Source organism: Populus trichocarpa, chromosome 6, assembly GCF_000002775.5.
Source record: "Populus trichocarpa isolate Nisqually-1 chromosome 6, P.trichocarpa_v4.1, whole genome shotgun sequence".
In the NCBI taxonomy this organism is placed as follows: domain Eukaryota; kingdom Viridiplantae; phylum Streptophyta; class Magnoliopsida; order Malpighiales; family Salicaceae; genus Populus; species Populus trichocarpa.
Genome location: NC_037290.2, coordinates 4,056,875 through 4,126,187, shown reverse-complemented (window position 1 = coordinate 4,126,187; position 69,313 = coordinate 4,056,875). Strand labels below are relative to the sequence as shown.

The 69,313-nt window shown below is 33.5% G+C and overlaps 11 protein-coding genes and 1 pseudogene across 15 annotated transcripts; 2 read left to right on the top strand and 10 right to left on the bottom strand.

The window, feature by feature from the left end:
• The first annotated feature begins 2,846 nt into the window (after window positions 1-2,846).
• LOC18099869 (polygalacturonase inhibitor) lies at window positions 2,847-4,085 on the top strand. Its single transcript, XM_006380989.3, has one exon. The coding sequence runs from the start codon at window positions 2,907-2,909 to the stop codon at window positions 3,891-3,893; it is 987 nt and encodes a 328-aa protein (XP_006381051.2). The 5' UTR covers window positions 2,847-2,906; the 3' UTR covers window positions 3,894-4,085.
• A 999-nt stretch (window positions 4,086-5,084) lies between these two features.
• Window positions 5,085-6,941, top strand: LOC18099868 (polygalacturonase inhibitor-like; annotated as a pseudogene).
• A 398-nt stretch (window positions 6,942-7,339) lies between these two features.
• Window positions 7,340-10,343, bottom strand: LOC18099867 (uncharacterized). The gene is made up of 5 exons (XM_006380987.3): window positions 9,350-10,343; window positions 8,915-8,999; window positions 8,640-8,809; window positions 8,181-8,455; window positions 7,340-7,760 (listed from the first exon to the last, which is right to left on the bottom strand). The coding sequence occupies exons 1-5, from the start codon at window positions 9,723-9,725 to the stop codon at window positions 7,584-7,586; spliced, it is 1,083 nt and encodes a 360-aa protein (XP_006381049.3). The 5' UTR covers window positions 9,726-10,343; the 3' UTR covers window positions 7,340-7,583.
• Window positions 10,344-12,102: 1,759 nt separating this feature from the next.
• LOC18099866 (3,9-dihydroxypterocarpan 6A-monooxygenase-like) lies at window positions 12,103-13,232 on the bottom strand. The gene has a single exon (XM_052453904.1). It carries the CDS (start codon window positions 13,193-13,195, stop codon window positions 12,197-12,199), a length of 999 nt encoding a protein of 332 aa, XP_052309864.1. The 5' UTR covers window positions 13,196-13,232; the 3' UTR covers window positions 12,103-12,196.
• Window positions 13,233-15,498: 2,266 nt separating this feature from the next.
• LOC18099865 (3,9-dihydroxypterocarpan 6A-monooxygenase) lies at window positions 15,499-17,530 on the bottom strand. The gene is made up of 2 exons (XM_006380985.3): window positions 16,528-17,530; window positions 15,499-16,301 (listed from the first exon to the last, which is right to left on the bottom strand). Exons 1-2 carry the CDS (start codon window positions 17,437-17,439, stop codon window positions 15,669-15,671), a joined length of 1,545 nt encoding a protein of 514 aa, XP_006381047.1. The 5' UTR covers window positions 17,440-17,530; the 3' UTR covers window positions 15,499-15,668.
• Window positions 17,531-22,908: 5,378 nt separating this feature from the next.
• Window positions 22,909-24,934, bottom strand: LOC18099864 (3,9-dihydroxypterocarpan 6A-monooxygenase). The gene is made up of 2 exons (XM_006380984.3): window positions 23,888-24,934; window positions 22,909-23,716 (listed from the first exon to the last, which is right to left on the bottom strand). Exons 1-2 carry the CDS (start codon window positions 24,818-24,820, stop codon window positions 23,063-23,065), a joined length of 1,587 nt encoding a protein of 528 aa, XP_006381046.3. The 5' UTR covers window positions 24,821-24,934; the 3' UTR covers window positions 22,909-23,062.
• A 1,346-nt stretch (window positions 24,935-26,280) lies between these two features.
• Window positions 26,281-28,216, bottom strand: LOC18099863 (3,9-dihydroxypterocarpan 6A-monooxygenase). The gene is made up of 2 exons (XM_024602910.2): window positions 27,218-28,216; window positions 26,281-27,114 (listed from the first exon to the last, which is right to left on the bottom strand). Exons 1-2 carry the CDS (start codon window positions 28,127-28,129, stop codon window positions 26,485-26,487), a joined length of 1,542 nt encoding a protein of 513 aa, XP_024458678.2. The 5' UTR covers window positions 28,130-28,216; the 3' UTR covers window positions 26,281-26,484.
• Window positions 28,217-29,930: 1,714 nt separating this feature from the next.
• LOC18099861 (protein POLYCHOME) lies at window positions 29,931-32,870 on the bottom strand. The gene is made up of 3 exons (XM_006380981.3): window positions 32,728-32,870; window positions 31,589-31,954; window positions 29,931-30,848 (listed from the first exon to the last, which is right to left on the bottom strand). The coding sequence occupies exons 2-3, from the start codon at window positions 31,946-31,948 to the stop codon at window positions 30,462-30,464; spliced, it is 747 nt and encodes a 248-aa protein (XP_006381043.1). The 5' UTR covers window positions 31,949-31,954; window positions 32,728-32,870; the 3' UTR covers window positions 29,931-30,461.
• A 3,187-nt stretch (window positions 32,871-36,057) lies between these two features.
• LOC18099860 (ras-related protein RABA4d) lies at window positions 36,058-38,747 on the bottom strand. The gene is made up of 2 exons (XM_006380980.3): window positions 38,184-38,747; window positions 36,058-36,692 (listed from the first exon to the last, which is right to left on the bottom strand). The coding sequence occupies exons 1-2, from the start codon at window positions 38,405-38,407 to the stop codon at window positions 36,260-36,262; spliced, it is 657 nt and encodes a 218-aa protein (XP_006381042.1). The 5' UTR covers window positions 38,408-38,747; the 3' UTR covers window positions 36,058-36,259.
• A 7,166-nt stretch (window positions 38,748-45,913) lies between these two features.
• Window positions 45,914-48,837, bottom strand: LOC18099859 (transcription factor bHLH130). Of its 2 annotated transcripts, none has more exons than XM_006380979.3 (6): window positions 47,883-48,837; window positions 46,930-47,237; window positions 46,680-46,850; window positions 46,455-46,520; window positions 46,311-46,379; window positions 45,914-46,229 (listed from the first exon to the last, which is right to left on the bottom strand). In XM_006380979.3, exons 1-6 carry the CDS (start codon window positions 48,262-48,264, stop codon window positions 46,158-46,160), a joined length of 1,068 nt encoding a protein of 355 aa, XP_006381041.1. In that variant the 5' UTR covers window positions 48,265-48,837; the 3' UTR covers window positions 45,914-46,157. The 2 variants fall into 2 exon arrangements, with proteins under 2 accessions (XP_006381041.1, XP_024458879.1); XM_024603111.2 differs by having other exon boundaries at window positions 46,930-47,138; window positions 47,883-48,835.
• Window positions 48,838-54,954: 6,117 nt separating this feature from the next.
• LOC18099858 (receptor protein kinase-like protein ZAR1) lies at window positions 54,955-59,311 on the bottom strand. The gene is made up of 2 exons (XM_006380978.3): window positions 57,792-59,311; window positions 54,955-55,821 (listed from the first exon to the last, which is right to left on the bottom strand). The coding sequence occupies exons 1-2, from the start codon at window positions 59,116-59,118 to the stop codon at window positions 55,184-55,186; spliced, it is 1,965 nt and encodes a 654-aa protein (XP_006381040.2). The 5' UTR covers window positions 59,119-59,311; the 3' UTR covers window positions 54,955-55,183.
• Window positions 59,312-63,817: 4,506 nt separating this feature from the next.
• Window positions 63,818-67,458, bottom strand: LOC18099857 (OVARIAN TUMOR DOMAIN-containing deubiquitinating enzyme 4). Of its 4 annotated transcripts, none has more exons than XM_024604155.2 (7): window positions 67,125-67,452; window positions 65,643-65,756; window positions 65,445-65,537; window positions 65,178-65,299; window positions 64,803-64,843; window positions 64,299-64,397; window positions 63,818-64,058 (listed from the first exon to the last, which is right to left on the bottom strand). In XM_024604155.2, the coding sequence occupies exons 2-7, from the start codon at window positions 65,692-65,694 to the stop codon at window positions 63,899-63,901; spliced, it is 567 nt and encodes a 188-aa protein (XP_024459923.2). In that variant the 5' UTR covers window positions 65,695-65,756; window positions 67,125-67,452; the 3' UTR covers window positions 63,818-63,898. The 4 variants fall into 4 exon arrangements, 3 of the variants coding, with proteins under 3 accessions (XP_024459923.2, XP_024459922.2, XP_006381039.3); XM_024604154.2 differs by having other exon boundaries at window positions 65,643-66,050; window positions 67,125-67,451; XR_008059485.1 differs by having other exon boundaries at window positions 64,230-64,397; window positions 65,445-66,050; window positions 67,125-67,458.
• Between the last annotated feature and the right edge of the window lie 1,855 nt (window positions 67,459-69,313).

The window sequence follows — 69,313 nt, the reverse complement described above, 5'->3', positions numbered from 1 at the left end:
AATAATATAAAAATTAAAAAATATTAGTTTTAAATACTTTTTAAAAATTTTTTAGTTGTAACCACGTTTCCAAGAGTAAATTGCCTAAATGTGGGAAAACGATAAAAGACATTCAAGTCAAACAATAACTGAATTTAACGTATTTGACTGGAAGCTGGAAGCTGGAAACATGGGGCCAGGCGGCTAAAAAAAAAAACTAGATGACAAGCGCTAATCGTGGTGGTCTCAAGAGGAGAAATCAATGAAGAGACTCGAAAAAACTGAAGTGTTAAATTAACACAAGAAATGATGAATTTAAAGAAAATTGGGTGGCAACATTATTCATGCAAGCAAGATCTAGCTATCCATCCTATATATATATATATATATATATATATAACCTTTACACTTTTTATTCACAATTACTCCATATATATATACACGGTTTCATTTTTTAAATACATTGTAGGGTCTTGTCAATGTGGACTCTTTCAAATATTCTTTTTCTAATACATGTATCCAAACAATATTATGCATGTAAGAATCGTAATGTCCACGTAATACAAAAATATCTTCCTCTTGAGATTAGGGTTAATTAAGTGCGTAAACTCACCAGAAATCAAATAATATGAAAATAAAAAAAATAAAAAAACAAATAAGATCTAAGTTGTTTAATTGTAATGGAGGTGTGTTCAAGTGTAGTTCTATACTATATCTTCTTTTTGAGATTTCAACCCCTAAACTATTCTTTTACACCATCTAGAAATTAACATCTTGATTATTGAAGAGTCATGTTTAATAATGCGGTTCATTTTTTTAATTTTAAATGCTTCGTAAGATTTTTTTTTGTTTAAAGAAGCATTAAAATTAATGTGTTTTAAAGTGTTTTTTGATAATTGTAATTTATTGATATTAAAAATAAAAAAAATATTATTTTAATACATATTCAATTAAAAAATTATTTTTAAAAATCCAAACACACACTAAAGAACAAATATGCCCTTCATAAGAATCATAATGTCCACATAATACAAAAATATCAATGCTCGAATCCCTCTAGTATTTAAAACAATGCTAGAATTCATGCATTAAATTAAAATTAAAATAATTAAACACATCATTACCTTTTTCTTAGCTATATCCGTCAAATCGAGGAAGCGATGAAAAAGAACATCACAACCCAATTTCAATTTCGAGTCTTTAATAAACAAAAAAAGAAGAAGAAGATAAATAGATAGAAAATTAAGAGAGGGAGAGAAGAAGAAAACGGCACGTACTTCAACTATTTTAACTAATCACCTACCTGGGTACTGTAATTAGGTGTTCGAGGGAAATTAAGAGAGATATATGAAGAGTTAAAGGATTTCTTTCTACTAAACTTAACAATAAAGGAGTCTTTAATTACAACCTTTGAAGCAAGACAAGTTAACTTGGACTTCATCTTAAGTGAATATTACGTGGGTCAAACAAAATCTGTGGCCTAACAAACTCTGATGATCATATGTTTAAGAGAAAAGTCAAACCCGTGGCACTGTGTTTTGTTTTTTTAGATTGGACCAAAAAAATAAAAATAAAAACTCTACCTCAATTTTTTTATAAGGTCGAGATGAGATTTTTAAGAATGAAGGGCTACCCATTTAACCTTAATTTCACTTAAGAAAAAAAAAAGATATGATAATAATATCTTAACATTGTGATTATGGACCGTATTCTCATCCAACTATGCTCTATAAAATCTTATTTATAATGTGAAGAGAAAAGAGCAGGTGGTTTCGAAGGTGGAAAGCAAATTAATCCCTACCAAACTTCAAAATGAGATCTATACATAAAGTAAAATTCGCATAAAACTATTATTAAAAAATCATATAAACAATAATAAATGATATTTTTGTAGATTCCATCAAGAAAGTTTATTATATTTTAGTTGCTATATATCCCCTTTCTCAATCTTTTCTTAGTGGACACTTATTGTAGTCCAAACCAATCAAATCACTAAGGCAATTGCAACCTTATCACATTTTGATTCCATATAGGACCTTACGTCTATAACCCCATGAGAGATCAATCGGTGAAGTTGTTGTTGGTGGAGGTGTATTCAAGTGTCGGTATATATTATATATATTTTCTCTCCGAACTTTTCTTCCGCACCATCTAGAAATTGAGATCCGGGTTGGTTATTTCAGAATAACGAGGTGTATTTAGGAATGCGGTTCGATTGGTTTTTTCAAATTATTTTCATTAAAAAAATATCAAATTAATATATTTTAAGGTGTTTTTAATGTAATAATATTAAAAATTAAAAATATGTTCAATTAAAAAACATTGTTTTAAGAATCCAAACACACACCCAAACGAAATCGAAGCAACGAACATGACCCTCGTCATTGACTGGTGCAAACTAGTTTGGTTTCGTGTAGCCGTGTAAAGTTGATTATGAGGAAGCCTTTGTTCCGTGTAAAGTGTTTTATGGATGAAATTATATTGTATTTTGTTTATTTGTTAGAGAGTTTTATGGACTGAATTTTCCAGCCCTCGAGTAGATAACAAGGCAGGACAAGAAGGAAGAATATGTGATGGGATCCATAATAAATATATAATACAACGCCAGTAAGGATTATGAACACTTGGCCACCAATTAAAGACAGGTAGAATTTAATAGAAGTAGTCAAGAGGATGAACACAAACTACTCACGTGAGCAGAAACGAATTGAAATCTGACACATTTATGGCATAGTTTAGTCAAATATTTTGGCCAAGATTTTCTTGGACTTTCCCTCGATAAATCCAGCTTTGAGGTGCCTATAGTCTTTCGTCATACCATACGAACATATCGATGCCAGAACCCTTTAAATAGAGCGTTTGCACTCCATATCTCAAAGAACAAAGTGAAAAAAAGGAAGAAGAGATCTACCAGAGCAGAAGCAAACATGAATACCCTTTTCCTTTCCCTACTCATTTCCAGTACCCTTCTTTCACTCTCCCTCTCAAAAGAACTTTGCAATCCCCAAGATAAACAGGTTCTCCTCCAAATCAAAAAAGATTTTGGCGATCCTTACCTCTTAGCCTCATGGAAGTCAGATACTGATTGCTGCACAGACTGGTACCAGGTTGAGTGTGACTCCACAACCAACCGCATCATTTCTCTCACCGTTTTTGCTGGCAACCTTTCTGGCCAAATCCCCGCTGCAGTTGGGGACTTGCCCTATCTCCAGAACCTTGTGTTTCGCAAGCTGACTGATATTACAGGCCCCGTACAGCCCGCCATTGCCAAGCTCGTACACCTAACGTTTCTCAGACTTGACAGGCTAAATCTCACAGGGACAGTACCTGACTTTCTCAGCCAGCTCAAGAATCTCACATACTTGGACCTCTCTTTTAACGGCTTCTCTGGATCAATACCAAGCTCACTAGCTTTGCTGCCAAATCTTGGTGCTCTTCACTTGGACAGGAACAAGCTTACGGGCTCGATCCCAGAATCATTTGGTACCTTTAAAGGCAGCGTACCGGATCTTTACTTGTCTCACAACCAACTTACTGGAGAAATCCCTGCATCATTAGGGAACATGGACTTCAGCGTCATTGATTTATCTCGCAACAAACTTGTTGGTGATGCTTCCATGTTATTTGGGCTAAACAAAACTACTAATAATGTGTATCTCTCCAGGAATCTATTCGAATTCAATTTGTCAAATGTGGTATTTCCAAGTACCATGGAAAATCTGGACATTAATCACAACAAGATTTTCGGTAGCATTCCTCCACAAATGACTCAGCTACCTTTGCAGTCCCTGAACGTGAGTTACAACAGGCTGTGTGGCCAGATTCCGGTAGGTGGTAAGTTGCAGAGCTTTGATTACTCCAGTTATTTCCATAACAGGTGCTTGTGCGGAGCTCCACTTGGAAACTGCAAATAGTTCAGCGGGTAAAGAAGTATTTCCAGTGTAATAAGGATTTGCAATATTTCTGAAAGCAACATGTATTGAGAAAATAAGATTAGTCAAAGATAAGAAATATCTATTATTATCTTTGTTTTCAATTATTCCTCCTTGTACTTATTCAAGTCCATTGAATTCACAGAAATTCGAGAGTATTTGAATCTTGCATAAGGCTATCTTACTTACAAATTACTACATTTGACAACACTAACAAAACTGTCCCGAGGCTTAGAGCCATAGACTAGTTTTTAGCAGTTCTCCACTTGGACCTGCTGCAAAGAGCAGTAGGACAGACACTAAAGTGCCTCTCATAGAAGAAAACAAATCTTGATTTATAATGTTTGTATTAGTAAGTTATATTTGTGTTATTAACTGAGAAAAAAGACAACAGTATCACTTGTCCCATAAGAATTGTCACAACACCAAGATTTTGCCCATTTTAGTCTTTATCACATCTTGATAAATGTCGTTTTCATTGACAATATACCTGCTAGGGATCACTTAGTGGTGAAGTTGTTTTTGGTGGTGGTATCAAAAGATTTCCTGAAGTGAAGGTTTATATTCTCTTTCGAAGACACAGAAATTTAGATCCATCTCATATCAGATTAAGAAAGGCGTCATTATTGACTCGTCAAACGATCTGTTTTTACAATAGCCATGTAAATACAGCTAAGGAGCCTCTATGGTGAATTTAGACGTCAAAAAACCCAAAGTCGGCCATGCAAATTTTAAGGCTATCAAGCTTTGAAGAGGATATCAAACTTGCAGAACTTTGATTACTCCACATATTTCGATAATATGTGCCTGTATGGCACTCAACTACAAAACTGGACAGAGGCTAACATAAGTGTCAAAGCCAAGTTATGGATTTCACTAAGAAACCATGCATGATTCTACAAGCTCTTAGCTTCTGTAACAGCTCACGGGAGTCTCTCATTTGCAACTTAATAGTCTCCCAGTGTAAGCTATATATAAAAACCTACATCATAGTTTAAGTGGAGTTGCAAACCTGTATAATCACCCACAGCTGGAACGTTCTTTGAGATCATCAACTTCAAAATCTTCTCATAGTGTCTGGAATCTACAGCCAAAATGGCAAACTAATGAAGTACCGGAACTCGTATCGACAACTGGTTGCATGGCATTCGGCAACAACTGTGTCTCCTCAACATCCTTATTGGAGCAGGGCAGTTTTGGTCTGTTCAACTCTTCCATTTAACAAATATCTAGAATTTGAGATCCAGCTCATATGAGATTAAAAAAAAAAAACCGAGGCCATCATAATTGACCAGTTGACCATTCCAAGTCTGCTGAATATAGCCATGCATGTAAAGTGGCAAACCGACACAGCAATATCCATTCATATCTGTTAAAAAAAATAAAATTCCCACTCCATCACCATAGCACTTTTCTATAGCTTTATTATTCTGTCTAAAAGTTTCCTCACTTTCGAAACATTAACGAGGGAAGTCAGATACCAAAATACCTTTTCAGTGTCTTCAATCCCTAGTCCATCCATGGACAGATAGGTAAAATCCAAGCAAAAATGATTCCTTTGGCTGCTTGATGGCTGCTGCACTCTTTATTTCTGAACACCCAAGTCAAAAGATGACATCAAGTTGAGCTCTGAATAATGGCTCACATGGCACCTCTATCCCTATAAATAGAAACGCTAGCATATCATATGTCACAATCCCAAACATGAAAACCCTCTTCAATCTTCTTTCGCTCTCCCTTTCAGAAGAACTTTGCAATTCCCGTGATCAAAAAGTTCTCCTCCAAATTAAAAAACATTTTGGTGATCCTTACCACCTAGCCTCATGGCTGCCAGGCACTGACTGCTGCACAGCTTGGAACCAGGTGGAGTGTGACCCCACCACCAACCGCGTAGTTTCCCTAAGAATTTTTTCTGGCAACCTTTCTGGTGAAATCCCTGCTGAAGTCGGGGACATGCCCTATCTCAAAACCCTTGAGTTCCACAAGTTGACAAATATTACCGGCCCCATACCAACCTCCATTTCCAAGCTCATACACCTCATTTCACTCACACTTAGCCGGCTCAACCTCACTGGCCCAGTACCTGACTCTCTTAGCAACCTCAAGAATCTGAGAGTATTGGACCTGTCTTTCAACAGCCTTTCAGGATCAATACCAAGCTCACTCGCTTTACTGCCAGAAATTGATATTCTTGGCTTGGACAGGAACAAGCTTACTGGTCCAATCCCAGAATCATTTGGCAACTTTGTAGGCAGAGTACCGGGTATTTCCCTGTCTCATAACCAACTTTCTGGTAAAATCCCCGCTTCACTAGACAACAGAAACTTTCGTTTGGTTGATTTCTCGCGCAACAAACTTGAAGGTGATGCTTCCATGTTTTTTGGTCCAAACAAACTACTCAAAGTGTGGATCTCTCAGGGAATTTGCTGGAGTTTAATTTTTCAAAGGTGGTGTTTCCAACCACCTTGACATATTTGGATATTAACCACAACAAGATTTTCGGAAGCATTCCTACTCAGATGACTGAGTTAAGTTTCCTGTCCTTGAACGTGAGTTACAACAGGCTTTGCGGTCTGATACCCCAAGGTGGTAAGTTGCCGAGGTTAGATTACACCGCATATTTCCATAACAGGTGCTTGTGCGGCACTCCACTGGAAAGCTGCAAGTAGGCGTTGGCTGGAAAAGCAATTCCCGTGAGCATGGATTTGCAACTTAAATGTACCTTGAAGTGGTATGAGAGGAAAATATGTATCTTTTTCTTTCGTTTCTCCAATTTACAATTATCCACTCAATAAACCAATACAGGACTAGGAGACATGGGGCAAGCCAGTGTTTGTAAACTGACATTTCCTTTTTATGATTCTGTTGGGATAGGGGAGATTGCCAAACATTCTAACTGCTCCTTTCCTAATTCTTCCCCAATTCTTCAACAACCAAAGCTTCAAAATGCCAATGTTTTCCGTTGAAACTACCATGTAATATTGATAATATCAGACGAACTTCTCATAGCTAGGGATTTCCCGCTTCCCCACTTCTTTCTACCATGAGTCTCTCAACTTCAAAAATGCCGATGATTGCGAGTTCTTATTTCCCACCATCTTTAGACAACCTTGTTTAGTCAGTGCATTTGAGTTCATGACACGATGCCTGATTTATAAGAGCAGGTTCTACGTGAAATACTCCAGGTAGGATTAGTTCTTTCTGATTTCAGCCTGCAGAGCAAGCTCCAGATAAACTAAACAAAATCCTGGAACCTGGAGTATATAGACTCAAAAACTGCGTGTCCATATTGATGCCATGTTTTTTTCATGACGTGTATTTAACGCTTTCCTAAACATGCAAGCGCTGGGATTGAAAATGCAATAGCAGTTGCAATAATTTTGTAGCTGAACATAATCAGAACTCCACAACCAAAAAAAAGAAAGACCTTTCATGATTATTTCAGAATTTTTATTGTTAATTCTAATTAAGTCAAATACATTATACCCTCAATCAGTGTTGTTCCTTTACAGTAAAGAGAACAAATAATTCAAAAAACACCCCATTTTCCCTTCTATCTGAAGGGAGCTCCTAAAAATCAGATGTAAAACATTGTACAAGTTTAGCAAGAATTACTGGGTGAAGAATATAACCAAAGAGAACAATTGCTGCCTTCTTCATATGTGATCCAATTCACAAAGGAGGCTCCTTCCACTCTAATCTGTTAAGCCCATCAACAATCGCTCTTCGAAATTCATCATTGTGTAGAAGGAAGGACGAGACATGTCCTCCAGTAACCCATCTCACCTCTGAACCTGGCCAAGCCTTTTGAAGCTCTAAAACAGAATGTTTTGGTATGTAACCATCATCCTAAAAACACAATTACAGTTGATTAAGATATGAACTAATATTAGAATTAGCAGGAAGGAATTTGAAAACTGTAAACAGTAGAAGCAGCCTAAAATGAAATGGCATAATGCATGTATATCCACGTAACAATAATTCCTAGAGCCCATGGGGACTAATTTGCTAAATAGTCTAAGTGCTTATCAGTAGGTTCAATGTTCGCATTACCTGTTTGGCTGTCCAAACTAGCATTTATTGGCATGGTAACTTGCAGTTTTAATGGAAAAAACACAGACTTGATAAACATGTTGATGCTAAGTGGAGTAAATAATCACCAACCCATCTAGAAATATAGTAATGGTTGACTGAAGGAGTAAATAATCACAAATTCCTCACATTTTCTTAAAATAGCATCATCTGGTGATACAGATATATGATACTTACAGTGGCAGCGACAAATATTACAGCATTGGGATTTTTGGGAATTGGAAAGCGCGTGACATCCGTGAGAGACAGCACATTTCGCATCCGTTGTCTCGCCTCCTCAAGAGTCATCACAGTCTTTTGCACCGCAAGATCCTCTCTCAGTGCCTCCCAGGCAGTGCCATACCTTAGTATCCCATCACAGAATGCCACAACAGCAGAGTGTGGGGAGAGAAAAGGAAGGGTTGCAACAGGTGTGGGATGCAGTGATCCAACCATTGCAGCATGTACTCCTCCTAAATTCAATAAGAGCATCAAGATTTTTAAGAGGAAAATGGACCAAAATCTTGGACATTGTTTGATGTTCTTCAGAACTCTGAACTAGCATGTTGATTTTAAGAAACTCAATCAGTCTACTTTTGAATGGTCACCAGGAAAGGTAAGTGCAACCTAGAATTTTAAAACCAAAAGTGTTCTTACCCATGCTAAGTCCACAAACACCCATCTTTCCAAACCCTCCCTCAGAGTCTAACCAATGTAAGAGACTGCGTGTCTCTTCAATGGTTGCTCTACCTAATAAAAGCAAGTCACTAACACACAATAGCTTTGCACCGCATTGCAGCATGGGTCGTCTCCGTCCATAGAAAGGGCTGCAATTTGTATTTTCAAATCAAATCCAGCACTTGTAGTATACGCGATACAATCAAAGAGATTTCACCTACTAGATTGACTAATAAGTCAAGATTAACTCTAACCTCTCTAGCACCATGGTAGCAATATTTTGCTTCAATAATGGTCCACCAAGACGCAATCTACGATCAAATGTATGGTCCCCAGTGCCTGCAAAATGAAGGTTTAGAATCTAGTCCATAGTAACCATCAAATTAAGGCGGAAAAGAGGTTGCACCCATTCATCACACTGCCAACAGAGGCAACCCCATACTCACTTTGCAATCACCCTAACATTTCGACAAGTATTAAACTGGATTGAAAACTATCAAACAAGCATTTAACCAACTTCTACGACAAGCCGTGAACCAAATAAAAACATTTCATTCACAATTTCTCCAATCAACATAAAATTTCATCTAAACTTCTGTACAAACACTCACAAATTATAATTAAAAAAATTAATCTAAACCTATAGCTACTATTCAAATTCAAGCAGAGCTAAAGATATACCGTGTTACCTGCAAGATGAACCACACAGGCCGTCTTCTGTGGCGGGACACATTTGGGTGCAAGAAAAGCAACCCTTGCAGTGTGACTCTCAGGAGGCAACGCACTAATCAATTGCTCATCACAAGTAGTCCTAAAAACCCCTTCTCTTAAACAAGCAGTTCTGGTTTCCCAAACTGTTCTCCAAATAGGTTGTATCAAAGTTGGAGGCCAATTTTGGCCTTCAACTTCAGGGAATAAGTCCTTAATCATTCTCTCTAAAAGCTCAAGCTTTGAACCACCCCATCCTCTAGAAAAGAATGGTGGGCTTATTTTGGTTCTGTGCATAAATGCTCCATAAATATGATCTATCACATAATGAAGCATTCCTATATTGACTGTTACCATTTTTTGAGAGAAACCCAGAATTGCAATCACTGAAAAGGAATGAACTTTATGAGAAATTGAATTAATTTAAAAGAAACCCAGAAAATATTTTTCACAGTAAATGATAATTTTGAAGAGAAATATTGAGATTTCAATGTAATTAGAGCTGGATTGATTAAAAACAATCCCACGAGTTATTACGCACAACAATCTCTCAAGTATTGGTTAATTTGGTATGTAAAGCTGGAAAAAAAACACTCAATGAACAAACATTAAAAATATTAGATTTTTATAAAAAAAACATCATAAAAATTAAAAAATGTGTAACAAAATTTAGATCTGGTAAAACGAATTAAAATGGGAAAGAATAAAGAAAGAAAACATAATCAGATCCAACAAATCAGAAAGACAATGTAAGTGATGTTAATACAAGAAAAGATAGACATAAGACAGCCTGTACTATGAATGACTCGACTGTCATTGAGAAGGAGAGGCTAGAAAGAGGGAAGGCAGGAGAGAATAAAAAGATAAAATGTGACCAAGCCCAGATGGACAGACTGATTGCCTAATTGAGACTATTGTTAGATAATCAAATCGAGGGACGAAAAAACACGGGGAGAGGGGGAGGGGGAGAGAGGACAAACCACGGGCCGAGAGAGATATAAAGATGGCCAATGACATGGTGGGGGATGTGGCTATATGGGTCCCACGTAGTAGACGTTCCATCGAATTTATTTTGTGTTTTTTTATTTTTATTCTATTTTTTAGACTAAATGATCAATTTATTCTTATATTTTTATATTTTTTATAATATTTATTTTTTTGATATGTCTTTTTATTAAGTTTTTTTTATTCAAATTAAAAATATATATATTTTAATTTAAAAATACCCTTAAGCTCGACAAGAATATAATTTTGATTTTTTAAAAATAACAAAATCTTTATTTTATAAAATTTTGATGGTATAGTGATTTTGAAACTTTTAATTTTCTTAAAGTATTTTGAGAGATTTAATTTTTTATATTATATTCTTAATATAATTTTAAAATTAAAATTAAAAATATAATTTTATCAATTTGGATGGAAAACTTAGTAAAATAATATATAGAATAATTAAATACTATATAAAAATATAATAAAAAATAAAAACATGTAAGTGTTTTGGATAGAGTTATTATTTCGAGATAAAATAGGCAAGAAAATTATAGGGATAAAAATTTATTTGATAAAAAATAAAGATATAAAAAAATATATCCTTTAGACAATTTCGCAATGGATTTCAAAAATTTCAAAACAGAAAGTATGTATTACTAAAAAATTTATTATTTTTTATTTCTAAAATATTATGATAAAAAAATTAATTCTAAATTTACTAACTAAGATATATAAATATAAAAATAATTATTATCATAATTTTAAAACTTAACTTGAAGTTCAACTTAGGATAAGGATCGAGTCATAGATCTAGAGGGTTAACATCAAATTTGTTTTGATAAAATGATCAAAACAACATTGTTTTGACTATTGTTTTTTTTTTTTAAAAAAAAGTCAATTGGTCTTTCACTTGGGTTTAATCGGGTTTTAATGTAAATTAATGTAAGAAAAAATAATTAGTAATTATTTTTTTAATTTTTAAGTTAGACAATAATATATATTAAAAATAAAATAAATTTTTTTTATATTTTTTTATATTTTGTCCATCATTAATCAAATATGATACATAAATGATAATTTTATCTTTTATGCCACTATCCAACATAATTTTATTTGTATTTCATGTTTTATCGTATCTCTTTTATTATTATTATTATCTCTGTTTTGATAATAATTAAACGTAGCCTTAAAAAAAAATTTAATTATACGAATAGAAATTTAAACTATTTATTTATTTTTGTTTGTTTATAATTTTTAAGGTTGGTAAAGACACGAGAGGATAAGGTTCGAACTTAAAATAGATTATTTGTAAAACAATCTAGCTTTACTTATGGGACCATTACAGTTGGACATGAACAGGATACCTATCTCGACACGCTGGACAAACGTGGATTTTATTAGGAGGAGGAGGAGGAGGAGAGCTAGTTTTGATTAATTGAAAATCTCGAATTCGCTTGGCTATTTTTTTGTCCTGTTACGATCATATTTTTTTGTCCAAATTCATCATTTTTTTTGTCCAAACACTAGCAATTCATCATATTTTTTTGTCCAAATTTTGATTTCGTTTGGCTATCCCATGACCGTCATCACAAGAGAAGAGAGAATTCGCTTTCATACATCTGATTATTGGTAGCAACAAGGCTAGAAGAAATCGGACACGAGTAATTTTGTAAATCTCCTTTGAAGCCATGTTTTATCCTGTTACGATCACTCAGAATGATGAAAATGGATTGAGTCTTGCCACTGGGACACAAATTAATGGATGAGCCTTGGAAGTGTTATACCAGGTCCCTCTTCCATGTCTATGATACCATGAACTTTCCAATCAAAACACTGAATTAAAGCAGCGAGGCTTGTTTGAACCAATTAACTAGGGACTTGTATTGAATCATAAAAGTTTTGTGTCTGATAGACTTTACCAGGATGAATGCCTTGATTCTTCTCTGGTCAGTTGAGCTATCATCTTCTGATATATCAAGCAAAATATCAAGTAAATCCTTCCCTGAATCTCCTTCATCAGTTTCTTTCTTTATCTTCCTCACCTCTTCATGCTCCTTTATGATCCTTTCCATCATTGGATCGAACTTTTCGTGGACTTCCTTCAGCCTTTTTCCAAATCCCTGCAGATCCAAGTTCTTGCAAAACCAAATAAAATCTGATAAATTGAACTTTCCTGTAAGCTCAGCTACATCGTGCACCAACTTCCTAACCTCGTCAGCTTCATCATCATTATCTGAACACCTTTGGTTCATTGTCATTCTCGATATAACATTATCAGTTAGCCTCTTAAGTTGACTTCCAACATTAATTGACTCTCTTGCATTTGCTTTCTTTAGCAAGAACTGTAAAAACTGCCCGATCTCTTCATGCCTAGCTGGAAGCAGCTGGTCTAACATTCGACCTCCAAGAAGTTCAGTCATACAAATTTTCTTCACGAACTTCCAATAAGGTCCGTAAGGGGCAAATGAGAAATCAGTTGATCCATATGTTAGGAAATCAACAGCAGCTGACTTAGGACGATCGCAGAGAGAAGTTTCGTGAGTTTTGAGGAACTCTTTCGCAGTTTCAGGTGTAGAGGCAACAGCACAAGGGACAGAACCAAGGAATATATGAATCAACGGTCCACAGCGGGTTGAGAGCTTGTGAAGAGCTTGGTGAGGTATTGGGGCAAGGAGATGGAGGTGTCCAATGATTGGTAAGGCAAATGGGCTCGGTGGAAGACGAGGTTTGGTTCGTTTTTTATCGAGTATTGCTCTGACCAAAATGGTGGAGACTAGCCATATCAGGAAAAATATGATATAGCCTTGGAAACCAGCCATGATCGAAACCTTGGACATTATTTGAGATTAACAAGTTTTCAGAGACTTATTTATAAGGGAGACATTGTCTTTTCTTCTTCTTCTTCTTTTTTTCTGTTTTTTGAACTAGAAACTTCACTTGGTTCCAGGAGGAGGGAGGGAGATGGGGACTTCGAAGATGGCACAGCATAAAAATCATCATAGAGAAAACCAGATTCGTTTTTTAGAATTAACACAATCATAAACACAAATAAGGCCACAATTAATGCTACTTTAGAAAAAGCTCATCGATTTTCTTAATTATCAAAAGTTTTATTCCGAAAGAGTAAAGCCTTTGACTGAGCAACTTTTTTCATATTTTTCCCCTGCCACCCAGTAATGAGACAGGCACACAGCAAAGATGAGCCCCAAGATTGAAAGAACGTCTACAAGCATTCTATAATTGTATGATAACAACTACATAATATTTTAATTTCATTGTTTTTCCAACTTGTTTGTATACTGATGTTTATGGGTTTATTTCAGTTGTTCAATTCTTAGATGATCATTCAAAGTTTTGGACAGTGGCATTTGATCTTTCCTGCAAGCAGTTGGCCAGGTCAAAACTGAACATCAACCAAACATATATGTTCAAGTATGAACCAAACCCAGATTTTCATTGCAGGCCAAGCTCAATAAATTTGAAAGTGAACATCAACCAAGCCTTGCATCACCATCTTGAGCGTGAAGTATTAGAAAGGGAAATCCAACGACTTTTAGTTAATTTTTCTATTTATTATCTTTCTGTTTTTTATAGAAACATAATGTTAATATTACATACAAATTTTTATTTCTTGGAATCCATGATTGATACGATTTTTATTTTCGTTAGATCAGGTTCTTCTCCTTCTCGACTAATGTTAAAATTGTCATAATTCGTGACTCTGGTTGCTCTTCCTCCTGTACCTGAACTGTCTCTGGGCTTCTTTACTCCTCACATTTTATATATGATAGTTTAGAAGAGAAAAATTGCAATTACAATGTGATTGGAATTGGATTGGTTTTTAAATAATCCCACAAGTTATTATTCCCAACACTCTCTCTCAAGTATTGGTCAAATTTATTTGTAAAGCCGAAGAAAAATTCAATGAACAAACATAAAAAAAGGTTAGATTTTTATCAAAATCATATCATAAAAAATAAGATTTTTTTAAATATAACGTATTAAAATATGGGAAAGATAAAGAAAACATAATCAGGTCCAATAATAGAGCGGAGAAAAAAATTTGGAAGGAGAACATGAGAAGAAAAAATGGGGTCAGGCCCAAATGGACAGACTGATTGCCTTATTAAGGCTTTGTTTCTGATCTGAGAATTGAAGCCAGCCTTTGATATGGTGGTGGATATGGGTCCATCGCGTTAGACGGACAATATCATTACCACAAAATATAAATTTCAACGTGGCACTTATATGGTTTATCGTGAATTGTTATAATAAAATTATTATTTTATTTTTAGATAAAAAAATAAAAGCTAGGAGTAAGTTAGTCTTTTTCAATAATTTATTGATCATTAAAAATTATTCGAGAGAGTATTAATATTTTTTTGTTTTTTTACATAGTAAAAAATATATTTACTCTCAAGATCAATAAAATCTAAAAATATTGACCAATGATTATTAGGTCTATTTAAATACTTTAAAAAAGTATAATTACTTATTTATTTCTAGGGTCAAAAATTTTAAAGTTGTTGACGTAGGGTTTTTATGGTTTTTTTGCTTCTTAAAATATATTGAAAACATGATTTTACTCTTAGAAAGGACAAAAAGCAATGCATGTATCTAGGAGTATTTTTATCCTTTCACATAGTTTTTTTTTTTTTTTTTTTGTAATTTCTAGACTCATGAAGAATATTTTGGCATTTTTAAATTAGAAAAATAAATTTTTTATTTAAAAAAATTATTGACACATGCTCTTTATATACCAATGTATGGATGATATCTGTATCTTTTAAGCAGCACGCACAATATTATCTAGTAGCCAAACCTATCATGTCATCGTGTGTTTGGAAAATCATATTGTTTAGGGAAAAAATTCAGTAAAGTATATGTTGTTTCGTCAAAGTTAAAAAAGATATTTTACAACTTAACATAATTTTTAAGCTAGTGATGATAATTGATAAAAGGGTGGTTTGACAATTAAAGGGCCATTTTTTCTTATAATTAAGTTACAAGCTTCAGTCAATTTTTGTTACTATTTTAAATTCATTATCATGAATCATGATCAATCAGGCGGGTGAGAATCTTTAGTCGATTATTAAATGTTAATTGTCTGTCTGCCACTTGGAACTTCAACAGGAATCAATTACGAAAAACAATTAGATTCATATTTATGTAATTGCAAAAGGGGTGGAATAATACCAGAAGAACACTTACATTCATGCATGAACACAACCAACCATGCCATCACCAGGGGCAGCATTTTACATCACATGAAACAAGATCATAGCTGTCTGAAAATCTACAATCAGATTGCTAAAATGGACAGGGCCTGGAGACTGGAATGCAAACCAGGGAATGAGCCCTAGGAAGGGTTAGCCCAGGTCCCTCGTCCATGTCAACAGTACCATTCTCTCCATCACCAACCTTCCACTCAAAGCACTGGATCAAAGCAGCAAGAGTTGTTGGAACAAACTGCAGTGCAAATGAAGCTCCAGGGCAGCTTCTTCTTCCAGACCCAAATGGCAATAGATGAAAATGTTGCCCTCTCACATCCATCATGTTACTGTTTGCACTCCACTCTTCACTGGTAAATCTCTCTGGCCTAAATTCAAGTGGATTTTCCCAGTGATTTGGATCCCTCCCAAGTGACCAGATATTAACAAACAGTCTGGTCTTTGCTGGAATTCTGTAGCCAGCAATGGTGCAGTCTTCTAATGATTCTCTGACTATTAATGGGCCAGTAGGGTGGAGCCTTAGTGTTTCTTTTACGATAGCCTGGAGGTATGGAAGGTTTGCTATGTCTGATTCCTGTACTAGCCTGCTCCTTCCCACAACAGAGTCAATTTCTTGTCTAACTTTCTCCATCATAATCGGGTGGTTAATGAGCTCTGCTAGTCCCCATTCTACTGTAATGGAAGATGTGTCTGTCCCAGCACCAAATATGTTCTGAACAATGCATTAACTTACATTTCAATTTCTAGCTAGTTCACACAATTCACTAGTATGTTTTTTGTTAATAGTCGAAATTCACTAGTATGTTAATTGCAGCTCAAACCTTTTTGTCGGTCATAAACAAATTCTACTCACACTTTGAACTCTGCTCATTTATGATCCTGTAAATTAAGGTGATTCAGTTGTGTGTGCAGATGTTTGCATAAATTAGGCTTCTTACCATGATGAAGGCCTTAATGTTCTCTCTGGTTAATCTCTTCTCTGCGTTCTCATCTTCATATATGTCAAGTAAAATATCAAGCAAATCCTTCACTGTATCATCTTCATCACCTGTCTCTTTCTTTCTTTTCCTTGCATCTTCATGCTCCTTCATGATCCTCTCCATCATGGCATCATACCGGTCCCGAGCATCCTTAAGCCTTTTATCAAATCCCTGCAAATCGAAGTTCTTGCAGAACCAAATTGAATCTGAAAGATTAAACTTGGCACCTAGAGTATTTAACTCTTTCACCAACTCTCTTACATCATCAGCTTCATTTTCAGTATCAGAACACCTTGTTCGTAGTAACATTCTTGATATGATGTTATTTGTCAATCTCATCAACTCTCCCCCAACATCAACAGCTTCTTTAGCCTCAGCTCTCTTTAACACTAACTTCAAGAACCGTTCTCTCTCTTCGCATCTAATCGGAAGGAACTGGGTTAATGTTCTACTCCCTAGAATTTCAGTCATGCAAAGTTTCTTCATGAACTTCCAATGAGGTCCATAATATATGGTAGCAAAATCAGCTGAGCCATATGTAAGGTAATCAAGGTTGGCTACTTTAGGACGGTTCAAGAAATTAGCTTCATTGATTTTGAGGATTTCTTTTGCAACCTCTGGGGTAGAAGCAAGAAGACAAGGTTTTGAGCCAATGAAGAAGTAAACCAAAGGTCCATAGCGGGCTGATAGCTTGTGGAAGGCTTGGTGAGGGATACGACTAAGGAGGTGCATATGTCCAATGATTGGCAGGGCTCTGGGGCTTGGAGGGAGGCCAGCGTTGCGACGGATCTTGGCCAGGATGATTTGCACCAGCAGGATGGAAGCTAGGAAGATAAGGAATGGTATTGCATAGTCTTGAATATCAGCCATGGATGATCAATGTGGGATTAAGTGATAATGGACTTGTGTAATTAAGGTGGAGATTAAAGAGAGGTGCCTGTTAGTGACAATTTAGTACCGCTTAAAGTGATGTAATATTGGCTAGTACAAGAAGACGGTTTTGCTTATGCTTGATTGATAATGCTGCTCAACCAATTCATATTAAATTATTAATACAAGTCTAAGCGACAACTATGAAAATGGCCAAAAATAAAATATTATCAGCATTATTGTCACACCAAGTCTTTGCACTATTCCCTCGATTAGTAGGTAACTAGCTGTGGACCTAGCTACCCTACGCTGCAGACTTTATTTTTTTATATATAAATATAAAATGACGTTAGATACCACGAATGTGTTTTAAAAAAGATTGAAAAATCTACAATTCGAGGCTCATTTGTGTAAAATAAAATGGTTTTCTTTTAATTAGATGATAAAATATAATAATAATAAATGAATTAAATTTAAAAAATGATATAACCTAGAAAAAAAATATTTTTTTAAAAAAAAAAACGTAACTCAATTATCTTCTTATTAAATATAAAATGATGAAATTAAGTTAAAAAGAATCTAAATAAATTAGTCTGAGTTAGCATGAAAAACATGTGACTCTAATAATTAGAGCCGAGTCAACTCGAGTTTTCCCACCAAACCTGTGGTTTAGGTTATGTGATAATGTTAACCTGAAAAAAAAAGAAAACGACAAAAATCACAAAACTCATTTTCTAAAAAATAATGTTAACATGTGTTAACTTTTCAAACCCGTAATCAGGATCATTAAACCAAAAGCATCTTATCTGAAAAAATCATGAAACTCAATCCCTAGTCAAACAAATGTTGAAGAATAAAATTAAAAAAATAATTTCAATTATATAAAATGATTCAAAACAAAAAAAAAATAGCAATTAAAAAAATGAGGATCAAACTTGAATTACAAAATAAATTTTATCTTTAATTGAAGGGTGAAATTGAAAAGAAAAATCAATTTCACAAAAGAAAAAAAACAATCAAAAGAATAAGGATCAAAATTGAAATAAAAAATAAAAATAAAGAAAAATGAATTCAACAAAAGACCCAAAAAAATAATCAAAAGATTAAGGACCAAATTGAAAAAATAAAATATGACAAATTGGGATTGGAGAATGAAATTGAAAATAAATAAAAATTATATAAAGGAGTCAGGAACAAAAAGTAAAAACCAAAACAATAAAGAATGAAATTGAAATGATAACAACAAAGAAGGTCAGACTGTAATTTTCAAGCTAGGACAGAGAAAAAAAAAAGTCTACGGACAACAAACAAGAATATCATTGCCAACACTTGTTCCACCACTAAAAAGAAAACGCAATGACACTTTCAATAACATAATAAAAAAATATATATATATTTTTTTTTTGTTATATAGAGAGACACTATATACACCGCTCAGATGACATCGCTCAGAGGACATGGACAATTTCCACATGCAAGAGAGTGCATTACATGCACTTTTACCTTTTATATATATATTTGATTGAGTATCAAATTTCCTCTTAGCTAAGCACGTAATAAAGAAAAAATTATTGTGAGAAGATGAAAAGGCACTTTGACATTAATTTTAAATTCTTTGATTGTGAGAACATTTTTGTTGTTTCACTATATATATATAGCTACAAGTTTTATATTCCACGTGTTGTCACATTCAGCCTTCTAAAATCTATTTTGATATTTTAATTAATTACAAAAATTTAAAGCGTTCAAAACTAAAATCAATCAATGTTAGCTGTGGAATTTTTTTCGAGTCATTTTGGTATTTTTCAGTGTTTATTTTATGTTTGAGTTTAAATAAACTATATGGATATGCTTGATCGTTAAAAAAACATGCAATTAACTTTTTTTCTTACATGTCACTACAAAACGAACACGCGTCAGTTGATACCACTGTTATTAAACCCGGCCTAGCCCGGCGGGTCGACCCGGGACCCGGTCGACCCGGTGGCTAGACCGGTCCGGGTTTAATAAAAGACCGGCTGTGGCAACAGCCCGAGCGAACCCAGACGAGACCTGGTTTTTTTTTTCAAATGTAGAATTTGAAACCCATTAGTATATATACTCTATGTTTCCAAGAAAAAAATCATGTTTTTTCAATGTGGGATAAAAAACCTTTTGGTTTAAATACTTCAACTTAAAAAATAACATAGTATCTTTTCAATGTGGGATTTGAAGCCCTTTCATATATATACTCTATGTTCCCATGAAAAAAACCATGTTTTTTAAATGTGGGATTTGAAACTCATTAGTATATATACTCTATGTTTCCAAGAAAAAAAACCATGTTTTTTAAATGTGGGATTTGAAACCCTTTCATATATATACTCTATGTTCCTTTAAAAAAAGTTATGTTTTTTCAATGTGGGATTTGAAACCCATTAGTATATATACTCTATGTTTCCAAGGAAAAAGTTATGTTTTTTCAATGTGGGATAAAAAACTTTTTTAGTTTAAATACTTTAACTTAAAAGCTTAACATAATATCTTTTTAATGTGGGATAAAAAACTTTTTAAAATATTCTTTTAAACTTCATAATATGTATAATCTATATTTACATGGATTTTTTCATATGAAATATTAAAACTTTAATTTTTTTTTTAATTTTTTCGGGTTAATCCGGGTTGACTCGAGTTAACCCAGGTTGACCCATGAAACCCGGGACCTGGCCCCTTGGCCGGGTCAACCCCCGAGCCGGGTTTAATAACTATGGTTGATACCGATCACATTAGCATTTAACAGTCTCAGGTAATGGAATACACTTAAATATAAGAAAAAATAATAATCAAAGATTAATAACTCAAATGTATATATAAAAAAAGGAGATGAGATGTATTATCAACAGGTTATTTGTCGGAATCCATCAATAATATTTACTGACTAATATACTAATAGAAATTGATCATCATATATTTTTATCATTAATAATAATATTTTGTAAAACTAATTATTGGTAATTAAATTAATAATAAAATTATTGAAATTACCGATGTAATTTTAGCTAACGACATGATTTCATCCGATATGTTTTTTTATATATATAGATAAATAAATTTTTATCAATGGAATATTTCATCGGTATAATTAATTTTTTTATTTTTCTGTGGTGTTGGAACAAAAATCCAAAAAATGGCATATTTGGCTATAGCGATCTTGGGATCCCGTTAGCTGTAAAACTTACTTACGTGCTTCATTTCATTCTCTCTAAATCAGTCGATTTGGATGGCCAAAATAACAAAGTTCATTTGCAGTGGTCCTTAATCCTAATTGCTGTGGTCCAATTAAGGAATTAATTATTTCCATTTAATTATATGATGAGATGAGAGCTATATATATATATATATATATATATATATATATATATATATATATATATCATGTATTAACCTAATATTTCTGGGTTGGTACGTGATGCTAGCTAGACAAAAATTCATATGTAGTGCCCTTAATATATTGATGTGGTCCTTGGAAATTAATATTGTAAATTAATATTGTTTAATGTATACAAGGAGAGCTATCATGCATAGCCCTAATGATTCCGCCTTTTGTTTTACTCACTAGCTTAATATGATTCAAAATACTACGTCCAAAACTAGCGAATCATTTTTGTGTTGTCACGAAAATATAAGTGGTTTGAAGTCCATTTATACATCACATCCCCAACTTCTTCTTCTTTTTTTATTGAAGTTTTACTTCGAATGGTTAAAAATAGAATCCTCCTCTTCATCTCAAATTTATGCCTATACCTATACGACGACGATGATGAAAAAATGTTTTCTTTTCTACGTTTTTGAATTGTATATGGTTAAATATCTATATTTATCTTTTATATTGTTATATTTATCTCAACTTATATCAATTTTATATTATTATATTTATCTTTTTAATTAAATATATTTTTATCATTGTAAGTTATTTAAATTTGGATACATAATCGAGCACAATCATATTTAAAAATATTTCTCCACGTATCCCCATTATTTTTACTTTTATGCATAGTTTTGAAACTCGACCCAGCTCAGTCTGGCGGGTTGACTCGGGACCCGGCCGATCCGTGGCTGAAACCGGGGTGAGGTTGAAGAAAAAATAGAGGAAGAAAAACCCGGTGTGACTCGGTTGACCCGGTCAAAAACTTGATTGCAACTCGTTGATTTTTATTTTTTTTTTACTAAAATGATATCGTTTTAATTTAAAAAAAAAATTATACCCAGGCCTTGGTTCCAACCGGTATGAAAACTAATCTTTTACGTAATCAATACCTTGATGAAATTGGGATCCTATTTTTCATTATTACTCACCAAAATATTAATTTATTCTTCCCACGACGTGGCACAGGAATCATGGTGTGACCAGATACATCAACCAGGATTGCTGTGATAACGCATAGTAAAGTTTTGGTCTGCACGTCCATCTCATCGAAATGTGATCTTCAGCATAAACAATTCCAAAATTAGGTTAAGATTAGAATTATACAATTAAGCTATGACAATTTGCTGATAGCATCTTAGGTTTTAAATGGTAATTGCTAAATTAACTTCATTTCATTTTCTCTTAATCAGATGATTTGGATGGCTGATATTTAGTGAAATATTTCGTTGTGGTCCATGGAAATGTAAATGCATGACTGAGAGCGACATACATATCTAATTAACATAATTATTTTTATTATTAGTTTAATTATAATCATTTAAGGGTTTGAACTTTGAATGTTAGGGACAACAGCAAGAAAATAATTTCTTGTATGGGTAAAATCAAACAAGCTGCGTGAAAAATGAAGGAAAAGATCCCCCAAAATCGATAAGTCCCTTGAAAAGATTTGGTCAACCTCAACCCTACATTTGCATAATTTAGTAAATTCAATCCTATTTAACAAAATTGCATTATACTATAAAATGAGTATTGGTTAGATTTTTTTAAAATGTTTAATTAAGAAATAAAAGACTTGAGTTTTCGAAAAAATGAAAATGTAAAAAATAATATATATATTTGAAAATTAAAATTCTAAGATATAGGCAAAATTCTGAAAATACATATTTACTAAAAGTTCTAATTAAGAAATAAATTATTATAGTTTTAAAGTTCACAATGTTTAAGAATCTTTTATTTCTTAATTTCTTTATAAAAAGATTAAAAACATTTTATTTTTGAAACACTTTCTAAAATTTTAATTGTTGATAAAATTCGAAATATCTTTATATGTTAGTATTTAAAAAAACTAATTTTTACGTTTTATTAAATTTAAAAAGAAAACCAATAACAGAGCTTCTTTGAAAATTTTATTTTTTTATAATATTTATTTATTCATAAAATATTTCCCAGATTTTCTTATGAAAAAATATTTTTTTTTATTTATTAAACATTTCCAAAAAATTTAATTGATAGTCATCTTACCTAATAAGTTTAATATTATTGGATAAATCTTGCAAACATAATATAGAAGTTGACAAAAAATTTATTCCTTTCTTACAGAGATTTATATATTTGCCAAATCGACAGAAACACAAGGGCTAGTTTGAAGGGTGTTTCCAAAACTCAATCGAACGTGTGAAAAACGAACACACGCCGACGAGGCTTCAATACATGGCATTAAGCCTTAGTGGGATCAAAGCGTGTTGTGGGGTAGCAAGCAAGAGGCAATGCCCTTGATCCTGAATATCCTGTCATTTTGGTATCAATTTTGTCAGCATCTTTCAATTCCCAGTCGAAGCACTGCACTAGCATTCCTATCGTTGAGAGAGTGACAACCAACCCATGAGAGGCACCAACGCATGCTCTCCTTCCACTCCCAAATGGAAGGTAATGAAAATCTTGATCACCCTTGAAGTCCAATGTTGGATGCTGATCAATATTATTACCACCGTCGGTCGATTTGGCCGATAAGAATCTCTCCGGCATGAACTCATCTGGCTTGTCCCACGTATTTGAGTCACGCATTATGGCATACGCATTGATGAGGATTCTACTACCAGCTTTAATGCCATAACCATTGATCTTAGTATCTACGTTGCATTGCCTTGCCCGCAACGTTCCTATAGGACTTAACCTTAGGGTTTCCTTCACAACTGCTTGTAAGAAAGGAAGATTTGGGACGTCTGATTCCTTGACTAGCCTGTTATCAGACCCTACATTCAAGTGAATTTCCTCCCTGAGCTTCGTAAATACAGTGGGGTTCTGTATTAACTCTGTAATGGCAGATTGCATAGCTGTTGCAATAGTTTCCACGCCCGCAAAAAACATTTCCTGTACAAAGAAAATAATTCATAGGTAGAGTTAATACGTTTAAATTACTATACAAGTGAACTTCATTAGTACTCGCGTGATTGGTTGTTTATTTCTTATTTTAGACTTTCTGACTATTACTTAATAACAAAACTCTGCACTCAGCGAAACCATTAAGATTAAAGAACTCACCAGGAAGAATTTTTTTATGTGCCTCCTTGTTAACTTCAATTCAGAATTTGTGTCTTTATACGTCTCCATTAAAATGTCCATCACGTCTTTCTCCCCTTCGTCACCACCGTTGATCAACTCAACCTTTTCTTCATATTTCTTCATCAGCTGCTCCATTAGCCGGTCATACTTCCAAGTCGCTGAAACGAGCCTTTTCCCTTTTCCTAAAAAGTCAAATCTGCTTAAAGGACCAAAAACTCCATTGAAACTAAACTTTGCTGCATTTTTCATTATATCCCCTACCACCTCCCTTATGTCTATAGGTAAATTAGGGTTTTCCATGCATCTCTTGCCAATTGCCATTCTACAAATTATATTACTCGAGAAGACTGAAAGCTCCTCGCCTAAATCACATGGCTTCCCCTCTCTTGACCTTTCCACCAGTGATTTTAGAAGCTTCAACGTCTCTTGCTCTCGGATATGGATGAATCGATCCAGTTGCGTGCCAGCGAATAGTTTGGTCATGCATAGCTTCTTCATGAACCGCCAATATGTGCCATACTCGGCATTGAAAAAAGTATATCCATCATAAATGTCAAATCTTGAGAGGCCAAAAGCGAGTGTATACTTAGAGGCAAAATCAACATCATGGATTTTCAGTATCTCCTTGGCTGTTTTGGCATCGGACACAACAAAAATAGGTGTTGATCCAAAACGTATTAGCATGAGGGGGCCATATTGGCTAGCAAGTGTTTTGAGGGAGCTTGGTAGCCTTGAGCTTAAAAGGTGAAGATGGCCAATGATGGGTAGGGCTGGAGGGCTTGGTGGGTGGCGAGTCTTGGTGCAAAAGCTGGTGCATGTTTTGATGAAGAGTTGCACCACAAGGATAATGGCGATCCAACTGCTGCCAAGGTAGCAATAATATGCAAAACCATGATCAATATCAGTGGCCATGAGCAGCAAGTTTTATAACATTTACACAAATGGAAGAGGTTTTTATTGTGATTTTCAATCTAGTGCTTAAGATTGTACATATACAATTGCTTGCATGAATTCTTTCGTCTACAAACCCCCAATTCAAACCATTGAACTTTTACTATTTATAATATTGATAAACTTACATGATTATATTAATTAGTACTAATTACTTGCAAGTGCAGCACATGCTCACATGCATTAACGCACTTCAAGAAGCAAACACTTACAACTATATATTTGCCAATATCATTACATTTTGTTTTCCCGGTAGATTGCCCATCATTTACTTTACATGCAATCGAGCTTTGATCAACCAAATATAAAGTGTTTCTAGCTAGCATATATATCTGATAGATCAATGCCCTTGTATAAAGCAATGTGATAATAGTTTGATGCATTTTCATTATTTCATGTTGATCATCAAGATCCCCCCATGATTACATTAGAAATTTAAATTTAGGTATTTAAGAGTATAATAGCGGTTGTTTTTTCAAGTATTTTTTGTTCGGAAATACATCAAAATAATTTTTTTTTTGTTCTAAAAAAATATTTTTGATATCAGTACATCAAAACGATCTGAAAACACTAAATAAAATTAATTTGAAATAAAAATAATAATAAACTTTTAAAAAATATATTTTTAAAATGTAAAAATAAACAAGATATAAACATATCTTAAAAAACTCAAAAATCCACGTGTTATGTCCCTCATCGTCATCGAGATTCGAATAGGCGTTGACTAGCTAGCTACAAGCTAGGCTTGTAGCTAGCTTTGACTTTACATCAACGCCATTGACTCGCAGTGTTTGATGCCCTGTAGCTAGGCCTTATGGATTTGCTTGACCCTTACTTTGCCAAAGCCATATAGCATGGGTTGATAATTAAACTGCTGATAAAGTACCAATAATTTTGCTTGCAAAAAGGAGTTCTTAATACAATATTTTTAACAATGAGATCAGGTCAACGTAATTCAGAAATTTAAATTATCAATTATGCTGTCTTAGTATATATAATATTTTTTTTTCTTGCTTTCTCTCTCCTGTAAATTTTTAAAAAATCCTTTCAATTTAGTTTTTCTTCAAATTCAGTTCCTTTTTATTACTATTTATTTTATTTAAAATAATTCATAAAATTGAGTTATTTTTCCTCATTATGTTTCCGAATTTGTTGAAAAAAAATACTTTGCAGTAATTATATATTGATTTGGAATTCTACCAAGCATTATGGATATAAACATGAGAAACAAGAAAGAAAAACAGGAGAGAATAAAAATAAAAAAATTTAATATGTGAAAATATTAATTTTATCATTTTCTGTGGAATTATATATAATTATTTTTCTTATATCTATCTCAATCTAATTGATTAAGTATTGGTAGTTAGAGTTTCAATATCATTAAATTTTACAACAACAAAGATATAAGACAAATTAAGGTGTGCACAAGGTAAAATACACATACATTAATTTATTTCAATTTATATTTCAAATCATAACTTTGTCCCAGGTACTGATAGAGGGAAGTACGTACTTGCATGTTCCTAAAACAACCAAACCTAAGGACTTTCAAAGTACATATATAGGCACACCTTACTAAACAAAGAAGTAAATGATCGATCGATGAGAGTTCCATGGTGGCTCTCCTAATATGCGTTCATGTGCTTAATAGGGTAGCACACGAGTGGATGAGCCATTTCTGCTGCAAAGCCAGGTCCTAAGGTTAAATCCACCTCCTTCCCATCCTTGATTTTCCAATCAAAGCACTGAACCAAGGCCCCTACTGCAGCATGCATGATCATCATAGCAAGGGATGCACCAGGGCATCCTCTTCTTCCACTCCCAAATGGAAGGAACCGGAAATTTTGACCCTTGAATTCCATCTGATGCTCGCCAATTTTCTCCTCGGAGCTCTCCAAAAACCTTTCAGGCATGAATTCGTCGGGATTAGCCCATGATTCCGGGTCCCTCATGACTGCATAGACATTGACAAGAACTCTTGTCTTGGCCTTAACGACAGAGCCGTTGACCTTGCAATCTTCAGCGCATTCTCTGATGATTAAAGGTGCTGAAGGGTGAAGTCTTAGTGTTTCTCTCATGACTGCTTTAAGGTAAGGGAGGTTTGGGACATCTGATTCCTTAACAAGTCTATTAGGCCCAACAACTGTGTTGATCTCATCTCTAAGCCTCTTGAATGCCTTGGGATTGTTGATGAGCTCTCCCATGGCCCATTGCATGGCTGTTGCTGATGTGTCTGTCCCGGCAAAGAATAAGTCCTAATTAAACACATATTATAGATGTTAGCGATGCCAATAATTGAAGAAATATGCAAGAGATCCACATGTATTAATTTGTAGAAGGTAAAGAGAAGGAACTTACAAGCAAAAAGGACTTGATGTCATTTTTAGATAATTTAATTTCAGCAGTTGGATCATTATATATCTCCAACAATATGTCCATCAAATCCTTCCTCTCCCCTTCCTTGAAACCTTTATCTGCCTTCTCTTCATGCTCCTTGAATATCCTCTCCACTAACCTATCATAGGCTTGTAGTGCACCAACTAGCTTTTTCCCATTCCCAGAGAAGTCAAAAATCTTGAAAGGACCCAAAATATCCCCTAAACTTAACTTCCCTGCAAGCTGTAAACATGTCTTAACCAACCGCTCAATCTTATCAGCATCATTATTACTGCCTGAGCATCGAGTGCTCATTGTCATCCGACAAATAGTATTGTTTGTCAAGGCTGTAAACTCACCACTCAAATCACACAATTTCCCTTCCCTAGCACACCCCATCACCGATTCGACAAGCTTGACCTTCTCTTCATCAAGGATGTCGGTGAATTTCTCAAGTTGAGGGACAGAAAGGAGCCTTGTCATGCATAGTTTTTTCATGAACCTCCAATAATCACCATATTGGGCAGTGACGAATCTTGATCCTCTATAAATGAAGTATTCGGAGGAGCCAAATTCAGGTCTAGAGGAAAAATTGATATCTTGGGTCTTAAATATTTCTTTGGCCACCACAGCATTAGAAGCAACAACACATGTTGATGCCCCTAGACGGATCTGCATGAGTGGACCATAGCGAACGGCAAGGGTTTGGAAAGATTTTGCAAGGACCGACCCAATTAGGTGGAGGTGGCCAATGATAGGTAGAGCTGGCGGGCTCGGTGGGAGGTTGTTTTGACTACGGGATCTTAAGAATGTTTTGATGAAGAAGTGTGCTAGTAGTGCAGTGACAAACCAAAGAAGGAAGAGGAGGTAATAGAACATATCAGTTGTAGCCATAGCTAGTTTGGATTGAGGTTTTCTCTTGGGTTTTACACTTGTAAGTAATGAAAGTTTATGATGTGCTTATATAGAGAAATTGCATGCACTTGGCTCTTATATATTATTGTTCTTGTTGTAGTTGGCCAGCCAAAAAAAATAATACATGTCATTTGAGTTGCGAGACGTTAAATCCCCGGTATATACATACACTAAAATTATTAAAATAATATCTTTTATTATTTTTTAAAATTTATTTTTAAAATCAATACATAAAAACTATTAAAAACACTAAAAAAATTAATTTAAAACAAAAAAAAATCAAAATTTTTAAAAAGTATAGGTATACCGTTTTCCAAACACCGTCTTTAAAAGGAATATACCATGTCAATAATAACTCCATCATGTCAATAATAACTCCATCATGTCATTTTCAGGACATGGGAAGGATTGGATGGCTTGAAAATTAAATATGGGATCGCTATCTCGGGTTTTGATAAAAAAAAATATGGGATGATTTGTTATACCAAGATCTGATTGCGAAATCTTAATATGGATGTCGTCGCCCTTTGCACATTATTGAAGGTGGCATGATACATCTTGTGGTCCGCTTTTCTCATCGAAAAGGACATCTTGTGGTCCGCTTTTCTCATTATGGACATTAATCTTTGACATTATCTTCGGGGACTATCCTCTACGATGACTGGAGGGCCAATTATTAAATCTTGATTATTCTCTTAATTTGTTGGCCGATTAAGATAAAAACAAACTTAGACAGCACTTCATTTGTCAGTGCAGATTTTCAAAATTAGACAGGTCACTGGAAAGTTTGGGCAATGATTCTTTTCTTTTTAAAATCCATAACATGTTTTTTTGTTGGAAAATATTTTTATTTTTTAAAAAAATAAATTATTTTTTGATGTTTGGTAGTGTAATGAAAAATAAGTTGGAAAATACTTTCTAGTGTTTGGTTATGTCATGAAAAATGAGCTGAAAAATAATTTATTAATGTTTTATTTTTTTTCAATATTTGGTTATGTCATGTAAAATGAGCTGGAAAATAACTTATTAATGTTTTATTTTTTCAAGTTTATTAAAATAATAAGGAACAAATCTTACAAATTAAAAAGTTGAATAAGAATGAAATTGAAAAAAAAATATAATTTCATAAATTATCTCAAATAAAATAAATAATAATCAAAATAATATAGATCAAATCTAAAAAATAAAAAAATTGAAAGATGAAGAAATTAAAATAATAATAATTAACATTTCATAAATTATTTCAAATAAAATAAGTATCAATCAAAAGAATAAGAACCAAATTTGATAGATAAAAAATTTCAATTAAAAAATAATAAGGGAAAAGCAAATAACAATTATAAAAATAAAAACCAAAATTAATATAAAAATTAAATTTTAAAGGATAAAATTAAAAAATAAATATTCAAAACAAAATATATATAGCAATAAAAAATTTAAAGACCAAATTTGATAAAATCAGCAAATAATATAATATTTTTAAATTTTTCATAATTTTCAGAAAATGTTTTCCACTCAAAATAAAAGAAAAATATTTTTCTGAAAAACAATTTAAATTTTTTTTACTAAAAAATATTTTTTGTTAATCAATTTTTCTAATAAACAAATATAGAAAAGTTAGTTTTTCAAAATCAACTTTTCAGAAAAAAACAAAGGCATATTTTTTTTCTTGGAATCTTTAACTCTGGAATGTAAATCGGAGATGTCGGGTCTCTTGTCGATAGAGGCCCGTAAAGAATGGCCCAAGAAGCTGCCCACTATACGAGCTTAACATAACATGTAACTAGAACAAGGCAAAACCACATTTATTGTACTTTATCCATCTACAAATTACCATAAAATGATAGAATTCAACTGTTCAGAACTGTTTCAATATTACAATAGGAAGTAATAGATCACAGGCAAAAGACAGGAGTGCTATACCTGGTATTCTAACCTATGTACATCAGTCAACACAAATACGTAGCCCTTGTCCTACATACCTTCAAACGAATGAAGGAACAACAGTAAAACCTTCATGAGAATGAAGGGAACGCTGGTGAAAGATTGCCCGGAAGCAATCTTTCACTAGCAAAATTGAAATCTAAGAGCCGTCTGCCAATAAGTACAAGACTCCCTGAAAAGATATCACAAGAAGATGATCAATCTTGATGCACAAGGATATCACCAGAAGATGATCAATCTCGATGCACAATGATATAACTAGACGATGATCAAAGTCACTGCACAGGTTGTCACCGAAGGTAGTGACTGTATTCCTCCTGTTGGTTTACCATAGAATACTGTGGAAATATCATCAGAAGATGACCAATCACCGCATTGACATAAGAGTTCGAACTCTTTTCTCTCTCTCAGCCTTCCTAGCACTAGGAGTCCTCTTCATTTTTCGCAACTCCTCCATCACTACTTTCTCAACTGTGTCAATTGAGTTAAGGAGTTTCTTCTGGGGTGTTAGAGAGTCTGGATCACCAGAGGCTTGGTTTGTAATATGCTGCAAAATTTTCGGCACTTTACCAATGGTAGAAGAACAGCCCTTGACTGCAGTAGTTGGTTTTGGGGACATAATCCTGTTGCTGTGCTCGAGATGAGCAACTGGTGTTGCCTCAGAAGAGTCATGATTCATTCGGACTTGAGGCATTGGGCTCCTGATTTCTAGGCCATCACTTCCTCCCAAGCGTTCCCTTCTCCTTTCAATGGCCTGATCAAAGAATTTCCCCAACATTAGTTGAAGAGGAAAATAAACAAAACCAAAACCCATGAACTCTATTTCAGCAACATTCCCACCTTACTTGAACCATAACAGGTCAATAAAGGTTCCCAGTTGAAGCCTCTGAGATTAGAGAATGAGTTGGCCTTTTGTCAACAAGGCAGTGTGCATTATTTGACAGCCCATTTAACGTGGGCACTCGAGTTGGACAATGGGGATTTTTATTCAAAACCAGTAAGATTCTGTTCTATGACCAATTTGACAAAACACGCATGCGAATTGATCTAAAAACCTAGGACACAGACTTGAGAGCAGCCCATCCCGCCGCAGTGACAGGGGGAATAGAGACCCCCACACACATTTCACTTCACTCTGCAGGGACTGAAATGAAACCATATAGAACATGCAGAAGTTTATCCAGTAGTCTGTTCCACTCAGTACTCAATACACACCAGATATCATAGCATTGATTGTTTTGAAAGAAACCGGCACAAATCTTTTCCTCCATTTCATGCAAAGACCAAGGTTTCTTGAAAATTCAATTACATGAAAGCCATATATTTTATATTCCTCGGAATCAAAACTAGACAGGCAGCCTGAATATAAGAAAAGCAAATTTATAGTAGCAATATTGTCAAGAATGATCCATGCACTTCAACATCGCTGCTCTTTTGAAACCAAACTTTCCCAATTAAATTATAACCAATCAACACGAAAAAAAAAATAATTACCCTAACAACAGCAGTGACATCACGAAGAGGAGTCCTAGGGTACCAGGCAGGTAACACACTATTTGATCCACGACCCCTTCCTCTTCGGGCACTCCCAGGTGGAGGAATATTTTCTCTGCCCAATGTAGTCCGGCCACCTCGGCCCCTTGGAGTGCCCAAACCACCTCTTCCACGCACAGCAATGGTACCCGCACCCACTGTTTGAGTTCTTGTTGCTGCGTTTGGTCTAGGAGAACCAAACAGCGCCATGTCAAGTTCTGGCTGGTCTTGATAGACACCAAGAATCCTTGATTGTCTTCGAGCAGCAAAGAGTGCAGCTATGTCTACTGGGCTTGACAATCTATCTCTTGATACCGGCATTTTTAACTGAGAAAATTTGACCAAGCTTCTGTTAGATTGACTAGTAAAATAGAATATTACACAAGTTTAATTTACAAAAGAGAAACTGAGTTTGATTCTTCAAAGAAAACAGAGATCTCGGATTTGTGCAAAGAGAACCCACTTACTTTCCATGAAAATGTAAAGATTCACGAGAAAATGAAGGTTTTCTCGGAAAAATAACAAGAGAATAATCAAACACGGTTTTGTTACATTGATCATTGAAGAGAGATGCAAAATCATTTACTGGATACAATAAAGAACCTAAGCCTAAGGTTTACATTTATCATTTCAAGAAAATGAATAATCTGGGGTAACTATAAAACCCACTCTCCTTTTCTCAGAAAATAAAACTTTCCAGGAAAATTAGGGTTTCTTTCACTGCAAACGAAACAAAAAATAAAAGAAACAGAGATCTCCCACATTTTCCGGGCAAACCTCCCATTTCCCGAGAAAGCTCCCAGTTTATCATCATTCAGACCCAAATTCAATTTCTTTCATGAAACAAGAAATCTCCAGCGACACACTCGAGGAAATAACATTGTCTTAAAATCCATACCGCTGATTTTAAAAGAAGAATAAGAATCCAAAGAAACCAGGATAAAGGCAATTAACAAGTGAAATAACAAAACGAGAACCAGATTTTTTTCTGCTATAAAATGATAAATCTCCAACAACCCAGATAACAAAATAACATTTCAATGGAACCCAAATGAAAGAACAGAGAAATGAGAAGAGTTTCTTGTTTGCTTGGTTGTTACCTTTGAAAGGCAAGAAACACTAGGGTTTCGGTGCTTCTTTTTTATGAGGGAAGAGGGGCTGTGTTTGGTATCTCTGCAAGTGTAAAGAAGAAGAGAGAGAGCTTCGTTAGCGAGAGAAGAGATATTGGCAAATTCTTTTGAAATGAAATATGGGCGGTCTTATAGCAGGTGAAATTTTTCTGCATCTAAAACTTTTCAGGCACGTGTTACTCAAATTTTGAAATTTGTCCACCGGCGGGATACTTGCAGTTACGTTTCTGCCCCTAACGTTGGGCTTCGTTATTGGGCCATGACTGAAGAGATGGTTTTTGGGTCAAACTAAATTGTGAGCCCACACAAATGTGAAACTTGTGATCAAATTATACATTACTTTTACAAAAATATAAGATATATGAATTATTTTTATAATAGATCGTGTATTTTTATTAGAAAAAATAAAAAAAAATCCTTACATATCTAATGATTTTTCATAATTTATATGTTACATAAGCATATATTCCATGAAGATGATGATAAGAGTGTGTGGCACAGTTTCTATTTCTATTTTTAAATGCTTTTAGAAGTGAAACTTTATTAAATTTATATTTTTTTTATATTGTTTTATAATATTTTTAATGTGTTGATATAAAAAAATCTAAAATAAATCTTATTTTAATATACTTTTAAATAAAAAAAATTATTTTAAAAAACAGCACGCATCTCAAACACCCCAAATAATGACCTCGTGGGTATAACATTGTATATTTTTATAAAACATTTTACAAATATTGCTATGTAGACATAATGTATTGTGGATAAAATAGTGTTTTTATCATCTTAAATTTTTTTAAAAAAAACTTATATGCTAAATTATATTTGTAATAGAACCATTTTGGTATTTTAAAATTAACGGGTATTTTACTTTTTAATTACATAGTAAAATAACATAAATACTTTTAAAAGTAAGAAATTGCTAGGCTTTCATAAAGGGTTGTTTTTTTTATTTTCATATCAAAATGTATAGTAAAATAACTTATTTGCCCTTATAATAATAAAAAAAAAACTTTAATTAATGTTGGGGGTGTTTTCATTTTTTTTCTTCTGATAAGCACAATAAAAAAACATAATTGCCCATAAAGTTTAAATGATTTACCTTAGGTTAAAGGGTATGTTTATCATTGCGCTGCTAGTTTCCTTGTTATTGTTGGGTCAGACTAGAGAAAATTTAGTTCTTTAATAAATGAAAAGTATTTAGAAAAAAAATATGTTGATGTGCATGTTAGTTGCTCCGTCATCTTCAAACGGCGTGTGAGGCTGATTTTAGCGGCTAAAGAGGTTGTTTTAAGGTGACATCTGATTCATCTCGGTATTTTTTCCATCACCCAGCAGCGCGTGCACTGAAAAGACCTTCTATTTGGTGTCGATGATCTCTTTTTTTTCTTCTTTATTTTCTCTGTACTACTCAGTGTTTGTGCTCTGCCCTCAAATTTTTCAAATCAACTGCTAAACTTCTCTTTCTTTCTTTTTTGGTCTCTATTCTTTTAGTTATTATTTATTTTATTTGAAATAATTTATTAAAATAGAGTTTTGTTTCAATTTCATCCTCGTTTAATTTTCTACTTTATCAAATTTGATCTTCATTCTTTTAATTGCTATTTATGTAATCTGAGATAATTTTTAGAATTGAATTCCTTTTTCTTGCCATTTCACCCTCCATTTTTTTTTCCTATTAGATTTTATCTTCACTATTTTCATTGTTTTTTTTTTTGTAAAAATTTTATATAGCTATTTTTTTTTACTCGATTTCATCCTTCAAGATTTAATTAGTTTGGATTTGAGTTTCTTGGTTAAACCCCTGTCTAGGATTTTACAAGTTGTAATTTTTTAAAATTAACCTAGCTTTAGGAGGTTCGTCCGGGATTTTTCTTTTTTCATTTTTTCTAGTTAATATTTTTTTCCAGTTTCATCTTTCAATATTTATTTAATTGGAGACTGGGATCTATTTTTTTCTGCTTTCTATGTCCTTTATTTTATTTATTTAATTGAGTTATCTCAAGTCTTTTAATTTATTTTTATTTGTTAAATTTATTTTTTTTAAATAACGTTTTTCCCATGCAACTTCTTTCGATGTCATTATGCAATTTTTCTCAATAAACTCTTTTGGTGGTGGACGATATCCATAGTGGAGTGACATTGAATTTTCAGTGATATTTTCTTCTTTTTTTTTTATTCTGAGTATGATATTAGTGGCTCCTTTTTATTTAATTGTTGCCAAATGATTTTTTCTAATTCAACCGCTATCATTACCTACTATTTAAATCAGATTAATAGATGTTATTGAATCCATTCAAGTTCATGATTCATGTATCAATTTTTTTTAAAAAAAAAAACACTATCATTACCTGAGCATCTCTTTTATAAGTTAAAAAAAAATTAGACTGCGGAGGTCACCACTCTATTTAGATACTACTAGTATATTGGCTCACGTTCCGTAGCGGGTCAATATAAATTTTTTTTAAAATATAAAAAATATTAAAAGTATAGAGAATGTTTTAAGCCCTTTGAATCTGACAGCTATAACAAACCCAAGCAACTTGGGTCTGACGGCTATGCCAGGCTCAAGAGACATGGGTCTGGCGGCCCAAGTTACTTGGGTTGGCGCCCCTTCCCTGGGTCTAGCGTTCCCTTCCAGACCCAAGTCACTTGGGTGTGGCATCCCTGCCAGATCCTGGTTCCTGGGGTGTGGCCGTGCCAAACCCAAGTATGACTTTATTTCTATTTTTTTTTAATAGTAATAATATTTTTTTTCAAATTTATTAATAATTATATAAATTATATTAACAATAATGAAAAGAATAACAACAACAATAATAATTTTTAATTTTACCCTTCAAATCAAATCTATGATTTTTTTTTCAATAGTAATAATATTTTTTAAAAAATTTATTAATAATAATAATATTATTATTATTATTATTAAACATGTCTGACCCAAGTTCTTATAGTTTTTACCCTTCAAATCAAATATGTGGTTTTTTTCAATAATGATAATTTTTTTTTCAAATTTAATAAGAATAAAAATAATAATAATATGACCAACGTTTCTTGGGAATGACATCATCTTCCAAACCCAAGTAATTTGGATCTAACACTCTTGTCAGGCATGGGGTTCGGCCGTGTCACACCCAAGTTCCTCGGGTCTGGCCAAGCGAGACCCGAGAGCTTTGGGTCTGTCAATCCTTGTCTGATCCAAGGTGCTTGGAACAAATAAACATAGGATAATTATGCATTTTAATTGTTAGGAGGAAAAAAAAAAAACGCAAACAATGAAAGAAATATCTCGCGAAAATATAAAAAAATTTGAAAATAAAACTATTATTATAATCCATAATAAAATATCTTTTTATTTACAATAATTTCCCGTCATCATTTAGCTTTTGTTATAATTAGGATATCACTTTCTAAAGAATAGATGTAGCATTGTTCCGAAAAATGGAGACTAAAATAGACAGCATTCCAAAAATCAAACAAATTTCCAAATTGGAAACTAGAATTACATGCAACAACCCTTCTTTTCAGAATTCTGCGCTTGTGAAGGAACCAAAATCCTAGTTCCCTTGAAGACACCTGGATTTCCATCCGACTTATCATTGCCAGCAAGAGTTTTCTTGCTGATTATCCTATATATTTCTGTCAGCACTGTCCAAAAGGCAGTTTCAACATTGGTGGCCTCCAGTGCTGATGTCTCCATAAAGAAGAGATTCTCTCTCTGAGCAAACTCCTCTGCATCTTCTGTTGGAACTGCTCGAAGACTTCCCAGGTCACACTTGTTGCCAATGAGCATGATGATAATGCTCTTATCAGCATGACCCCTCAGTTCCTCCAGCCATCTGGCCAAGTGATCGAATGACTGACGCTTGGTCATGTCGTAAACTAACATCGCACCAACTGCTCCCCTGTAGTATGCACTCGTCACTGCCCTGTACCTGACAGAAGAGAAGAAACAGTTCACACACAAATTCAGATTTAAGCGTACATCGTCTTAACTTTCAACAAACATAATGGAAGAGCTCTCAGTTAGCAAACTGCCAGTGTTAGGCCTAAATCAGGGTTAAGGTCGAGGTCAATAGAGACATTGATACCCAATCAGAAGCAAACAAACAGTTAAAGCAGGCAGTCAAGCTTTTCACTTTTAGTATTAGTGGGCATAACAAACCATGCTCAGATAACGGGATTCCGGATTGCTTCAAATTAAATGAGAGAAAGTTCCTCGATATGTAATAAACAAGGCCATAGGTCTTGCAGAACTGTTGATTTCTTACTGTTTAACAAGTGGGTTCAGTGTCAATACCATACAAATAAAAAGATCAGACTTTGTTTCAAGATTAGGAACTTTTAAAGCATCAATTGTTTCCTGAAAGTTGGGTGAAAGAGCTTCAAGTGAAAAGGACAGAAACAGAAGAACTAAGATGTTTATCAAGGCTGTGTTGGTCAAGATATTTGGAGAGTCGCATAGAATGCCCTGTGTGTATGATTAGATTCTCTTAAACAAGGCACAATGCAGAAGGAATAACAAAAACAGGTCCTGAGAAATAATGACAGAGATGTAGAAAACTTCAGACAGTTGAACTTATACATCCACAGAAGTCATGCCAATGGGAGTTTCATATAGCCATAATAGCAAGTGTTCAAGAAATCTAAAATGTAAGATCTATATTTTTTTTTCCCATGCGAAAGCCAGATCATAAATTTTCAAGCTTAACAACTTGTAAAGTAAGAATTGAGTGTCGTTTGTTGAGGGGGCGAGCCGCATGCTCCTCCATGACACTTCATTTATCTGCATCTTGAATCTGTAGCCTAATGGCTACTGAGTTTGGATTACTTAAGAGGAAAAAAACGGAAGTATGGTACTGCATTTGATGCCAAACCAACCTTCAAGCAGGTGCAAACTAAATAGAAGCAGGACACAGCAAGGAGAAAGGTGGCATACAAAAAAGAAAAAGGGTTTAAAACAGAAAAGGGAATGGTGAAATGGTCATCCTCTAACAAGCTTCCCTCATTAAGCAGCATCACCCACATATGTTCCTGTGTTTACATATGAAGTCGAAAGGAAAAGGAATTTGCTTCGAGTTTTGATAGTGAAAACAGTAGAAGGAACCGATCCCCAAAAGAATGAATGTCAAAATTTGAGAAAGAGAAAAGGTGATTCTTGTTCATATAAAGCAACCATTTGAATCTTAATGAATATTTGTCTCGGTTCTTTGTCTCCAACCAAACCTTATGCATAATCTTCATTTTCAGACTATCAGAAACAGGAATTCATGAAATCCCTTAGACTGGAACATATTGAAGCACATATTTTCCAATCTGATTTTTAATCTTCAAATATATAATACTCAAGCACGTATCGCAAGTGATCTAATATGAATCACAACAACAAAATATCGAAAGAAAGTGTCTGAAAAGTAAAAGCATACCTTTCTTGGCCAGCAGTGTCCCAAATCTGTGCTTTGACCGTCTTGTTATCCATAGCAAGCGTTTTTGTCTGGAATTCAACCCCAATGGTGGCTTTAGAATCCGCATTGAATTCATTTCTTGCGAACCTTGCAAGAAACTGTGATTTTCCAACTGCTGAATCTCCAATTAGCACAATTTTGAAAACATAATCAATCTTTTGATTGTAATCTACATAATTCGACATTTTCAAATCCAAAATTAAATCCCACTAGATTCCCTCCTCAAAAACATAGAAAACCATGCAGCAAAAAAAAGATAGAACTTGTTGTGATCTGTTGTCAAAACATCATTATTTGTCCATGCATTAAAATCAATAGGAAGCTTTAAAAAAAGATCAAATCATGGCTAGCAAAAGGGTAAAATGGGAATGATAGGTGGATGATGAAGCAGAAATGGGAATTGGAATTGAGGGTTAGGGTTAGGTTTGAGAGGGAAAAAAAATGGAGTTTGGAAATGGTTGGTTTTGATTGTGAAATGGCTTGCGGAGAGGGACAAGCGTGTGAGTTAGGATGAGGGAGAGATGGAGGGAAAGACCAACGGCCAGTGCGGGGCCCATTAACGGTTTGTTATGGTACAGGTTTTTGGTGCATTATAGACACAGATTTCTCCTTATTTGAAATTTATACAAATTATTATATTTGCTTGAGTTATATTACTTTTTCTTATTATTATTATTTTAAGTGACTACAAAAATTTGTAGAATAATTTATCAATAATATTCACATCAATAAAATTATAACAGAATCTTACGCATGCACAATCGACTACTAGTTTATAATGGTAATATATTAAATTTCTATGCAAATAGTGTAAGTTAGTGTTAAAAAATAATATAAATTATATATTATGGTTTCACTATCATAAAATAGCTTATATATTAGGTAAATAAATAAAAAGAATTTTATTTCATATTGAAAAGATAAGAGGTTTTGTTGTACTTTATAATATAAGAGACACCAAATCAATAAATTTATATATTTGAGGGAATATATATATATATATATATATTCAAATTAGTTAATTTTAATTACTTATACATGACAGCTTCTGTCAAGTTATTTCGTTAATTTGATTGTAAAGTTTTTTTTAAAATTCTATGGACATATTGATCTGAAGAGTTGTGCCTTATAAATATCAATCTGATATTGAAAAAAATCAATTAGAAAACAATTTTTTTTATCCCTATTTTTTCTCTACAAATTTTATGTTTACGCTTATCATAAACAAAATAAAAATTCTTAAGAAACTTATAGAAGTTATTATTTATAAATTTAAGCTTTTATTGTATCAGTATGAAATATAAAACTAAAAATTTAAATTTTTAGATTAAAAAGATTGTTTAACAATTAATACCAGTAAGTTTTATATTTCAGGCAAGAAACTTTAATTTAGCAATTATTATTTCTTGTTTCAAGGGTTATGACCTTTAATAAATTCTTGATCAATCTCCCTTATACTTGTTCATGACGATCCATTGTTACTGAACCAATCATAATATGAGCTATCCATAGGTGAAGAACTTGTTGCAGAACTCTGCCTTGGATAGTGAGGAGGAAAATCTGAATGCCTCTGTGGACAATTTACAAGATTAACACCATCCTCTCTTACTCTTGCAGCAAGTTTTCTCTCCAAACACTAGAAAATTCAAAACAGACTTATCCTCGACTCGATCCATTAACAGCATGTGAACTTGGAGCTAACCAACCTTGCAAGGACTGGCTGTTGTGATGATAGTTGTGATTCCTACATGAATTCATTATTAACAAATGCTCTGTCTGTTCTGTTTTCCTCTGTCTATTCTCTAAACCATGAGCTCCGATTACAGCTTTGATGCTTGAGAAACTTGTACAAATAATGGTTTTCAGCAGACGACACCATCATTCAGAACTACCATAAAATGGTAAGCACCCTTCACTGTCAGAATCACAGTGAACATTCTATTTACTTATACGAACACTTGCTGATTTTTTAAGATGAATCTGGGCATTACAAACACTATATTTGTTTCATTAACCATGTAATCCAATATGTTAAAATAGCGTTTAGAGTTTCCAATTTCACCCAGAATAAACTGCTACAAAGGAGATATTAAACATAAAAGAATATAACAGAGTACAAAGTCTCTAATTGAGAAAGGAAGGTTCAAAGACCAGAAAGATAATCTTCAAAAAGATGACAGCATTGACGTTGCCCACTGAAAGCTACTGCAGCAAGACTAGCCACGTCCTTAAAAGATCACAGTTATCCTGTCCTCATAATACTCGCTGGAGACAAGGTCGTTTATTTCAGATATATCAATACTTTCCATGAGATTGTCCTTCAACTCGAGGAACTTTAGCCTCAGAGATTGGACACAAGATTTCAGCTTCCCCGACGAGTCTACCACATGCCACACTTCATGAGGTTAGAATTCAACAGAAGGAACTCAGCACACTCTGCGAAGCACATGATGGATTCTTTATTAAAAGCAAACACATTAAACCTGACAATTTCCACTACCTTAAGCCGTTGATGTTCTGGGCGGCTAATAAACTCCATGATGGAGACAAAGCATACAATCCACATTCACTGCCCAAAATCGACAAACATAAAGATAAGGGATGTAATGAAGGAGAAGCTTCTATCAAAGACAGGATATAGTGTAGAGGAGTGTCATCATTATCAAATGTTTTCACCGACATCTGCATCTTCTTGGTATCAGGTAGTTTCTGGAAATTTAGGACGCTACCGTATAAAAGTGTCAGTATTTAGGCTTCAATGTGATAGTCTGCCATTGATAAAGACAGCTTGAAAGATCAGAAAGATTACCTTCTAATTAATAATTGAAGGCAAAAAGCCCCCCAACATCTACTGCAGCAAGACGGGGCTGTTGTCTCGTCCCCATAATGCTTTTAGGAGACAAGGTTTCTTGCAGATATCCCCAGACTTTTGATGTCATTTTCCTCTTAACTCTAGGCATTATAGCCTAAAATTTTCAGCTTCCCCAAACACTGCGAGACTAACATATGTAATACTTCAAACACGGGTTCGCGTTGCTTCCCTCAGTGTCAATCGAGGTAGAATATTTTTGATCAAAATATCAGCATGTGGTCGACTAATGTGATCCATGGAACTGCCAATGGGTGTGGGAGGTTTCTTTTTGCCAAATCCAAGCAACGGCAACGAAATCAAGTGATCCCATTACCCTCTTTGGATAGTAAATATCTGAGGGTCGAACTGTTCTCTTGTTTTTCAGTATTGCAATTGCAGCCAGCTGCTGCCTTGTTCCTTGGTTCCTTCCTTGCGGTAGATTTTTTAGTGACAGATGCGACCATCTTCGAATTTTTTCTTGTTTTTTGTGGGTGTATTCTTTTTCGCTTTTTAGGATGAATTAGATTGGTTACTAGGGGTGATCATTTTCGGTTCGGTTCGGTTTTTACATAAAAAAATGAACCAAACCGACATTATTAATTTTAAAATTTTAAAACCGAAACCGAACCGAAACCGGTTCAAACCGACTGGTTTCGGTTCGGTTCGGTTCGGTTTTTGTTGTTCAAAAACCAGTAAAACCAAAATGAAAATCTCGGTGCCCAGTGTCCACAAACTCCAAGCAAATCTCAGTTTCTGTTGAAAACAGATCTGCCCAGTGCCCACAAACTACAAGCAAATCTCGATGTCCAGTGCCCACAAATTACAAGCAAATCTCGATGTCCAGTGTTCAAGAACACAGATCTACCCACAAATTACAAGCAAATTATAACTTAATAATAATAAAAAACAAAAAAACAAAAACCCACAAGATGCAGACTGCAGAGATGAACTTGAAATGGAGTTGGAATTTTAATCATCAAAAAGTCGTCTCTCTTTTTATCTGCCCAGCCCATGTAGTTTGATTAGAGTAAATGTATTGTTGATGCAAGGGTGAACTTAAAGAGATGAGATGAGAGATGAGAGATAGAGAGAAAAGGAGGAGGGGCTACGGGGTGATGAGAGGCATGGAGAAAAAAGGGAAAGGGAGGGGGGCTGTGAAAAGAATCAAAAGATGATGAGAGGCAGAGAGAAAAAAAGGGAAAAGGAAGGGGGGCTGTGTGAGAAGATGATGAGAGGCAGAGAAAAGAGAGGGGGGGCGTCAACTGCACTTTAGGTCTAGGGTTTTTTCTATTTATACTTGGTTTTTTTTTTAAATGCTGGAATGGTTGAACCGGTTCGGTTCGGTTCGGTTCAATCGGTTTCAGACTTTGGAAACCGAAACCGAACCGAACCGGGATTTTTTCTAACTATTCTAATCGGTTTAATCGGTTTTTTTTTCGGTTCGGTTTTTTCGGTTAATTTTTTCTCGGTTTTCTCGGTTTATTCGGTTTTCCGGTTTTTTTGCACACCCCTATTGGTTACCCATGTGATGACGAGGGCTGGACTAAATTTTTTTAACCTGAAAAAAAATTGAATAGCAGATTAAATCTTGATTAACGTGATGAAATGATAAAAAAAATTTAAGTAATAACAACAAAAAATAAAATTTTAAAAAAATATTGTCATTAGTAAAGCTAGGTTAACATCTAAAATTTATGACTTTGACATGCGATATATCCACATTACATGTCAATCTTGCGTTTCAGATCATGAGATTAGGATAATTTAATAGAAAAATAAATTGACAAAAAAAATAAAATATAAAAAATTAGGAGACAGATGTAAATCAATATATTTGATAACATAACACGGGTCATTTACACAGTTGTGTTTGATAAATTTATTAACTAAAATCAATTTGTAATAGAAATTGACACACATAAGATTTAATGAATAAAATTAAAGGAAAAAAATTACCATGTAAGGTTGAACAAGTTAAAAATATTATAAAAAATAAAAAATTAAATTTTTTAAAATAAATTTAATCTATATGAAATATATAAAAAAAAAATAAAAAAAAAATCATACTAACATCATCAAAAATTAAACACAACCAATATAATTTAAAAAATAATCATTATTCAAAAAAGCTAAATAAGTCAAAAATAAATCACAAAGAAAGGGTATTAATTAAAAAATAAACTTAAGAATTATTTAAAAAAACATACAAAAAAGAAATTAATTAAAAAAAGTATTAAGAAATGTCAAGCCCACGCACGTCCGCCTGGGCCTGTTATTTTTTGTATTATTTAAAGAGGTAGATAACTATTTTTTTAAAAAAAAATAGGTAGCTGACATGTCGCTCACTGTGGTAAATGGCGTGTCGTCTACTAGCCCAGATTCTGGTTACTCTTGTGGTGGAAAAAAAATCAGGATTATGAAATTTTTACTCAAAAAACTCATTTTTCAACTCGTTTCAACCACAAAACACCCTACAAACACCTTTAAAACACCAAGAAACCAACTTATTAACCTAATAAACCCAAAAGAAAGGGACCAGACCACAAAATTGAACCAGGGAAAATATTTCTTATCGATCTAGATTTGATTTTTTAGGTTACATTGAAACTTGATACAACCACCATAAGACTCTCCTCATCCACCAATTTTATCCTGTCTTTTGGTCGGGAAAGGTGTCAATGATGAGTTTTTTCTCTCCACACCGAAATCCAACGAGCTCTCTCTTCTCTTACAAAAAAGGGACTGGAAAATAAAAAAATAAAGTTTGGTATCAAAATGAAAATTTTAAAAATTAAAAGGACTAGTAACCTAAGAGAAAAAAAACAAATTGGGGGGTGAAAATGAACATTTAAGACAAATTTCAAAGTCACCATCTATTTCACTCTTTTTTTTTCACTTCAGTCCCCTGTCTTTCAATTCAATCATTCCTCCTAAAAAAATATGCAATTAGGTTCTCATTTGGATTCAAAAGAGTTAAATCATGCAAATTAAAAGTTTAAAGGTCAAATTGAATTTTTTAAAAAATCACCGCTACGGTCCATAATGATTTGTGAGATAATAAACAGTATTTATGCTACGGAAAAAAAGTTGTTTTAGTATATATTAATTAATTAGTGGCAAACTCGACCATTTTTTAAGGGGGGAGAAACCAAATTTTTTGAATTATCAGATTGCTAATTTTTCTAAGATTCTGAATTCATACATAAAGATTCTCCTAAGAATTTGACTATTAAATTACACAGAAAAATAGAACATAACATAAATTAGTAAAATGATATTTTTTTTTAGAAAATAAAATCAAAATCTTTTGAGAGTTAAGAACTTCAAATTGGAATTAACAATTTAATGTAATATAGTAATACACTACAAAATATAAGGTATAATGACACAATTTTGTAATATAGTAACACACTACAAAAAATTGCACAAAAATTAACAAATAAGAGAGAGAGAGAGAGTCCCAAATTAGTGCCTTAGCTTAAAAAATAAAAAGATAATTAATTATTTTTATATCTCGAGGATTATTTAATTTGTTTTGAAAAACTAAAAAAAATACTAATTTATAATTTAATCGTTGCAATTTTGCGTTATCAATTGAAGATAGGTTCAAATGAGCTTTCAAATTATAACCTCTATCTTAATTGAGTATTCAAAGAATTTTTTGTTTCAACATGGTCCTTTAAGTACTCTGAAATTTCTAGGTAAGTCTAGAAATTGTATAATCTGTATTATTTTTTAAGTTCAAGGATCAAAGTATATCTTTTGCAAAACTTATAGCACACTACCCATGTTTGGCACTTTTTTTATTTTGACTTCTTGTCTTTCAATCCTATTTTTTCATAAGAATTCATTAAATTTTTTCATAAGAAATCATTAATTGATCTTCAATTAGAATTAAATAACTAAAAAAAAAAGTTTGAACATCAAATTGAAAAAATAAAATTTTTTGTAAGGGATGAACAATATACTTCTACACACTAAAATACTCGCGCCTATAAGTTATATCCTTAAAACTTAATAGTACATTGCATAACCACACGTTGTAAAGAAGTTACAGAAATTGTATAAATCGTGAGAGACAAATAATAAGAAATTCCAATTTCATATCACTGCATTTCTCTCTTTCTTTTCTTCTCAATTCTCACTTCATTTTTCTTCTTAAATTTTCATTATTAAGAGAAGTTCTTTTAACAAGTTTTGAGAGTGACTAGCAAAACATTTATTATATATCCGCACCTTTCATAAAAGCTTCAATAATTACTCTACATGAAACAATACTAGTAATAATTAATGTCTAATATATATATATATATATATATATATATATATATATATAAGTACAATGATAGCATTGTTCGAATCAAATATAAACATCTCATCAACATCATATGATTAGTTTAAGATGATAACATTTCTTTCGTGATGAGATGAAAAAGTGCTCGAATAAAAATTGATGCATGGAATCTTTGGTTAACACAGAGATCATGATTGGACAAACATGAATCCCACCAGGGAATGGACCAACAAGGCAACTTTGCCTCCATTCAGTCACTGTTATCGGTTGACATATATGAGTTTCCATTAAATTGGAAAAGCACCACAACAACCAAGGGCATTGAATCAGTTCAGTTCAGGCTATACACCAAAGAAGAAAGATTCAACTTGCCTTGTTAATCCACTCCTCCATGTAAGAATTGAAAAATTGAGAGGATTTGTACAGACAACTATAATCCCCTCTTCATCTCACCTTGTGTGTGATAGTCTGATAGACCAAGAATCAAGATACAATGATTGGCATTACTTTCCTTGAATATCAATAAAGATATAACAAGACAGCACAAGGAATTAATGCATTTATCTTTTCATAACAAGGAATTGATGCGTTACAACATGTTCTGTACATTTATGGCTTTTTTTCAGGTATTGAGTAATTGGAAGCTTTGTTAGCTTCAGGATCAGAACATGAGGGTGGAAATTTCTACCAAACTTGCTACATAAAAAAAAAATATTTATCTTCGCTTACTGATGCTAAAGATCAACAAGAACTGGTCGAACAGCCCCTTGGATTTCTGTACAGAAGCACCTCAAACAATTCTGTTTTGCACTGGCTTCTGCTTGCTTAAACACTTGCAGTTGGCTCGGTTGTCACTTAGTGTCTGCAAAGGAACATAGATTCGTGAATGACGGATGATATATTTGGAAATAATTCCTTGGTTTTTTGTTTTTCTCCTCCATACCTTGTACTGTTTCTGAAGGTCTTTAATGTACACTACAGCCAAATCTAACATGTCTGCTGTGTTCGTTTGCTGCCAAAGAGAAAAATGAACATATAAGATTTCCAAGACAACTTTGAAGCTGAACCGTATCTGGAAATATCCTACCTTGTCCATGTTTGGAACAAGCTCTTGTAGTTTCCTCATTCTTTCACTGATCCGAGTTCTTCTCACCTGAAAAATAGTTTATGCCATCTAATTATAACTACGATCACTGATTGAGCAAATGAAGGTGAAGGTGACTGTAAATATGGTGATATGTGATAAGAGGCTCATTATCTGGATACTAAAAAACGGAAAGTTTATGGCATGGGATTTAGATAGATCACATACTCTTTCCGCGATACTTCGAGGATGAGTGGCACAACCACGCTTTGCTCTAATTTTACAAGGAACAGAATCTTGGAAATGGAGAAACTTTTCCATGGCAACCATTTCCATTGCAGTCTTTGGCAAACTCAAGTGGTGGGATAATACATGAGCCCGATTTCCAAGTTCTCCGTTCTAAATTTAAGCAATCACTTGGATTAGAAATTGAGGAATCAACAGTAATGGATAACTTAACACCTGATACACAAATTACCTGAGCATTAGAAAACAAGTTTCCATTTTCTTGCTCTCTTTTCATGCTGCTAAAGTTCTCTGACAAATGCGAATCATTCCAAGAACCATACGGAAACCCGTGACTGCTATAAAATCGACTGTCAACACTGACACTTGAGAGTTTTCCACTGTCAGGGCTGCCTGCCTCCATGCTTTCGCTCCCAATTTCAGAAATCTGTGACAACAAGCCTAAAGAAGAAGGTACTCTTGATGAGAAGCTAAGTTGACTCTGCAATCTTGGACTTGCTTCTCTATTAGTACCATTCAACCCAGAATAGTTTCCCACTCCTTTCATGGTGGGATAGCCAGCAATTTACTGAGAGGTTTTCTATAATTCTTTCTACCATCTACCACAATAATATATATATATATATATATATATATATATATATAAACACTCGAATTGCATTCTTGAAGATTCTTCAATCATTTAGGGATACTGGAACCTTTCTAGTTATACTAATTCGGAATTAGTAATTCCTAATGCCGAAACACCATACTTGTTCAACAGAAAGGAAAAAAACACACACACAAACCATTTAGTTGCTTCAATAAAATGTTATCTTTAGATCAACCTTTCTACGAATCTGATGAAACATTTGAGATTATTTCAACTATCTTCAAAACTCAATGACATTTTTTAGCACCTCGGATCAATTTCCCTAATACATGCATCTTGTACTAAAACACAGATTCTAAATTAATAGCAATTGATAGTTTGATACAAAGACACATACATATACTCTATCTTCGAAGCAAATGAGCTTCTAAAAACAATACGTTGAACACGAGTATCAGAAGCAAACATGTAAATTCATTTCAAGAAATCAACCTCAATAGTAAAAGAAACTCCCAACAATACAAATCTAAACAACCATGTATTACCAAATCGCTCAAAAACACATCATTTAGAAATGAGAATAAAAAAAATACCATTTTGAACAGTAAGGTTCCCAAAAAGTCCAGCGGGAGAGCTATTCTGCCTAGCAGGATTTGAATCAACCTTTTCAACTTGCTCATGATGACCAATTGATATTGAACCAATCAAACCATATGAACTATCCATAGCTGAAGAACTTGTAGCTGAACTCTGCCTTGGATAATGAGGAGGCAAACCTGGATAACTCCGCGGCAAACATGAATAATTAACAGCTTCCTCTCTCACTCTTGCAGCGGATTTATCCTCAAAGTCTTGGAAATTCAAAACAGAATCATTGTCGACTCCATTATCAGTGAAATTTGCAAGAAGTGAACTCCGAGCTGAGCGAAATCTCAATGACCCTGAACTGGAGTTGTGACTACTACTCGAATCCATCAACAAATGCTCTGCTTTACTCTGATTCTCTCTGTTTCTTCTTAACTATTGTGGGCTCAAGTTAACAGATTTGATGCTGAAGAACCATTTACAAGTACCTTAATAGTAACCACTTTATTAAGGCTGGAAGAAAATTCTGGGAATATTTTAGCATCGCTTTCTTGATAAAATTTTCTGTCAGCTTATTTTTTAAGCAGAGTAAAGATAAGATCGTGAAGAGGAAGCAATCAAGAAAAGAAAAGGTTTAAACCCTTTCAAGAGAAGCATTAAAGCTTAATGAGAAGAATGAAAAACCTCTAGAAAAGGTTTTACTGATTGTATGCATATACTGTCAAGTGAAAAGATTGAAAGTGAGAGAGAGAGAGAGAGAGAGAAGGGAAGGTGAGTTTTTGTGAAAGAAGTGAAGAGGTAGGAACCTCAGATTTGCTTTTCAAAGCACCGAAAGCAAGGAAGATCTTGAGCTTAAAGGGTGAGAGAGAGCGGGGGTAATGATGAGAGCAGTCGAGAGAGGAAGACCGAAAAGGGAAAGAGAGAGGCCAAGGTTTATCTTTCTTCTTTGTTGGCGAGAAAAGGTAATGAAGTACGGACAGCGATCGATCTAATTTCTCTACCAAACTTTTGTGTCTTTTCCTACCTTACCAAAATGCCCTTGTTGTTTTCCAAAATAATATATATACATATTTAAAATTGTTTTTTATTAAGATAATGTTATTACCAACATCTCATCCATGAATTAATTTTACTGTTCCGAGATTAATTGCAAGACAAGGAAAATCTTCACAGGGAGAGAGAGAGAGAGAGAGACGGGGTGGATCGAGTGACGCTGACGGCGTTAATCCTCGAGAATAGTGGAACCGATACCGTGGATAAGGCATATTAAGAAAAAACACAAGGGGCAGGAGACTACAAGATTATTGGCTGATTAAATGCCTCGACGTCACCGTTAGATCCTTTGAGAACAAGATTCATGCCGCATCTGATTCGTGCATTCCGTCTTGTCACTTTCCCTCTGCGCGTGGCTGTGATAACTATCGCAGGCGCCGCCTTTCCATTTCATCAATACCACCGCTCCTCGCATTTACAGAATCCGAGAGCCCGTTTCGGCATGCCTTTTTATATATATATATATATATATATATATATATATATATATATATATATATATATATATATTTCTTCCCCTCGAATGCTTTCACTTTTTATCGGTATCGGTATCAAAGCTTGAGAATCTTTGTGTGGGGAGAAATTAATAGGAATAATTCCTGATTCTTCGAAATAATCAAATCCTCATCTTCCCAGGGAATCAGTTGTTTTTATGCATCCCGGAAATAGAAAAAAAATAAAAATAAAAGTAGGAAAACAAAGGAGAGGAGAATCTGGGATCGGAGAGAGAGTGCATGATTTATTTATTTATTTATTTATTTATTGTTGGTACTAGTATTAGGTTATTGTTAATTGCTAGAAACAAGAAGAGATCCCCTTTTAAGCATTGCTTTTGTTTTGTCATTAATGTTTGTTTAATCATTGATTGAATCTACTCTATGTATTTATTGGAACATTAATTAACTCAAAGATCCTCATTTGTCCCTTGTGGTCCTCCTCCTCCTCCTCCTCCCATCGTGCCTGCCATAGAAGGACCCAAAAAGGGGGAAAGAAATAAAGTCAAACCAAAAATGAGCGAGGGATAAAAGACAATGCTACCACCATATTAAAGTAAGGTTGTGTGTGTGTGTGTGTGTGTGTGGTGGGTAACAAGTACACGCGAGAGAGCATTTTCTTCGATGCTTACGTGAATGAATGAAACAGTGGTCCTGCTAGGGTTTTCCAGGAGTAAATCTTTTTGGAAAGGGCATGGGAAGAAAGGGGGCTAGGGCAAGGATCTCTTGGGCTAGTTGCTAGACATCTCTTTTCATGTTCTTGAGAGGGGGAGAGAGAGTTGGATGTGGGGACTAAAATAACCTAAAATCTAGATAAATTTTATAATGATTCTATTAGTTACTTAATTCTTAGAATTCATATGTTGTAGAAAAATTCTGAGTAGAAATATTATTATTATTTTTTATAGATCATGAATACAAATTTTTACATTCTCATTGTATTTGTTTATTTCTTAAGTAACTATTTATATTTCACATATTATTCCCTTCAGCGCCGTAACTTTTTTTTACTATTTTCAAGGATTTAAGTGTTTTTACCTGAAACATTAAATAGATTCCAATTGTTCTTGAGAGGGGAAGAGAGAGTTGGATCTGGGACTAATAACCTGTTTATTTTTACATTTTGAAAAAAATTAAATTTTTTTTTATTTTAAATTAATATTTTTTATGTTAACAAATCGTTTTAATGTGTTGATGTTAAAAATAATTTTTAAAAAATAAAAAAATATTATTTTAATGCATTTCCGGGTCAAAAAATACTTTAAAAATTAAGCAATCGTTACCACACTCCTCCTAAATACCCCATAAAATAACCCAAAACCTAGATAAATTTTATAGTGATTATATTAGTTACTTCTTAGAACTCATGCATAGCAAAAAAATTCCGAGTAAAAATATTTGTATTATTTTTCATATATCATGGATTTAAATTTTTACATCCTCCTTGTATTCTCTATTTCTTCGGTAACTACTTGCATGTCACTGGTTAATTACCCCCTTAAACGCTATAGAATTTTCTATTCTCTTCAAGGATTGAAGTGTTTTTATCTGAAATATATATTAAATAGATTCCATTTGTCCTAAAGAATAACTTCGCGTTGGATTATACTGATTTTTCCTTTGAGGCAAGCTAAATGCAGTGGAGTTCAATTTTTGTACGAGTTTATGCTAAAATTTTCATTTGTGATAGGCTCGGGCTTGATTAACATATTTCCTAGACATCTTTCTTGTTGTTCATTCCCAGTTTGTGATAGGCTCGGGCTTGATTAACATATTTCCTAGACATCTTTCTTGTTGTTCATTCCCAGTTTGTGATAGGCTCGGGCTTGATTAACATATTCCCAGTTTATATCTTAAGCAGCATGTCGAAGGCATAGCTTTGAACAATTTTAAGCCTGCGTTTTGGATTTTAGGTGCCCCCTTCGAAGGAGAATAGGCCCATTATATGGTTGGTTACATGTCTTCCATCGCGGCAACCTTAGCTTTGCTAGGAATTGATATCACGACTGAAGATTCCAAGTGTTAGAGATAGATTAATTATTAATTAACATATCTCCAAGGCATTTGCATTTAGTGAAATGCTTTGTCCTTTGCAATTTTGTCATCAAGGTTTTTTTTTTTATTTTCCCTGGGGTATTGAATTTTATATTTTATTTTTATGAAGTTATCTAGGATTTATTACTTTGTTTTTACAAGTAAATTTTGGTTGTTTTTTTTAATTGATTTTTTTTAATTTCATATGTTAATATTAAATTGATTGAAAATTTAATTTTAGATTTTTTTCATTTGCTTTTCATGGGGTTATCACGGTCTCATAATTCGGGTAGTGAGTTTGGCTGGTTAGCTAGGTTAGCTCGGGGTTTTTTAGTTCTTTTTTAATTAAGTATTTTTTTTAATTTTATTCTTCAACATTAGGTTGATAAAGAATTTGACTTCATTTTTTTTTCTATAGAGTTATCCTAATTTCATTATTCGGGTTTGACAAGTTAACTAGGGTTGAATCGGGTATTTTTTTTAATTGATTTTTTTTAATTTAATCATTTAATATTGGGTTGATTAGGGATTGCACTTTATTTTTTTATTTTTTTCTATAGGATTATCACGGTCTCATGACTTGGGTCGCGGGTTAGCCCGGTTGCCTCAGGTTTTTTTGTCCCTTTTTTAATTTATTTTTTTTCAATTATATCCTTCAATATTGGGTTGGTTGTGAATTAAGATTCATAATTTTTTTTTATTTGCTTTCTATGAAGATAACTCAGCCTTATGACTCGAGTCACGGGTTTGGTCGGTTAACTTGGTTGACTCAAATGGTTTTTTCATGTCCTTTTTTAATTTATTTTTTTCATTTTATCCTTCAACATTAAGTTGATTGGGAATTGAGTTTCATAATTTGTTTTAATTTTCTTTCTATGTGGTTATCCAAATCTCATGAATCAGATTTGACGGGTTAACCTGAGTTAACTCGACTTATTTTTCAATCGATTTATATTTTTAATTTCATCTTTTAATATTTGATCAATTGAGAATTGGAATTACTATTATTTTTTTATATGCGTTTTACATAGTCATCATGGTCTTATGACTCGACTTGGAGATCTTGCAAGTTAACCTGAGTTGATCTGAGTAAATCTAAGTATATCTAATATGTTGTCTTTTTTTATTTTTAAAAGATGTTATCTTGATTTTTTTAGTCAAACTATATTTTTAACGGTCATTTTAGGATGTCTTTTGACTTGCAAAGTCAACTATATCACATCGGGTCAACCTCCACGTAATTATTATTTTTTTCTATTAGAAAACATGTCAACAAAACCTTAATATCTTTTTTTACGTTCAACAAAAATTCAGGTGGGCAATTATAGTGACTATTTATTTCTATATTTATACACTACGCTCTTGATAACGCTCTCGTTGCGGTTGTATCGCAATTTTTATGAATTTTAAAAAATAATATTTAAATTGTTGGAGACTTTTTAGCATTGTCATTAAACTTGATACAATGATTGAAACTTGAAAAATCCCGAACCAAATCTTTGCTTAACCTAAGGTCTAAATTAAACAATGTGGGGATTATCCCAAGTGACTTTATTCACTAGATAGGTCCAAGGCAAAAAAATCAAATGAAAAAAAAAAAAAAAACAAGTCATGTTCACCTTAGTAAACCCGCAAAATCCACAATCCGGGTTAGGGACTCCACTGGGTTGGAATAATGTTTTTCTTTTATTACATGATAAAAAAAAAGAGCAATTGACAACCAACCCAATACTTAATGATGAAATTAACAAAAAAAACTCAATATTAAAGAATGAGATTGAGAAAAAAAAACTCAAAAGTGTCAAAGGAAAAAAATACAAAGGGCCAAATAAAAAAAGTCATTGGCATGTCATTAAACTCAGTACAATAGTTCAAACTTGTAAAATCCTGACACGACTCTTTGCTTGACTTGGATTTTTAATTAAATCATGAAGGAATTAATCCGATATAACTTGTCAAAAAAGGAAAAACTCAAATGAAAAAAAATATAAACAAGTTGGGGTCACAATAGTCAACTCATCAAATTAGTTTTCTTGGTTATGCACTCCAATAAACTGAATTTTTTATTTTTATTTTTTCATACATTAAAAAAATATAAAAATTAATTTACTGCGATATTAACTTGAAAGATCTACGTTGTACCTGTTTAAAAAAGCCCAGTCGCAAGGGCTAGAGATAAGCCTACACCCCCAGGTCCTTTTTTATTTTTTATTTTTTTGCTTGCTTTTGATAAGAAGCAAATAACTTGTAATCTGCCTTCTAAAAAAAAGGCGAGAAGTTGCCTGTCGACTGTCGAGTAAAAGAAACCATTGTCCCGCCCGGAGTCTGAACCCGACGTCTTTGTTATCACCGCCACTTCCGAACCACTTCAGATATGGCACGAAGTTGATATAAAACATTCATATCAACAGTTAAATTTACCCTTATATTTTAGTTGTATTTATAATTATAATGCAATGCTTTTTGCCTCTGTTTTTTTTTGCCTTTCGTTATAATGTAATGCTTTTAGCTTCCTAATGTGGCATTCTCGACTTCAACTTTGGAATAAGGGATTTTTCAATGAAATCATCAATTCCATCATATTTTTGCTTTAATGGGCTGCTCGTTGTAAGGCTTAACCTATTAGATTTCTCGACATGCATAAATATAACAGAAATAATAAATTTAAAAATTTTCAAAAATATTATTAAATAGATTTAAAGTTGTTTAGAATTTATAAAAAATCACCTGAAGATTAAAGTTGTGGCAAATTACAAGTTGTTCAAGTATCTGACCTCTAATAATAATCCACATTAATCTCCAATGAGAAATCTCGCACGTCCTTTTATAAGAGAGGGTTGCTATATTTTTTAGTGTTACGTCTTTTTTTTTGTGTTTAGATGTTTCAATACTGTATTTGTTATATTATCTTATATAAAAAATAAGATACATAACATTCTATTTATAAAAAAATTTAAAAACTTTATAAATGATAAAATATCAATTTGCTCCTTAAATAATACAACATATAATTTTCTATACAAAACATTTTTGTTCCACAAACTTCATATTCATTTATCAAACATTAGATTCATTAATCAGATATAAATAAATATTAAATATAATTTTTTTTTTATAAATAATAATATATTTTACATAAGTAAAATTATTGCTACATGTAACAACAGATTACCTGCATGACATATTCATAAACATAATCTCCATAGCTATCCCTGCAAAACAATGCCAATTGCCAGCTTCACCATAAAACGCAACTGGATTTTTTTTCTACCTTTTGCCTCTTGACACGAACGTGTTAGCTGTAAACTTGCACTACAACATACCAGCGTGGGAATACCATCCTTTTATTTTCTCCTTTTTTTTCCCTTAAGGTTGATAATCTCTTGTGCTTCATCTAGATTTGCTATAGACATTTGACTACTGATAAATGTAATCAAGTTTTCCAAGTCGGGCAGTTTCAAATATCTGCATGTCTATCATGCAAAAGAACCACAGCAGGTCACGATGGACAGCAATCATCACATTCAAAGAGAAGGTTGCCTGGAATAATCTGTCTAACAAGACATCCAGTCCTCTCCAGAGCTTGGAGGGGACATCAAATACAATTGGAATATTACATTAGACATACAGAATACATCCAAAGAACAGTACACAGATTTCAGAAGCAAAGCAAGCTTCAGCATCAGTCGCAACTGGAAACAAGAACTTTATCAGGGGTCTTCCTCTCTTCAATGCAATTTGATGCAGTCAAGATTCTCAGACACAGTTCTCATCCTAGGACGCAATTCAGGATCCAGTTCAGTGCAATTGAGTGCGATATGAAACACTGCAACAACATGTCTCTCTGCGTGAACCTCACTTAATAGTGCAGGGTCTATAATCTCAGACAAGGGGCGCTCCTCTCGAAACATGTTCCTCACAAGGCTATCTAGTCCCTTACCATCATTTTCTGGTCTTGCATCTGGTAACCGACCAGTTAAAAGCTCCATCAGTACAATTCCAAAAGAGTACACATCACATTTCTGAGTGAACTTGCGGCCAGAGACTCGAGCTTCTGGTGCCAAGTAAACGTTATAGGGAGCTGAAATTTTCAAGCCCGTTGCAGAGGAAATGGTTTGGTTCAAATACAGCTTTTTTGATGCTGAAGTAGTGAATTTTGAGCCACTCGATACAAGACGAGCAAGCCCAAAACTGGAGATGTAAGGCTGGAGTTCATCGTCCAGCAGAATTTTTGTGGATTTTAAGTTGCCATGGACATGCTTCCGAGGACTGTGCTCATGTATGTACATTAAACCCCTAGCCGTTCCTTGAGCAATTTTCAACCTAGCCGCCCATGATAGCACAGGCAAAGTATTAGAAGGTCCTCCTGCAAAATTTTTAACACCATATGGAGATTCATTAAATTGATAATTGAAACCTTCAGGGGCTGTCTTTAACACCATATGGAGATTCATTAACATCGCTAATTGAAAACTTCAGAGCCTGTCATAAAGGTTCTGAGTGAAATAATAGCAACAAATGATCGTTGCAAGCACGATAATACCAGTGCTGCAATGCATATTCTCTTTTATATTTTAAGATGCAAAAAGGAACTTAACATGCATGTGTCAAGAGTATCAGTTAACATGAGAAGATTATTCGGTGTACTGAGAAAAATCAGATAACTTACACGCCACACACCAATATATAAAAGAACAAAGTTTCATATTTTAGAGTCAAATAGCACCTATGATGCATGATGAATCACAGTAATACAAACAAAAAGCCTGCCCAGTGGTCCATGACTTGGATACATGTCACAGAGAAATATCAATAGTGAGAAAGATATCGAACTCAGCATTCACCCTCGAGGGCTGTTAAAAAACGTTAGATCTTGTATTTATAGACACGAGCTATGGTAGATTGAGAGGACCACACAATACTGAGCATAAGCAAGCGTGGTAGATTGAGAGGACCACACAATACTGAGCATAAGCAAGCGCGGTAGATTGAGAGGGCCACAGCATCAAGAATACGTCCTGAAGCCAATTACCATTTATGGGAAATCAAGTGAGACAAATACTTTGAATATTTGAAGGGAAGAAAACGACGAGAATGATGCCCCAGGTGCATCAGAGCAGGAGTTATTACCGCTTCAAAGAAGAGGAAGGCATTGCAAACTTGAAATATTCCAAAGTTGCCAGTGCTAACTGCTAGGATAATTCCAACGTACATACCTGAGTATATTCTTGTGGTTGAAACATATTCAAAACTGGGAATGTGACATCAACACGTTCCACAACGTGAACATAACATCAAATTGCCCCCAAAAAAAACACTAAGTATTTCAATTTCTAATATTTAGAGTCAAGCATTGCCGCAGGTCCTTTGCAGTTGCCAACGAATTTGACCCATTGTTGAATATGTGCTCTTCTTAAAGCACCCATCAACCATCTCTTAAAACCGAGGAAAACAACATTTGACACAATTTACTAGCTTCAAAAGGCTTCACTATTCCAATCTCACCACCCAACTTCAAAGACTAAGAAAAACATTTTGTTCATGGAGATTTACGACTCTGAAGTGTGTACGCAAAGTAATGATATCCAGATATAGCATTAAAAATCGAATGCAAAATCAATATCTCGAGAAGTTAGAGCAGATAAAAGCATAAAACATCTCACAGATGCAATTAACAGTTTGAATTTTCGCATTTTAAAGCATAGTTATCAAATCAAGCTTCGAGGTTCGGTTGTTAAAATGAAACGATATCATTTTAAATAAAAATTAAAAGAAAAATCATTGGAGTTGACCGAGCTAGGTCTCTCACCCTGGTATGACGGAGCAACCTCCAAACTGGTTCAAAATAAAAACCGGTTAGAGCTAGGCTCAGGGTCAGGTCATCTTGGGTTTGTTAACTATGTTTTAAAGTTCTTTGTCGTCTATGGTTGATCAACTAAGCGCTCCTCATACATGATCTGAATTCACTTGTTTTGTTCGGGAAATAAGCATTAGACAACAAGGCCAAGGATCAACATCACATGAAATTTAAGACTCGTTATATTTTTGGATAGAAAGGTTCCATCTTTGGACTCCACACTTCATTGTAAGGCAATCAAGACATTAGTTATCGGGTTTTTTTTTTTTTAACCAACGACGTTATTTATCATGGAATATATTGTTAGTGGAAACTTGAACTATATTGTAAAGTTAAAATGAGTAGCAAATCTAATAAATGCTCCTAGAATATTGTGTGACCAAAAACAGCAACATTTGACTTGCAAGTATGAAGGGGACCGATGTTGAATTCGATGCAGAAAGACATGAACATGGCTAAGAGAATTAGAGAAATGTTACCATGCAGGGCAGAGTATAAACTTCCATTGCGGATAAAATCAGAGACCAACAACTTCTCATCATGCGCATAGTAATAAGCTCTCAGCCTTGCAATATTAGGATGATGGACCCTCCCAATTGCTTCAACCTCGGACTCAAATTCCTTCAGCTTCCACGTGGCATCATCTTCACTCAGCCTCCTCACAGCAACAACCATAGGCACCACCGTACCAGACCCACGACCACCCACGACCACCTTGTACACTATCCCAGTCCTACTTTTCCCCACCACAGAAGCAGATGCCCTCAACAAATCCTCTAATTCCAAATTAAACCCTTCATCGATCACCAGAAATTTACCATCCTGCCCCTCCTCTTTAAAAGTAACCTCATTATTGTCACTCTTGTCTATCTTTTCTTTTCCCACTTTACCCTCATTAGCCCACCATTTCTTTCGATACAGCCACGCTGATACCGAAACAACACCGATCACCACCGAAACGCCCGAAATTAAGGGAACTGCTATCGACTCTGTTTTGATTTTCACGTTCTCAACACTCCCAGGGATAAAAACAGGATTTGGGCCTTTTGGGTTCTCAGGATTATCACTAATCGTGATATTAACAGCTTCAGGACATGGAGTTTGTAAAGGAAAACCACAAAGACTTGGGTTTCCAGCAAATGCAGTTGGCCCCTGGTTCACTAATGACCCAACTAAAGGCACTTTGCCACTAAGATTATTGTGTCTTAAATCTAAACCCAACATTACAGGAAAAAACCCATAAGACCCTGGAATCTCCCCAGAAAACGAATTGTAAGACAAATTTAAAGTCCCAGTTAAGCTTTTTAGCTTAATCAAAGATGCAGGGAGAGACCCGTTAAGACAATTAGAAGATAAATCCAAGTGGGTTAAGGCTTGCAAAGATTCAATCTTGGCAGGAATTGGACCTGACAGAGAATTGTGAGACAAATCAAGAAAGCGGAGAGTTGATGCATTGAAGAGGTGTAAAGGTATGAGTTTAGAGAAGTTGTTGCGAGAGAGAGTGAGTCGAGTTAGTGAGTCGAGAAGGCCAAGTTCAGAAGGAATGTAGCCAATGAGGTTTTTGTTAGGGAGCGAAAGAGAGGTGACTCTGTGGTTAATGCAAGTGATACCATGCCAGTGACACGGGGTTGGGTCAGTTTCGGTCCAGGAAGCTAGAGTGTCGGTTGGATCAGTTGTGATTGCGGCTTTGAGGGCTAGGAGAGCTAGACCATCAGTGTTAAGAGACAAGGAGAGAAATCGAAGGTTGGTGAAGGTGATTGTAACGAGAAAGGCTGTGACTTTGAAAGGGATTAGTGACATTTTCATTTTTTGCTGTTTTAGCTCTGAGTTTTAACCATTTAGGAGAGTGAGAGATCGGAGAGGATATTTTGCAACGAGGAGTTGCTGAAGAGAAATAGTGGTTAAGTGTGGGGAGAAGAAGAAGAGGAGAAGGTTTTTGGATTTGAAAGTTTTGAACTTGAAATTGAGTTTCGAGTTGGGAAAATCGAGGTTGGCAAGCACGAGCAACATGGGAACGTGAGCAAATTTGAACTAACGCAACGTGTTTTTATTTTTAGAAATACATTCAATTGAAATAATATTTTATTATTTTTTAAATTTATTTTTTATAATTAAAAAAAATTATTTTTTTAAAATACTTTTAAAATATAAAAACAAACATTAAATATAAATGTTAAAGTTTATGATGGGCTTCTCTACTACTTTCTACACACAGCCTTTTTATTTATTTATTTATTTAATTACTTATATATTTTTTAAATAATTAATTAATTACTTTTAAGGTAGTTTTTTTTTAATTATGGCAGTAATTGTTTTTAAAGGTTTTTTTAATTAGAAATATTTTAAAGATATATTTAAAAAAAATTATTTTTAATACCCTTACATCAAAATAATTCAAAAAAAATAATTTTCAATAAAAACAAAATATCTCAAAATTTTGTAAAACACGGTTTCTACTTTAAAAAACAATCAATCACGTCCTAGCTTATTCTCGACACGATTGAAGCTATGTTTTATTTTAATTATAATTTAAAAAATATCTAACTAATTAATAAACATCATAATAATTTTTTTTATTGTTAAGAAAAAATTATAATAACATGTCAAACACACACACTTAATTAAAAATTCTCTTATTTATAATTTTATACTACATCGTATTCTCATAGCATAAAAAACCCAACAATATTGATGTAAGGGACTGAGTTCAGAAGACTACAAAATAATTTAGAATTTAACATTGCTAGGAATAAAAAGTTCTAGCTTAGGCGTTGAGAAAGGAGAGCAAAACCTCGGTCACTTGCCACTTTAACTGGAAAAAGGATCAAGGTTGTTTGAAGTGCCCTTTCTCGAGTTGGTTTTAAAAAAAATGCTGAAGTTTGATTGTCCAATTTTGGGAATATCATGTGTTAATACTGCGAGAGTATTTATTTTTATATTTTAAAAATGTTTTTAAAAAATATTTAAATTTTTTATTTTTTCACTGCTTCAAATTAATATTTTTTGATATTTTTATATCATTTTGATGCGCTGATATCAAAAATAATTTTTTAAAAAATAAAAAAATTATTATTTTAAAATATTTTCGAGTAACAAATATTTAAAAAAATAACCACAACAAACTTGACCTTTAAATAACAATTTTTTTAAGTAATTGTTTTAAGAAAAAAGAAATCTAAATAACAATGGAATTTTTTTTTTTATCTTCGAGGAGTTGAAAATGCTTTAAAACCGCTTGGGAACATGTTATTATATTTTAATTTTAATTTCCTAAAAAATTTTAATTTTTTTTGGTTAAAATTTAATATATTTTATATGTTTTAGATCGTTTTGATGTGCTAATGTCAAAAATAATTTTTAAAAAATAAAAAAATATTATTAGCATGCATTTCAATATAAAATATTATTTAAAAAATAACAACAGTTATATTATCAAACATACTCGATTATTAAATAAATGCATTTAAAAAAATAAACTAACAATCTTTTTGTGCATGAATCATCCATTCGCATGTCCCATCAAAAAAATAAAAATAAAAATAAAAATAATAAAGATTAAAAAAAAATTAAATTCAGATTAACTTAAGTGCATTCCATTTATTTGAATTGGGTTTTAGAATTTTTCATTTAATTATACAAGGGCACGTGATTATTTTTTTGAATAAAAAACTTTTCAAATGGCAATTGATAAGATTGACAAATGACAAAGGACAAGATTTGGAATCATTAGCTTTTCAATGATCGCCTAACATGTCAACCAATCTTTAAAAAAGAAAAACAATTGATCAATAAAAAATTTCTAAAAACTTTTGAAAAAATCAATAATTTTTTTTATTGTATATTTTGTTTTGTATCTTTTTTTTTTAATTTTGTTTATTAGAATTTAATTTAATGTTTTTTTATCAATTTTAGTATTTATTTTTTAGATTGTTATTTTTATTTTTATTTTTTTATTTAAAATAATTTATGATATTATTTTTTTCAATTTCATATCCCTTTAACTTTTTATTTGTATTATTTGGTGTCTGTTCTTTAAATAAACTTGAAAAAAAAACATTAATAAGATATTTTTCAGCTTATTTTTCATGACATAGTCAAACACTGAATAATGTAATTCAATTTATTTTTCATAACATTACCAAAATTATAAAATAATTTATTTTTCAAGAATTTTTTTTTTTAAAAAAAAAACTTTCCTACAAACACAACTCTATTCAGTTAACAGTGAATTCAATTTAAACAACGGAAACAGAAAAAAACTAAAAGAAAATTTTTCCTGTACCGTTTGCAGTATTACCTCTCAATTTTCTTCTTGATATGAAATCTATCACTTTCTATAATCATATTTTTCATGATAAGATTTTGGAAGATTCTTCCACTTTTCTCGTAATTTTTATTGCAATCAAGAAGTTGAGCTGTTATCATCAATCAAGAAGGTTCATCCGAATTTTGTTTTTCCTCTGTATAATAATTTAGTGACTTTGATAGCATAAGAAATTTTAAAAAAATAAAAATATTTTTTTAAAAAATACAGTACCATCGCTGCCTAAGCCCGGAGCATCAGAAGGTGGGCAGAAATTGGAAGTGGAAAGTAGGGACGGGATTGTAAATGTGCTGTTTACAGACTCTGTGGTTTGGTGTCAGAAAATCATTTGAACAAGGACACATTGCAGACATGCTTCGATGCTGGTGAGCTTCCTTTTTCAGTTTCCACTACCCACCAGGACCACTCTCGTAAACTCTACAATGGCTGTAAGATTCAAAAAACATCCATCAGAAACGACGATCGGAAAAAAAAAGCAGAATTTTGTAATCCTCCAATCTTTACTTAATTCTTTGCAGAGAACATGCTCAGCCTTGGTTGAACCCTAGTGTAAATCTTAGCCACTGGAAGCTAAAAAAAACCATTCGTGTGATCACAACAGGCCAAGAACGAGATGCGGACTTAACAACTGACATTTTAAAATAATCATCCTCTTTTTTTTTAAAAAATAATTATTTTAATTCAATAATTTAAATTTTAAAATATAATTTATATTATTATTTAACATATCTTCTAAAATAAAAACTCTTTGAACTTGAAACTTGTACTGCTTATATTATCTTGTATTTAATTTTTATCAAATAAATAAAATAATAAAATTTAAATTTTTAATCACTTAATCATTCAAAAAACTATCTCAATTTAATAAATTAAATTATTAAATAAAATTATAATATATAATTTATATTATTGTGTAATGTTAAAAAAAAAAAACCGAGCCTAAAAGCAGCATGAGTTCGTTTCTGCTAGAAAATGGAGCACCAGAACAAATGCCCAGACTTTAACAAAGAAGAAATGGACAGGTGCCCTAGAAAGTCCATCTTTCTGGTTTTACGTGGTCACCCATTTGGGGTCCAGACTTGTGTACAACTCTTTAGGTGTCAACTAGCCAGGCTAGGCCAGGCCTGGTTGGACAAAAGAGTATATAATAAATTTAATATATTAAAATAATTTAAAAATATAATAAAAAAATTAAGGTTAAAACACCCTCATGATGTAAAAGTGTCCTTTAAGTTCTGACTGACACTGCCCACAAGGCATTACACTAGTGAGCAATGAATACCCTCAAGTGTACTCTTACTCTCTTAGCAAATATACTAAAATTGATGGAGGCTTAAACAGTATATTTACTGTAGCTCTGAACTTATTTTGATGTTTATTACAATAGTAAAATCCCTCAGTCAAATAATATTTGGCATGGCTGATGGGATGTCTTTTGCTATTTAATAACAATAAAAATATTAAAATACTCTTAAAAATAAAATATATATCTAAGGGTAGTTGGGTTTTCCAAATTTGAATAAAAAATTAGATTGTTTTAAAGCCTTAAAGTAAAAAAAAATTCTTTTCGTGAAGGGTTATTTTTTTATCTTTTAAATTGGTTTTTTAATTTAAAGTTTTATTAAGAATATTATAGTATTTTTACCCAAATTAATATTATATTTTAATAAGTTCTCAGCTCATGCAGCATGGAAGGTATCCAAACACTTTGATTGACGTGTGCGACACTTTCTAGTTGTAGAACTTATCCATCTGTCTAGTTGTTGGATGTCCTACTATGTCCTTTTCTTCTTACTGCAGCACGAGTCAACAATGGATGGTTGGTTTGTTTCTAATCGATCTTTTTAATGATCTTTTCTCTCTCCTTCCCTGTACATTACAGATTGAACTTCTTGATTTTTTTATATTTATATTTTAACCTTTTTTTTTAATTTTTTGCCATTGGTTCTTTTATAAAAAAATTATTTCTTCTTAATTTAGATATTCAATTCCAATTTATATATATATATATATATATATTATATTTTTAAATTTAATCCTTATTTTTTTTAATCACAACTAAAAACTCTACCAATTAGACAAGAGAATTATTTCCCACTCCAATTTACTCTCGAGGGATAACTTTAAAAAATTAAAAACAGAGAATTTAATCTGTTAAGAAAATTACTATAGTACGCAACATAACATAAAACGATACAATTGCATTCATATATCATGATTTTCATTCCAGTTTCAGTTAAAAAGCACAGCTAAAGTTTTGATTTACCGCCTCTGGTTCCAGGAAAATTGCAAGGCATCATAATGACCAAATCCATTATATATAACTCTAATTGGATTTTCCACCCCATACTCCTGACCATACTCTGCAATGGATATCAAGCCCCTCGCATTCTTGTCGTGCATGTACACAGTGATTGGCATCCTGCAGTTATTTTATGGCTTCCATCAATATTAACCCTCAATGAATCTTCCTCTCTCTTTTTCTCAAAAGTTGAAGACAAGTAAATGAAAATCATATGCTAAGTTGTATGTGCGCAAACGCGTTTGCAGCATGCAAATTGCTACAATTTTCAAAGACTGCATGTGCACATACTTTTCTTCCCCATGCACAGCTTCTGTTTTTCCTGATAAGAGATGAACACATCGAGAGAGAGGTCCTTACTTGAGAACATGTGAAGCCATTAACAACTCAGGCTCACCACCCCACACATGTGGCTTCCTCATTTGTGACACATAGGAGTCAAAATTGCCTTCTATAAACCTGTTGGAATCATGGAGTTGTCAAACAAATTTATACATAAAACTTTACCATTGGAGGTATATTTCTTCACTGTGATATCATATGCCCTGAGGAATAGTGCAAGTAGTTCAGATCCCATGTAAACTCGATTTACTTTACAAAGGCATGAACTGCTTGAAAAAGTAAGTGGGAAAAATTAATGGGCGTGATTGAACCATTGAAAACATTGACAGCAACGTTGCATCAATACATCTGAAACCAGTTTTCATGGTTTGCCAACATGAACCCAACTTCTTTCTTTTTTTTAGTTTCTATTACAGTGGTTCTGTAATATCACACAAATTGGATATTGTTTGTCCCCTTATATAGCATCCATTATTGCTATAAATATAGTGAAAAAAATGGTGTATAGCCAAAAATTCTCACCATTCTGTATCTTCCCTTCTCTTGATAAACTCATCAGCAACCTGGCCAATTTAACAAAACATCACAAATCAGGAGTCCTATAAATATAAAATATTGCAATTAACATGCCCTGGATGGAGAATTTATGAATATGATAGGGTAATGGCTAATATCATGGAGTTCTTCTTTTGTTAAACAAATTGTTATCACTTCGCAGTTTATAAGAGAAATGTTGATTTTTCTCTTAATAGCACAATATACGCAAAAAGACGATCAAGAGAAAAAGGCAAAGTCATAAAATGATAGAAGGTGATGAGGCAACAGGAAGTGATGCTTTTTGCCGAAACAAAATGTAGCACTTCTCATTATCAAGATGAAAAAACATAAGAAAAATACTTTAGAACGCAAGTCATCTGCTAATTCTCTCTGAAGGCTTTCACTTGGAGCTCGTTTCCCAAACCGTAAACAAGCCCCATGAGCCACGGAACGGAACAGACATCTACCATCTCCTGGTACTCCTGCACAGAGTGGACATTGACACTTCAAGTCACAACTAACTAGTATAACGGTTTGCCAGGAAACCAATTTTTATATGTACATTTTGGTGACAATAATGATACGTGCATGCACCACTAACGAACTGTACAATAAATTGATGCTCACCAATAATGGAATAGTCAGTGTAGACTTCCTTCCCATGTGAGAATTTAATATCTGATGAATTGCAAATGTCCTCTTCTTTGTTCTTCCGAGTAGCTGATTCAGCATGTGTTGGCTCAGAACTTGAATAACAAACCAGAAGACCAAAAAATATACCAGTGGTGGTATGTCTTTGTGAACAAGAAACAGATCCCACATTACCCTTGATTTTGGCGAGCAGTCCTCGTTTCGAAACTGAAAACCTCAGAGCCATGTTTTGGCTTGGCAATGAAATATTGAATTGTCTCTTCAGAGGACCTCCAGAATTAACTACACCTTTTACAGTTAATGATACCAAATTATACCTTTGCTTGATTGAGTCGGATCCAAAACAGTTTCTATGCAACGTGTGAAAGCTAATTGATGGACAAGAGAATGTCTTTGAGACAGACAAACGAGAATAATTTGATCTGGAACGACTAGGGTACAAAGAAAAACAGCGGGAAGTGGATTGTCCCCTAGACACCACATTCAAAATAGTGCTGCCCATTTGTTGAACACGGCCACTCAGGTGGACAACATTCTTCACACATGTATTGATAGCAGAGCAAACAATCATGCTGGCATTGCCTGGAAACACCTCAATGCAAATAGTATAAGTTGCCAACTAGTAACAGGAATCTCCTAAATGAAGACCTATGTAGAGGGCTATACACCATAATTCACCCTTTCCCTCCCGTACGAAAAACACATGTATAATATATATAACATATAACACAATACGAGCCTATATATTCCTGTATACTCAAAAGTTCACTTCTCAGATCTCATGGATTGGATCGGGGCTTTGGATTCGACAAGTTCTCAACTTGATAGCTGGACCTGAACTCATTTTAGAGTTATCGACTTTTTGCACTACAGTCTCATTATGCCCCCTGAAAAGTAAATCCTAACTACACCGACGAAACTAAGAAAACACAAGACAGTTTGAATTATCATGTAATACAGCCCTGGTTTTCTTCCTTAATCTACTCTATAGCAATATAACTAATCCCTTCAGTTAAACAAATCAATAATAACACTTCAGTAAAGGATATAGAAGCAGAAACACAAAGCTCGTAGTACAAAACAACCATTCAAATGTCAAGTTGCACAACTAACAAAGAGAACAAAATTTGGTCTCGCCCTCAGTTTCTTAGAGTCACTTCAATTTCAACAAACAATTTAACTTTATAAAACAACTAGCTTATCAAAGCCTAATGTAAGATCATTTTTCCTCAATATTCACAATTCCCTCAAAGTTTATATAACTGCTCAGGCTCAAATTAACAAATAAGAAATCCTCAATTTCCACATTCCCTTCACTCTCTTCTAAATTAAACCCAGAATCTGTCTTGCCAAGAATCCTTCTTTTCTATCAAGATCATCAACTACGCTACGGTCTAGTCAACGAGCCTCAAAGGATCACCATTCTTGTGTGCCATTTTAATTAACATGAGCACCAAATAGAAAAAATAAAAATCATTTCTTTTTGTAGAGTAGTATGTAAAAATTCTTATAATTTTCACCCTTCAAGAAAAGAAAAAAAGGGTTGCTGGACAGTTGAAAGCTCCTTTTGTCAAATTTGCCAGAACAGGGAAAAAAACCAACATGATTAGAAACAATTATAGAGAAATGTAGAAGAGAAAAGGCAAGAAATAAAACCTCAAGAAGTGATCCAACAACAGCGAATGGATTTGGGAAATGGGAACAGTTTCTCACAAGTCAAACAAAACCCAGAAAGAAAGCAACAAAAAGGCTATATTTTGGGTGTGAATTTTAGAGGAAATAAGGGATCATAAAAGTAAGGAGAGAAGGGTTTTTACTTTTTAAGCAGAGAATTATGCATACTTGCTTTAACCAAGAAAACAACAAGCTACAGAAAAGAAACTTCCCAGTGGATGTTTTGTAGTTCCTTCAATGCTTGTGGTTTGGTTTTTGTATTGTTCAATTAGCTGACCATTTTTTCTGGTTCGGTGAACCACAAGGCAAGCTGCCCCACAGCTTTGCTTTCGTTCTGGTTCACATGGTTAACGACAGGTCGTTTGTCTTAGTTTTAAACTTGGAATGTTAGTTACCGTTTTCTGGCTGTACGGTTGTGTTTGATACGACGTGTATCTCATTCAGGAGCTTGCAGATTCCTTCTTGATGACTGCTGGTGATTTGGACGCTTGCCACTTTTTCTTTTTTTCCTTACTCGTGACGAAGAGATGACCCGATACAATGATCAGGTCACGAGTCAGCAAAGTTGACGCAGGTCAACTTAAAAAACTGAAGAAAAAATGAAATGCTTTAATATTATGGGCATATTATAGCTGTTATGGGCTTATAGGATTAGGCTTCCACACTTCCCATTATTTACCTCCACAACCTGGGCTTTATAAGCCCTACTGGAGTCTATATTATCAACAAAAATTCAGAGAGACCATTTCTAAAATATGTAACAGTAAGAATCAGCCAACTCGTGTAGTTTCAATCTAGCTCACCAGAAACCATCTAGGTGGTGGGCAGTGATAAGAGCTTGGAACCAAGAGATTTGTTTTCTCTGTGATCTTAGGTTCGAGATTTGCTCTCTATGTGGTCTCAGGTTCGAGCCCTGTGGTTGCTCATATGATGGTCACTGGAGGCTTTCATAGTCGTTAACTTCAGGGCCCATGGGATTAGTCGAGGTGCGCACAAGCTGGCCCGGACACCCACGTTAAACAAAAAAAAAAATCTAGCTCACCAGAGAAAAGAGAACCCAGCAACATTTTTTCAATGATTTAATAAAGGAGGCTAGAAAAAAATAAATTATAAGATGAACATATGCTGAATTTTGTTATTGTTATAAATGTGCTTAGTAGTAGATTTCCTTTTAAAACTTAATTGAGAAATACTTTTGTGAATCACGATAGTAGTTTTAATCGCGGTGGTGATGTAATTATATCACGTGACAAATTTTAAAACTCAAATACCTGGAAACATGTTTGCATATCATTTTATATATTAACCAGGAATTAGGGTTTTATTATAAATACTAACACAAAACAATATGAATTGAAATATATTTTTGTCGTTTGGAGTAAAAATCAATGGCCTAGCTATTAAAGGTAATATAGTTTTTTTTTTCTCGTAATCAATTGATCATTGTTGGATTGGTTAGAGTAACTCTATCTTTTTATATCTTTAAAACATAGTAAAAATAATTGAATTACACTTAGAAATAAAACAATCTTAAACTAGTGTCTAGGTTTTTTTTTTTTAATTTTTACTTTTTAAAGTATGGTAAAATAATTGAATTACTATTAAAAGCAAAATATTTCTCAACCGGGGTCTAGTATTTTTTAAAACAGCTTATTTTTCTAGTTATAAGCAAGTGATTGAGTGGAAAATTAATATTTTAAAAAATATAAGATATTATTTAAAAATCAAAAGTGGCACATGATAGAGTGTGAGATATGTCGCACCTTTCATGCGGCGTTTTTAGGTGAACATACATCCGATTCCATGGTGGTGTTGGGAGCGGCACACCGAGCTCTTCCAAGTTATGGGGCGTGTGTTGGTGAAAGATCAATATGCGACTCAGACGGACTATTTTCTTCTCTCCCTCTTTTCTCTCTCCCTACCCCGGGTTTTGCGCATGCCATTATAGAGATCAAGGGAGTGTTGTAATACTTGCTTTTTAAAATGTTTTTCTTTCAGAAATATATTAAAATTATGTTTTAAAAAAAAAACAATTATTTTTTATATCGGTACATTAAAACGATAAAAAAACACTAAAAAAAATAACCTGAAGAAAAAAAAATCAAACTTTGATTAAAAACATGTTGAAACTCAATCTCAAACACCCTTTAAATATGTCATATCAGTATGTA

Coding starts and splice junctions, on each gene's coding strand:
- LOC18099859 (XM_006380979.3), bottom strand. CDS start 48,264: ATGGATTCGAGTAGTAGTCACAACTCCAGTTCAGGGTCATTGAGATTT. Junction 47,238..47,882: donor GAACCTTACTGTTCAAAATG/GTATTTTTTTTA, acceptor CCACCATGAAAG/GAGTGGGAAACTATTCTGGG. Junction 46,230..46,310: donor ACCTTCAGAAACAGTACAAG/GTATGGAGGAGA, acceptor GTTCCTTTGCAG/ACACTAAGTGACAACCGAGC.
- LOC18099860 (XM_006380980.3), bottom strand. CDS start 38,407: ATGTCGAATTATGTAGATTACAATCAAAAGATTGATTATGTTTTCAAA. Junction 36,693..38,183: donor GACACTGCTGGCCAAGAAAG/GTATGCTTTTAC, acceptor CTCTTCTGTCAG/GTACAGGGCAGTGACGAGTG.
- LOC18099861 (XM_006380981.3), bottom strand. CDS start 31,948: ATGCCGGTATCAAGAGATAGATTGTCAAGCCCAGTAGACATAGCTGCA. Junction 30,849..31,588: donor ATGTCACTGCTGTTGTTAGG/GTAATTATTTTT, acceptor TTCTTTGATCAG/GCCATTGAAAGGAGAAGGGA.
- LOC18099858 (XM_006380978.3), bottom strand. CDS start 59,118: ATGAAAATGTCACTAATCCCTTTCAAAGTCACAGCCTTTCTCGTTACA. Junction 55,822..57,791: donor TTTATACTCTGCCCTGCATG/GTAACATTTCTC, acceptor AAAATTTTGCAG/GAGGACCTTCTAATACTTTG.
- LOC18099867 (XM_006380987.3), bottom strand. CDS start 9,725: ATGGTAACAGTCAATATAGGAATGCTTCATTATGTGATAGATCATATT. Junction 9,000..9,349: donor CTGTGTGGTTCATCTTGCAG/GTAACACGGTAT, acceptor TTCATTTTGCAG/GCACTGGGGACCATACATTT. Junction 8,810..8,914: donor GCTACCATGGTGCTAGAGAG/GTTAGAGTTAAT, acceptor TACAAATTGCAG/CCCTTTCTATGGACGGAGAC.
- LOC18099864 (XM_006380984.3), bottom strand. CDS start 24,820: ATGGCCACTGATATTGATCATGGTTTTGCATATTATTGCTACCTTGGC. Junction 23,717..23,887: donor ACATAAAAAAATTCTTCCTG/GTGAGTTCTTTA, acceptor TTCTTTGTACAG/GAAATGTTTTTTGCGGGCGT.
- LOC18099865 (XM_006380985.3), bottom strand. CDS start 17,439: ATGGCTGATATTCAAGACTATGCAATACCATTCCTTATCTTCCTAGCT. Junction 16,302..16,527: donor ACATTAAGGCCTTCATCATG/GTAAGAAGCCTA, acceptor TGCATTGTTCAG/AACATATTTGGTGCTGGGAC.
- LOC18099863 (XM_024602910.2), bottom strand. CDS start 28,129: ATGGCTACAACTGATATGTTCTATTACCTCCTCTTCCTTCTTTGGTTT. Junction 27,115..27,217: donor ACATCAAGTCCTTTTTGCTT/GTAAGTTCCTTC, acceptor GTGTTTAATTAG/GACTTATTCTTTGCCGGGAC.
- LOC18099869 (XM_006380989.3), top strand. CDS start 2,907: ATGAATACCCTTTTCCTTTCCCTACTCATTTCCAGTACCCTTCTTTCA.
- LOC18099866 (XM_052453904.1), bottom strand. CDS start 13,195: ATGTCCAAGGTTTCGATCATGGCTGGTTTCCAAGGCTATATCATATTT.
- LOC18099857 (XM_006380977.3), bottom strand. CDS start 66,039: ATGATTGTTTGCTCTGCTATCAATACATGTGTGAAGAATGTTGTCCAC. Junction 65,300..65,444: donor CACTGACTATTCCATTATTG/GTGAGCATCAAT, acceptor CACTCTGTGCAG/GAGTACCAGGAGATGGTAGA. Junction 64,059..64,298: donor ATGGCTTCACATGTTCTCAA/GTAAGGACCTCT, acceptor AAATAACTGCAG/GATGCCAATCACTGTGTACA.